At 43.1% G+C, this 72089-nt stretch overlaps 3 protein-coding genes across 4 annotated transcripts in view; 2 read left to right on the top strand and 1 right to left on the bottom strand.

Annotated features, from left to right (window-relative positions):
- Positions 1-2533, bottom strand: part of LOC134368017 (CXXC-type zinc finger protein 1-like) — a 3617-nt gene extending 1084 nt beyond the window's left edge. Inside the window, 7 exon segments of the mRNA XM_063084640.1 lie at positions 373-469; positions 687-736; positions 1081-1191; positions 1281-1488; positions 1854-2020; positions 2102-2239; positions 2378-2533. Of these exon segments, the coding sequence (XP_062940710.1) occupies positions 373-469; positions 687-736; positions 1081-1191; positions 1281-1488; positions 1854-2020; positions 2102-2239; positions 2378-2533 (927 nt within the window).
- A 45897-nt stretch (positions 2534-48430) lies between these two features.
- UXT (ubiquitously expressed prefoldin like chaperone) lies at positions 48431-54027 on the top strand. 2 transcript variants are annotated; one of them, XM_063084247.1, is made up of 7 exons: positions 48431-48523; positions 48695-48808; positions 49792-49873; positions 50011-50078; positions 50370-50477; positions 53670-53733; positions 53928-54027. In XM_063084247.1, exons 2-7 carry the CDS (start codon positions 48711-48713, stop codon positions 53979-53981), a joined length of 474 nt encoding a protein of 157 aa, XP_062940317.1. In that variant the 5' UTR covers positions 48431-48523; positions 48695-48710; the 3' UTR covers positions 53982-54027. The 2 variants fall into 2 exon arrangements, with proteins under 2 accessions (XP_062940317.1, XP_062940316.1); XM_063084246.1 differs by lacking the exon at positions 48431-48523 and having other exon boundaries at positions 48530-48808.
- A 1035-nt stretch (positions 54028-55062) lies between these two features.
- ELK1 (ETS transcription factor ELK1) lies at positions 55063-68728 on the top strand. The gene is made up of 6 exons (XM_063083516.1): positions 55063-55250; positions 62756-63029; positions 64983-65426; positions 66119-66547; positions 67178-67279; positions 67368-68728. Exons 2-6 carry the CDS (start codon positions 62820-62822, stop codon positions 67464-67466), a joined length of 1284 nt encoding a protein of 427 aa, XP_062939586.1. The 5' UTR covers positions 55063-55250; positions 62756-62819; the 3' UTR covers positions 67467-68728.
- The last annotated feature ends 3361 nt before the right edge of the window (positions 68729-72089 follow it).

The raw sequence follows: 72089 nt of genomic DNA, 5'->3' as shown, positions 1-72089 counted from the left end.
GCGTGATCAGGCAAGGAGAGGATGAAGACAGAGCAGTCAGGGAGGGAGGAAGGTAAGAAGAGAAGGTGATCAGGCAGCCGGGAGGGGTGCTCAGGAAGGGAGGAGGTGACACACAGGGGTTAGTCAGGAGATGTGGAAGGCTGGCAGTCCAGGAGGAGGGGAGGACTTGGGGGCAATGATGAGGCAGTGAGGAAGGGAGGAATGGAAGGCAGTCAGGCAGAGAAGAGGGAAGAAATGTATGAGGAATGGAGGACACCAGGCAGGGAGGAGAGCAGAAATGAGAGTCGGTCAGAGAGGAGGGAGGCACGGGGGCAGTCATACACGGAGGACTGCAGGAATGGAGGGTCATGAGTAGGGAAAAAAGAGTCTCACCTTGGCATCCTGAGAATGCTCAGGGCACAGCACCTGGAGCCGCTTACAGTATATCTTACTCTGTGGGTCATAGACATCACAGAACAGTCGTGTTGCCCTGGAGACAGGTGGAAAGTGAGATGCTGGGGGTCAGGAAGAGGGAGGTTCTACCCCAAACCCTGTGCACACCCTGTCCCCAAACTCGCCCATCCACTGCCTCTAACCACAGCCACTTCTGCCTCTGAGTCCACCCACATCCTGCCCCTGACCTTGCTTACCCTTGCTCCTGACCCTGTCCATATCATGTCTTTGGCTTGACTAGCACCCACACTCACCCCTCACTGCTAGTAGGATACAGGGATCCAAAGGTTGATTGGCACTCATACTGGAAAGAAAGAGTGCAAATGGGAGGAAATGTGGACATATGTTGCATACCCTCCCATGACAAAGCCCCAAACAGCACATCTGTCCCCTGTGGACCCTATGCTCCTGTCTTCCCAGCCAGTGTGTCCCCTCACCACTGGCTAATGTCCCAACCTTGGCTCTCATATGGGGAATGGAGGAAGAGCACAAGTGGGTGGAGCCATGGATGTGTGTTGCATTTCCTCCAACAAATACCCAGGCAACAAATCTGCTCCACCCCTCTCCCCTCCAAGGAACCTATCCATGCTCCACCCTACACAGCCCAAAATGCCCTTGTCCTATCTTACCCCCAGCCAATGCCCCAACCTTGGCAAAGCAATGCTCCATGTGGCGCAGGGCGACATGCATACTGATGGATTTCCCACAGGAGACACAGGAGATCTGTGGGTCTGTGCTGTTCTTGTCACCTTTGATGTTCTGCATGGGGTCAGTGAAGCAGTGCAGGGTGGGGACGGGCAGGGCAAGATCCCAGGTACCTTTCTGCTCCACCCACCATGCTCTCTCACCTCCTTGTCCTTGCACACCGTCTGCTGCTTGCCACGCAGAATGATGGCCTCAAGTTCATGCAAACGGCACTCCATTTCCTTCAGGTAGGCGTGGATGGCCTGCTGCTCCCAGTGGATGCACTCAAGCATTTTCTTACCATGCTCATCAGCAACGCAAGGGCTATTTTGCCACTGCTGGATGCGCTGGGGCAGGATCTTATAGATGCGGCTACAAAGGGAGACAGCAATAAACAAAATGGGTGTATGGGTACATCGAAAGGGAAAAAAATAGAAGAGTGACTGAATGGTGAATATATAAGATACCGAATGGTGGATGAGTGATGAATGGGTGATTGAACAGTAGATGGATGGGTGGATAGGTGGGTGAGTGACTGTAGGGGTGGTTGACTGGACTGGCGGATGGAATGTGGATGGCTGGTTCAGTGGGTGGGTGGCTGTAAGGGTGAATGGATAGGTGAGTGGGTAAATGGACTTACATGTGGTACAGATCACACCCTACTTCACACTTGATCTTAGCCAAAAGGCCGAGAAGCGATCACACCCTACTTCACCTTAACCTCCAGATGCACTCACTCAGCTGCCAGCTTCATGCCACAGTCATCTGAGCAGTACTTGGAGCCTGGCCGGGCAGGATACACACAGCCAGGTCCCAGGCACTGCTGCAGTGAGGCCGGGTCCTTGCCATCTGTCTGCTCTGGGTGTTTCCCCTCGTGTGTGTGCTTGCGCTTCCGTTTTTCCTTCTGTGGGGCAACAGTAGGCAGGGCAGGGTCAGGAGAGTCAATGTCAGCCCCCAATTTCCATACTCCTGCCCTGCATTCCACCCCCAGCCTCTGTCTCCCATTCCACTATGTCATCTTCCACCCCACCTTTTTCTTCATGTGCTTCATATCCACTGCCTGCTTCTGTGGCTCAGGCGCAGGCTCCAGAAACCAGGGCTCCTCTGTGTCACTCATCCAAGGCTGCAGTCCAGGAAAATGCTGACAGAATCCCTGCAACCCATTTCTCAAAGTGGTCTTTGGACACCCCCTGCCTCCTCTCACCTCACTGTTGACCTTCGCTGTCTTCATTGTCCCCATCCTTCCACCCTGGGGCCCTGCCACACACTCATCAGACTTTGATTGCCCGAAGTCCCCTCTGCAAGAGTCCTGGTATAAGTTGCAGTTCCAAGGCAGGTCTTCGTCAGACAACAACTGGGTTGTGGGTTTGGCTGTTGTCTCAGGTGCCTCATTTACTGCCAGTGCCACCACTGCCATCTGCTACTTCTGGGCCAGCCTGGACTTCTGTGGTTGAGGCAGCTGTGAAGTGGGCAGTAGCCAGTAGGACCACAGCGAGGTCTCTCAGGGTGTTACAGGTAAGAGCTGAGGGGCAGACCCTTAGCACCAGCTCCACTCCTCATTTACCCTGAGTCCTAGACCCACCAGGGACCAGGAATTACAAGTAGGATTTCCATGCTGGTGGGACCAGGGCTCTGGGTCAGCTCTAAGTGAGGGGGGACAGGCCCACCCTGACCTAACACTCTTGGCCTCACGCTCTAGCCAACCTGGCCTGAGGCCACTGTATCTGCCTGGATACACTAAGCCCTGCATGCCTGGAAATGACTGGCACCACCTAGTCCTGCCTGCCCACCTTATCCAAACACACCTGGCTGGTCCACCTATACATATCTGACTCCACACTGCCTACCTGGATGCATAAGCCCCTGCCTGAATGCCCAGAAAAGCTAGGCTCCACTCTTTCAGATTTGCTCAGCTCCACCTGCCCTGTCCCTCACTCCAAGACGCACCCACTTGCCCTGCACCATTGGCCCACAGGAGCCCACCTCTGCTAGCCTGCCCAAACACACTTGGTCCACCCCTCAGACATGTTTGGCCCACTTGCTTGTCTCTCCCAGTCCATCTAGTCTCTCCAGGCTCTACCTGCCCAGACTCGCCCTCCTGGACACACTTGTTCTCATCTTACCCTCCCAGCCATGTGGGCCCCATACATGGTACCCGGGCATATGCAGCCCCACACCCCATCCCAAGCCCCACCAACTGCCCAGACTTTCTCAGCCCCACATGCCCCTCCCGCTTCCTTCACATACCCAGTTCTGCTTATTATCCCAATATGCTGAGGCACGCCAATCCCTGCCTCCTTCCCCACCTGCACATGCCAAACCTGGCCCTGCCTGCCCTGACCCATCCACCTAGAGTAATTTAACAGTCTTTATTCTGAAAAGTACTTCTACCTGTACCCACTAACACCACTTAAAATATATAAATATACAAATATAAATATATGTTTGTGTGCATATATATATATGCATGCACACAGACAAATCACTACTCTCAGCACACACATGGGAAGACTACACACGTCTGACTCAGCACACACATGGGAAGACTCCACACGTCTGACTCAGCACACTCATGGGAAGACTCCACACGTCTCACTCAGCACACACATGGGAAGACTCCACACGTCTGACTCAGCACACACATGGGAAGACTCCACACGTCTGACTCAGCACACACATGGGAAGACTCCACACGTCTGACTCAGCACACACATGGGAAGACTCCACACGTCTGACTCAGCACACACATGGGAAGACTCCACACGTCTGACTCAGCACACACATGGGAAGACTCCACACGTCTGACTCAGCACACACATGGGAAGACTCCACACGTCTGACTCAGCACACACATGGGAAGACTCCACACGTCTGACTCAGCACACACATGGGAAGACTCCACACGTCTGACTCAGCACACACATGGGAAGACTCCACACGTCTGACTCAGCACACACATGGGAAGACTCCACACGTCTGACTCAGCACACACATGGGAAGACTCCACACGTCTGACTCAGCACACACATGGGAAGACTCCACACGTCTGACTCAGCACACACATGGGAAGACTCCACACGTCTGACTCAGCACACACATGGGAAGACTCCACACGTCTGACTCAGCACACACATGGGAAGACTCCACACGTCTGACTCAGCACACACATGGGAAGACTCCACACGTCTGACTCAGCACACACATGGGAAGACTACACACGTCTGACTCAGCACACACATGGGAAGACTACACACGTCTGAACAAGACAATTATCAGTTGGAGAACTCATACTATCCTCAGCCTAGAGATGCAATATTAATAAAAACTGACCTGAACTTAGCTTCAAAGGAAGTCTAAACACATTCCAATGAATAAGCATCCCCCAGTGCACAAATAAGTTACATTAGAAATAATAAAAAGGTTTAACTTTTGTAAACTGAAAAGGCACATATAAATAACTCTTAGTAAAAAGAAAAATTCTTGAAATTAGAAAACACGTAATTAACAATTACGAAAACAATACGTACCCGACCTGTGGTCTTAGATGGAACTTTAAGATGAGGATACAAGGAAAGAAGAAAGTCGGCTGTTCCTGATCGTGGCGCAATTGATTTGGAGTATTTAATTCAAATTAGAGCAAATCTCCATCCTGACTCCAAAGACCACCATTATCAACCCTCAAATCCCCTTCAGTGACCCTACACCACCCCTCCAATCACAAAACGTATGGTCCCTCATCAACGCCCTCGCAAAATACCTTGGCGCGCGACAGACGCTAAACTGGGGAAAACCGTTACGAACCTCGTAAAAGACGTGGTGAAAAATCGGTAGAGCCACTTCCGGCTCTGGTAAAGACCCTAGCCCCGCCCCTTTCCGAATGTGTTGGGTTTGCGCCTGGTGCGGAGCTGCTGTACCGCTCAAAGTTTGAAGAGAACACATACAGCTATGTGTGAGCAGTTCTGCAGGATGCCACCACGGGCCTACATGGATGTACTTGTCTCCTCTGACGCCAGCGTCACAGGCTTCACATATTGGAGGTGGTTAATCATTGCATTATTGTATACAGCAGGAAAATTGCTCCCCTTATCATTTCCAATTATTTGGCATGATTTCGTAATATTAGTATTTTACTATCTGCTATTACTTTATTTACTTATTTATTTATTTTAATTATACGTATTTATGGGGCACAGAGTTAGCTATCAGGATTTGTGTACAGTATGTGATAATCAAATCAGTATAATTAGCATGTTTATCATTACAAATCATAATTACTCTTTGTGTCCCTTACCCAATTACTCCCTAAGCCCCCTCCCTCTTTCCCACCTCTGGTAACTATAGGTCTTTTCTCTCCTGAAACTTCAACATATTATTGTGGTCTTTAACTTCCTTCCTTCCTTCCTTCTTCCTTCCCTTCCCTTCCCTTCCCTTCCCTCCCCTCCCCTCCCCTCCCCTCCCCTCCCCTCCCCTCCCCTCCCCTCCCCTCCCCTTCCCTTCCCTTCCCTTCCCTTTCTTTTTCTTTCTTTCTTCTTTCCTCTTTCTCTCTTTCTTTCTTTCCTCCCACTTATGAGTGAGGACATGGGGTATTTCTCTTTCTGTGCCTGGCTTATTTCACTTAACATAATTATCTTCTATTATTTTAATTATGAGTTAGCAATGATAAAAACAAAAAGAACATGTAAATAATTTTTAAAAGTTGAGAAAGTAGAAAAAGATTTCTAGAAAAAGGCAGGAAAAATAGAAATCAGAATGGAAGAAGGTAGGAATAAGTTCATATTTGAAGTTCATACTTTATTACATAATCATTAATTTTAAAAAGTTGTTATAGACTAAACTCTCCAGTTAAAGATTGTCATTTTGGATGAAAATTAACAAATCCAGCCATATGCTGTTCATACCAAACCTAACAAATCATAAGGCACAGAAAAGTTCAAAATAAAGGGATGGAAGAAAATTTGCCAGGCACATGCTAATCAAAATAAAGCAAGTTCAGTTATAATAATATTAAACTGAAAAGACTAAGGCAAAAATTATTAATTGGGATTGAGAGGGTCATTCCATAATGATTTGACTCCCCATGAATATGTAAAAATTCCTATCGTATGTACACCTAATAAAACAGTGTAACATAAATGTAAAGAAAAATATATTAGAACAAAGGTAAAAGAGGGAAAAAAAAAAAAAGACTCATGGAAGATGACAACCATACTGCTCTGCTAGTTCCCACTCACCCTTCAAGACTCAGCATCGGCATCGCCTTCTGGGAAGCTCTCTTTGCTTCCTTTACGTTTGGGCGACTGGCCTCTCTTCTGAATGAATTTATTTACATAATTATAATAGCAAGGGCTGTTTCTTTTATTTTAATCTTAAAATTGAGAAGGAAATGCGAGTGTTGCCTGAACCTCTTGCACTTGTTTTGTGTCTGTCTTCTTATTAGAAATGTGGGCAGGGACAATGTCCGTCTTGGTTACAGCCCAGTGCTCAGCTTACTGCCTGGCACACAGAGGTGTCCAGTGATTAAAGGAATGCATCAGGAACCCTGACCCTAGAGTTACTTTTAACTAACCATTGACAAAGAAAAGCAAAGTTTAAAAAATGTTAAGATCTTTCTGTTAAGAAGCTGTTTTCCCTCATTCAAGCCTGGCATCTAATGACAGTGTCCCCAGCTAAATCCAAATCTAAATTTACACAGCTTGTATCAAACTCAGTTTAGGGATTAGAACTGCAGGTGAGAAATCCACACTGAACTCAGAAGTACTCTGTCAGCTCTAGTGAAAGTTTTGACCTCTCTGGCTGTGAAAGTTGATAAGCACCATGTGTTTTAACTTTCCTTTGAATTATTTCTCATCACTCTGGCCCTCTCAGGTGTATCATCAACAGCTTTTTGCTCCTCTTCACCTCTGACTTCTCCAGGGTCTCCTTCACTACTTCTCCAATGTTTCCTGTTTCTTTATGGCTGTTTTTCTTTCATTCCCAATTCAACAGCCCTAGTGCAGGTTTCCCATATTTTATATCGTAATCAAATCCCACCCTTGAGACGTGGCCGGCCCATCTAGTCTGCCTCCAGGGTTGTCTTTCCAAAGGGCCACCAATTAAGAAATATGTCCCTGTCCTCCTTGGGATTCTTCCATGGATTTCCAGGATGTTAAGGATCAGATCTCCACTCTCTGACATGTCTTCAAGTTCTCTGTGCCAGGACCCCACTTCCCTGTGCCAGACAAATCCTGCTTCCAGGCTCTCCAGGTGTCAAACACTCAGGGAGTCCTGGAGATTCACTCTCTTGTCAATCCAGCACGGGCTTCTACGTTTGGGGTCTTTGCTCAGGCTTCTCCTTTTCCTAATTTACACTCACCCTTCTAGACTCAGCTTCAGCATCACCATCTGAGAAACTCCCTGTACTTGCTTTACAATTGGATGACCTGCCTCGCTTCAGAATGCATTTGTGTGCATACTTATAGTAGTGAGGAGTGTTCCTTTTATTTTAATCTTGGAATTATAAAGGTTGGAGGAGTGTTGCTCAAACCTCTCACATCTGTTTGTGTTGTCCATTTTTGCCCATGAACATTCTGCTTATCTTGCAAGACTCAGCTCATATGCCTGCCCCACTGGAAGCCTTCTCCAGACCCCTTGCTCCTCCTTCTTCAGTTTTCCCCCAGCATTTCTGTCATTCTGCTCTGTGTCGCTGAGAGTTTTGTAGGTTTCTCTCCTCCACCAGACAGTTAAAGCAAAGCTGGAGTGCGAATGCCCTTACTCCCAGCCCAGTACTTCTGCAACAGTTGCTGGGCATTGCTGACTTTTGGTTTCTTCTGACTGCCCAGATATACTAGATCTAAGTGATTGGTGAGCAGAGCAGCATATCCTTACAGGCAAATATGACATTGGCCATCCAGATTGGGTGGAACAAGAATATGAACAATTCCAGGAGCAGACACTCTAAATTTAACCTTTCTCCATAGACGATTTCTGTACTTATGATTTTGATTTTTATAATGTCCAATATATTAATATTTTCTTTTATGGATCATGCTTTGAGCGTCATAGATAAAACTTTGTGTAATGTAAGGTCACAAAGATTTTCTCCTACGCTTACTTCTAGAAGTTTTATACTTTTATATTTTACCTATAGGTCTATAATGTTGGAATTAATTTTTGTATAAACTGTGAGGTGTAGGATGAGGTTTGCTCTCTCTTTTTTTGTGTACAAATATTTTGTTGTTCAAGCATCATTTATTGAAAATAAAATTCTTTCCCCAATTAAATGACTTTGCACTTTATTCAAAAATAGTTTGACTAGAGGAGGATTCTGGGAAGATGACAGAGTAAGAAGCACCAGTAATCTCTTTCACCATGTCGATAACAATTGCACTGGCATAATCTGTCTGATGAACCTGTTTTGGAAGTCTGGAGTCTATTGAGGGTTTGTAACTTCCAGGGGGTAGGTCTGGATGGTAAATTTCAGTTGATTTCAGTCCATTTAAGCTCTTAGTGGCTGGTGGGTTAGCTCAGTTGGTTACAGCACAGCCTTATAACACCAAGGTCACAGATTCAGATCTCGGTACCAGCCAGCGCCCCGCCCCCCCAAACAACAACAACAACAACAAAGCTCTTAGCACAGTTGTAGCTACCCATCCCCTCCCCTCAGCCCCATGGCAGGCAGCTGTACAGATATTCCTGAATGTCTGTAGCACACAGCCACAGTGGGTTAAAAGGACCCTGTCTTGTCCTCCAGTATCAGGGGCCTGTGCTCCAAGATTGCTGATAACTGGTTCTGATCACAGATGTGCAGAAAATGCGGCAGCAACATTGTTCTTGCAACTCCCACCACTGTTAAAAGCCCCCCACCCACACCACCTCTTGCCCCTCATTCCCAGCTAAACTAACTTACAGGGGACTTTTTCCTCCCTTCATTTTTCTCTTTCTCCCTTCTTAGGAGCCAGACATTGAAGGCTAGGACATTCAAAAGCAACCACCCACACAGGGGAAATTAGTTAAGTCACCACACAGAGGAAGACGCAGCCTCAGTAAAGACCTGAGAAGACTGAGTTTACACCTCAGGCTAACCCTCAGCACGGAGACAGCCTACAACAATCAAAAAAACAAAAACAAGAAACAGCAAACCTGGGGTAAGGAAGAGAATCTAATATACAAGGGTACTTCAAAAAGTTCGTGGAAAGATCTGTATAATCTTTTTTTTCATTAAAACATAATTTATCGTTGTACCATAGTGTAAATAAAGCTGTCACAAAAACAATAATAATAATAATAATAATAATTGAATGTATGTAATTGTGGGGTACGGCATTGAATATCAATACCTGTGTGCAATATATGATGCTCAAATCAGGCTAATTAGCATATCCAGCATTACACAATGTAATCATTTTTTGTGACCCATTACCAGTTTCTTGCTATCAATTTTAGTTACTAATTGTTTTTCTTATTCCATTGAACTGTTTCTCTGTGTTTTCTGGAAGTTCACTGAGCATTCTTAAAAATAATTATTTTGAGGGCCGAGCCTGTGGCGCACTCGGGAGAGTGCAGCGCTGGGAGCGCAGCGACGCTCCCGCCGCGGGTTCGGATCCTATATAGGAATGGCCGGTGCACTCACTGGCTGAGTACCGGTCACGTAAAAGACAAAAAAAAAATAATTATTATTATTATTTTGAATTATTTGTCAAGCAGTTTCTCCATTTCTTTGGGGTCAGCTACTGAGAAATAATTGTGTTCTTTTGGCGGTGTGATGTCTCCCTGATTTTTCATGTTTCCTGTTGCCATATGTTGATATCTGCACATTTGGTGGAACAGTCGCCTCTTGCAGACTTTATGGGCTGGTTTTGCTGTGAAAAAAAACCTTCCCCTGCAGAGAGTTGCAAGGACACTTGCTGGGTGGTGTGCAGCAGTTCTGGTACCAGTGAGGGTGCCAAGTGTGTAGTCTCTGTGCAGCTATGTCAGCTGAGGTTGGAGGTGATGGAAATTGCAGGGATTCTCAGCAGCCAATGCTGTAGATGTCCACAGTGGCAGTGATAGTCATTGGGGTCTTTCATGAAAGTGGCTGCTAAAGTCTTCCCAACCTCATTTTCTACCACTGGGGAGGTTGTGGCTGAGAGGATCCTTCTTGGCACTTGGTTTGATTTGTGGCCTTGCTTGCAGTTGTGGTGGCACCTGTGTCTGATAAGTGGCACCTGTGGAATGGCCATAGAGCTGAGGCTTGAAGCACAGGCATGCAGGGAGGGACTACAGCACTGAGATCCAGGGTGGAATGGCACTGGTTTCCAGGGTGCAGGCATCTCTGCTGCCACCTTGGTAATAAAATACAAGGTACTGATGTTTGTGAAGCAGCTAAGGAAGCCAAGAATGGGAACACAGGCATGCGCAGAGTTAGAGTGGCTCCAGAGCCAGAGCAGAGTCTAGCTAGCTCTGCTTGGCAGCTGAGCCAATGCCCAGAGCACAGGCAGTGAGAGCTTGTCTCCAGGGCCTGGAGTGCAGACTAGCTCACTATGGCAATAGCTCTGGTGTCCAAGATGTGGGTGTGCCTGGTGCAACCATCAAGCCCAGATCTGGAGTGTGGGCACTCATGGAGCCACTGTGATTCCAGGGTTAGGCAATGTTCAGGGTTGGGAGAGGTGGCAGCTCCTTTCCTAAAGTGACTCAACTGTGGCTGCTTATTTGGGGGAGAGGGTGAGAGGTGCACAGACACTTCTCCCTCTCTGGGATTTCTCGGTAGGAACGGCTATTGGTTACCTCAGTGGCAAGAGATGCTGATGTCCTCTGCAGGGGAGGCCACTGGGGACCACAATGGTTCCCATCACGTGGCTGATACCAATAGCCTCCACCTTTCTTCTTTGCTCCTAGTGATCTCCTGGTGTCTCAGGTATGCCAATCTCAACAGCAATCCTTTCTGTATGGATTATTCTGTTTTTTGCTCCACTGTGTTGCTTCAGATTTTTAAATGGGTGTTTGAGCCCTCTCTAGATTATTTTGGTTTGTGAAGAGCTGTCTATATTTGGGTTTTGGAGGGAATGCAGGCTGGTATTTCCTACTCCACCATGTTGGTGACATCATCTCCAACTGTTGCTGTTGATTGCGTCTTTTTCCCTGTATATCAGTCTTACTTTCTTATTTCTTTGCACATCTCATAATTTTTTTAAATTTGGGCATTTCAAATAATATAATGTGATGAACCTGGACACTCAGCCAAGCAATTTACAACTCTGCCTTAGCCTTTACTTTCTGTTTATGCAGAGCTTCAAGATCAATTACAGGTGAGAAGCTTAGTACCCTCTCAGGTCTTTTCTTAGCATGTGCACAGCCATATAAATGCACATGGTTTTCTTGATTTCCAGGGATATGTCAGATCCTTTCAAATTCCCTATAGACATCTCATTCCTCAGCTTTCCTTTAAGATTTTTGGTTAGTGTATTGTTTCCCTCAACTGTTATCCATTGCCTCAGGCAGTGGGATGTTAAAACATTTGATAAATGGCTCCCAGGAAGAGAACTTAAGCATTGGGTGAGTTCAACTGACGTCAGATAAAGACAACCCTTTTGAGTGTGTTTTTCCATGGAACTATAAGTCAAATAAAGACTCTTCCTCAAGAATGAGGCTTTGAAAGACCTACATCTCTACTTTGTTCCCTCCAGTACCAGGAATGCTGGCTGTTATTTTTTTAAATTTTTAAAATTTATACATATTTATCGGGTGCAGAATTGACTATCAGTATTTGTGTACAGTATGTGAGGATCAAATCAATGTTATTAGCATGTTCATCGTTACAATTCATAATTGCTTTTTGTGTCCCTTACCCAATTACTCCCTATTCCCTCTCACCCTCCCCCTTTCCCACCTCTAGTAACTATAGGTCTGTTCTCTTCTTCTGAAAGTTCAACATTTTATCTAGTCTTTCTTTCTTTCTCAGCTCCCACTTATGAGTGAGGATAGGCGGTATTCCTCTTTCTGTGTCTGGCTTATTTCACTTAACATAATTTTCTCCAAGCTCATGCATGTTGCTGCAAATGACAGAATTTCATTCTTTTTTGTGGCTGAGTCGTATTCCATTGTGTATATATACCACATTTGTCTTATCCAGTCTTCTGTCAATAGACATTTAGGTTTGTTTCGTATCTTGGGCTGTTATTTTTTGAGTCTGCTACTGAGCTGGGGAGCAAGGGGTACAAGTAGGGTAAATTAAAATACCACAGAGCTCACCATTCTTACTGAGATTCAGCAGATTTTCTTCACTAAATGCTTCTCAGGTAGCCTTTGTTTAATTTCCAGAGTTCTGAAAAGTTAATTTTGACAATATTCACCAGTTTTTTCATTGCTCTTATGAAGGGCTGAACTTTCAGAGGCACTTACTCCTTCATTTTTCCTAATGTCACTCCCTTTTACTCTTTCCAATATCTTTAGGATCTGCCTTGATTTCATCTCTGTCATTTTTAATATTAGTGACTAGTGTCTTCTCTCTTTTTATTTTCCTGAGCAGTCTCACTAGATCTTTCAGTTTCAATAATCTTAAAGAACCAGCTTTTGGTTTCATTAATTTTCTCTATTGGTTTTCTAGTTTTTATCTCATTGATTTCTTCTCTGATCTTTATTATTTTCCCTCTTCTGCTTACTTTAGGTTTAATGTGCTGTTGTTGCTTTAGTTTCTTTAAAAGGAAGCTGAAATCATTGCCTTAAGAGCTCTGGATACTTGCTAATATGAGCTTTCTGTGCTTCTTTATCTGTAAGTGCTTTATCTCTAAGTGCTTCTTTAGCTGCATGCCCCAAATTTTGATATGCTATGCTTTCATTTATGTCAAAATGCCTTCTAATTCCAATTTTTATTTCTCCCTTGATCCATGGATTTTTTAGAATTATGTTATCTCATTTCCAAACATTTGGGTGTTTTTAAGAGATTTTTATGTTATTGATTGTGTAATTTTTTTTTTTTTTTTGTCTTTTTCATGACCGGCACTCAGCCAGTGAGTGCACCGGCCAGTCCTATATAGGATCCGAACCCGCGGCGGGAGCGTCGCTGCGCTCCCAGCGTCGCACTCTCCCGAGTGCGCCACGGGCTCGGCCCTTGATTGTGTAATTTAATTCAGTTGTGGTCATAAACCATACTTTTTATAATTTGAATACTTTTACATGTATCTGTTTGGTTTCATGGCCCTGAATATGATCTATCTGGTAAATGGGTTACATGTGCTTTTATAAAGAAAGTGTATTCTGCTGTTGATTAGAGTGTTCTGTAAATGTCAGTGAAGGAAAATTGGTTGATAGTCCCAGTCTTCTGTATTCTTACTTATTTTCTGTCTAGTTATTCTATTGATTATTAAGAGAGGGGTGTTGAAATATTCAACTGTAATTGTGGATTTATCTATTTCTACTTGCAGTTCTATCAGGTTTTGCTTGACATATTTTGAAGCTCTGTTATTAGGTCCCTAAATGTTCAGGATTGTTATGCCCTTTTGATGAATTGACCCCTTTATTTATTACAGAAAGACCCTGTCAAGAGAAAAAAATAACGTCACTCAAATAATGTTTAAAGATTTTGTTCCACTGATGTGCATCAGTGAAAAACTTAAGAATAAGAAGCTTCCCAAGCTGAACCAGTATTAGTTTATATAGGGCAAGAAGGACAGAAGGGTATGTGACTCTGGTCCATCTCAGGTTGCAATTCTCCTTATTTGTAACTGCGGATAACTTGCGGTTAGAAACCATTGAGGATTGTTCTAGGTTTTCATAACTGTTGCTTAGAATCATTGGTGCAATCTCATGCCTACAGCTTTCAGAAGAGTTCTTTGAGTGCTATTTTTGTAATCCTTGTGGTTTTTCAAGGTTCAAAGAAGGAATAGATAGGAAGAAAAGTGGGTTGGGGGAAGAAGAAAAAAAAGGAAAGGATGCAAAGATTGAAATTTTTAAAAACTGAGGTCTGTTTTAATTCTTTTACAACCCTTCCTCTTGGGCAAAATGAACTCCTTTCTTCACTGGCCAAATCTATTGGGAGAGAAAACAAAAAGTACAGGGATGTATAAGGCTCAATAATTAAATTAAGAAGTTCTCCATAATGAGTTGGAGAGGCAGTTTGTTCTTTGGTCTTTTGTTCCTTAATCGCAGCTTGGAGCATCTGTTTGGACAGGACAGTACTAATGGTCTCAATTAGACATGATAGAATGTGTTTGTTTAGGAATGCTCATATTAGGAACAAAACAAAAAGCTTTCTAGCCCTTGGAGAAATGTGCATCTTCAGGATGGTATCCCTGTCCAGAATATTCAGGAAAACACGTCCCATCCCCAACCACCTGATGACAACTCATAAGTCCCAGAAATCAGAACTGTGTTGCTTACTTAATAAATGTTTTGCTTGGCTTCACAGATGTGTTGATTCACCAAAAAGACATCAGAAAGGTTGGGGGGATCTATACATCAGTCATCAATGATAACTACACATATGTCTCCCTGAAATGCCAGGATAGTCTATAATGTCAGTCAGTGATGAACACCAGCCTTCTGGAGTTCCTACATTTCTTGAGTGGGTTTGTCAATATTTCTGGTGACATTGTTGATGGCTTGAGTGACTTCACAAATGAAAGCACAGGAAACTCAGGCATTATATAGAACTTCGGTAGTCTACAGGGATGCTCCCCCAATGGATATATAAATGCAGCATAAAACATTTCTCTGGCAATGGAGATCCCATTTAGATTGATTCCAAGTCTTTTAACTTTTTCACACAGTCCCTTTTCATCACCTACTAAGAATGGGCATTTTGCAGAGGGGGGTGGTGCTTGCCCTCAACCATGGATTGTTCTTCTGGTTTGGGAAACAGTATTTAACTCCTGATCTAAAAAGGTGTGATAAACTGTTCAAACTCAGTCCAATTGTATAGTAAGAAAGGGGAAAGATATGGTCAAGACAGCATGACCCCATCCAATTTGCTGGCAAAAATCAATAATCATTGGACCCCAAAACAAAATATGAATTCCTAGGGGGTTCTCCAGGATGAAAAAAGCACTCATATCTTTATCATTGTACCTTGCCTGGGTGAAAATGCAGTTGAGGCTAGACCAATGACATCCACCCCCTTCAGCCTTTCCAGAAAAGTGAGTTCCACCTCTTGAGAGTAGTTTGCTAACCTTGAAGATTTGTCAGAGACCCAGTTTTGGTTGGACCATGCCCCAAACAACAGCAGTTATGGTAGAGAGATTTCTCTCAGGGTAGAGAATGGGTATTTGTAAAAGGACAATGGAACTGAAGGGGAAAAGTGAGCAAAAGCAAAAATCATAGGTGACATTAGCTTCACAATCCTAAGTCTAAACAAAAAAAAAATTCCAAGGAGTTTGGATATTGAGGAAAGAAGAAGGGAGAAAGGTGGGAGAAAGGGAAGAATAGGGAGAGGTCATATAAAGAACAGAGCAAGGATTGAAGGCATTTTGTACTCTCAGCACTTGGAGGTAATTCTACAGAGATGTACAAATTCAGGAGTTAGAAGGTAAAGAATAAAAAACAAGGCTAGGAAGAAAATATAGATAGTAAAGATTAGACAGGGATCTTGTTCCATCAGCTTGAGCAGAAGCTGTCCACTATCCAAGGTCATCTGCTTGTTCCAATGTTCTTGGGAAAGCTGTCTCCTTCGTACCATCATCTGCCTCAGAAGTGTCTCAAGAATCTCTCAATTTCTGGTTAAAGTAGAAATCCAGTCAGTCAGAGGTCGATATATCTTTATCTAGGAGACATGGACCCAATGGTCTATTTCTTGTTACTTGGCTGTGGTAAGAAGGAACTGGTAGAGGCCCTTCCAGTGGAGATCCAGAGCAGTTGTTTACTGGTGCCTCATCCAGGAGATTAAGTCTCCTAAGTCATGCTGAGGCTCAGAAGGTGGCTCCTTTGGAAAGGCAGTTTGAACCTGTTGATGAAGAGTCTGAGTATATTCCCTTAGTCTTGCAACAAAGTGCAGTCTAAAATAAGGGTTGTAATGCCCAGTTTCATTGGTCTGGTTGTAACAAGTTCATAAGATGACAATCTGTGTTTACCAGGAGAAGACCAGATGGCTAGTTAGGCCAATTGGAGAACCTTAAGCCAAGGTAATTGTAAGTCTTCAGAAAGTTTAGCAAGTTTTAATTTTAAAGTACCTCTTCCTTTTTTCTGAGAATTGGGGATGGTAAAGAAAGTATAATTGTTGACTTACAGGAAGCACCTTGCAAAGCTCCTTAATTAAGGTCCCAGTAAACTGAGTAGCTCTGCCAGTAGAGAGATAAATATTCCCAAGTAGGAAAGACAAACTCTACTGTTTTTAGCCACAGTAAGTGCCACTGCTTTTCAACAAAGGAAAGTTTTTGGCCATCCAAAGAAAAGGCAGAAAACAGTAAGTATATATTCAAATCTTCATGATGTACAGAGTTATATAAAGTCCATTTGTAAACGTTCAAAGAGTTCCTCAGACTGTACTTCCTGTCCATGTCCCATCTTTAGTTTTGGGGGGGTTGTGAGTCTGGCAGATGGAATGCTCACTCGAGACCTCCTCTACTACCTGATTAAAGTTTCTCCACCAATGCTGTCCCAGTATAGTTTTAAGTTTTCTTTACTGTGATGGGTCATAGTGCTCAAATTTTTATTAAGTTCTACTCCAGAGAGTCTGGACAAATCAATCAACTGTCTTGGTGTCTTCACAACCCATCCAAGTGGAGAGAACATACAACTTTTCCCTATCCCTAACATCTTTTTTTAGAATCTGGTACTTGTGACTGCACTTCGCCCAAGATTCCATAGAAGTAATCTGGAAATAACAAAGTCATGCTTAATTTATTGAACTAACTGAATTTGGGTGAGAGAAATTTCATGGGGAAGAGCAAGACATCTAGAAAAGCTCAAATTTGCTCACTATATTAATGAGAGTACCAGCAGCAATTAGGAAATCCTGTTGTTGCCATACCATGTGGAGATCATAAACCGCACCAAAGGGATATCTGCAGTATGGGTATTTGTTATCCCTTGCTAACTTCCAGGCTTACGTCAAGCCTATAAGTTCAATTAGTTTTGCTGACTTGACTCCAGGAAAGGGATTGAATTTGATAAGATCTCAGGAAGTGGTGACAGCATGCCCAGCCTGAATATATCCTTGTTCAGTCTTAGATATGACCCATCTACAAAGGACTCTAAATCTGGATCTTATAGATCAAGGAGATTAGATTGAGGCACGCAAAGTTCTTTGGTTAAAGTTAAATGATCATGATGTTCTCCTGCCTCTGGTAGAGGGAGTAAGATAGCTAGATTAAGAGCTATGACACCTATGTATGGTAATATGAGCTGAGAATAGAAGCAGCAATTCATAGTAAGTGAGGCCAATTTAAAATGTGGGGAAATGTACCAGCCAGCCACACAAAAAAAAAAGAAAGAAAATATTTATCAGCACCACACTCTCCCAAGTGAGCCATGGGCTGGCCCTATAAAGAAAATATTTAAACACACATTTCACCAAAGAAAATATACAGAGGGTAAATAAGCACGTGCAAAGATGCTCAACATCATTAGTCATTAGGGAAATGCAAATTAAAACCACGACGCGATCACACTACACACCTATTAGAATGACTAAAATTAAAAAGACCAATCGTAACAAGTGTTGGCAAGGATGTAGAGGAGCTGAAATTCTCTTACACTGCTGGTGGGAATGTAAAATGGTACAAGTGCTTTGGAAAACAGTTTGACAATTTCTTAAAAAGTTTAAAATATGCCTACCATTCCACTCCTAAGTATTTAACCAAAGGAAATGAAATATGTGTATCCATCCAAACATATGTACGCAGATGTTCACAGCAGTTTTATTTGGAATAGCCAAAACCTTGAAAGAACCCAAATGCCCATCAATGGGTGAATGGATAAAAAAATTCTAGTATATCCATACAATGGAATATTACCCAACAATGGAAAGGAATGGATTATTGATATACAGAACTTCAATGAATCTTAAAATAATTATGCTAAGTGAAAGAAGCCAGACCCAAAAGACTACATACTGTATGATTCCATTTATACACATTTCTAGAAAACGCAAACAAATCCATAGTGACAGAAAACAAAATAGGAGTTGCCTGAATATGAGGACATAGGAGGGATTACAGGGGGGTATGAGGAAACTTTTTAGGATGATGGATATGTTCTTATTTTTACTGTTATCATGGTTCCACAGGCATACACATATGAAAAACCTTATCAAATGTGTTTTAAATATGTGAAGTTTATTGTATGTTCACTATACCTATAAAAGGATATAGAAGTAGAAATATATTAACTCTATGGGGATGATAGGCCCCATAAGGGAAACCACACCAATGCACAGCATAATTAAATTGTAGAAACAACTGATGAGAAAGGAAATCTTTAAAGAATCCAAAGCAAAAAGACACATTACCTACAGAGAAACATAGATAAGAAAAACAGCAGAAACAATGCAAGCCAGAGGACAATGGAATAACATCTTTAAAGTATTGAAGAAAATAAAACTCTCAACCTAGCATTCTATACCCCACAAAAATATCTGTCATAAATTAAGATGACCAGAATTACAAGAAATATTAAGTGAAGCCAGAAGGCAGAAGGAAAACATTAAATGAAAATGTTAAATATGTGGGTGTCATAGTCAGCTCAGGCTGCTATAACAAAATGCCATAGGCTGGGTGGCTTAAACAACAAACATTTATTTCTCACAGTTCTGGAGGCTGGGAAGTCCAAGATCAAGGCACTAGCAGATTTGGTGTCTGGCTAGGTCTCTCTTCCTGGTTTGTAGATGGCTGCCTTCTTGCTCTATTTTTACATGGTGGAGAGGGAGAGGAGAAGAGGGAAAGGAAAAGGGAGAGGGAAGCTCTCTTATTATAAGGGTGCTAATCCCACCATGAGGGCTCCACCCTCATGACCTAATTACCTCCCAAAGGCCCCATCTCCAAGTACCGTCACATTAAGGGTTAATGCTTCAACATATGAATGGGGAGTGGAGAGACACAATTCGGTTCATAGCTGTGGATAAATATAAAAGATATATTTATCATTTAAAAAATCTTTTCAAAATAATTGAATACTTAAATTAAAAATGGTAACAATGTTCTACACAAAAATTACACTCCTGGGTTAAAAATCTTATCTATAAGTCTCCTGTCTCAGATTCAATAAGCAACACATGAATGTAGAAATGAAGAGTTATCAGCCTGTAAAACAAACTGTGTATGTGAGCTTGATGCCACAACTTACCTACAAAATTGTATTTAAAAATCCAGTTTATTACCAAATCTAATATTAAGTATATGCCTTCTTTCCCCATGAAGCTTGCTTTTTTTCTCTTATGTTCTCAATAAAACATTTATACTCATATGTGCTTCATGGAGCACTGAAGACTCCATTGCTCTGAAAATTAAATTCCAATCTAAGCACACCTCTAGGGAGATATAATTTGTGCATTAATTTCAAGCTTATGGAAAAGTAACAAGAATAGTATATAAGAATACAATATATCCTTTACGTAGATTCACCAATGGTTTACATTTTGTCCTATTTGCTTATATATGTGTAATTTTATTCTGAAGCATGAGAATAAGATATTGTTCCCTTTTATTCATAAATATTTGAGTGTGTATCTCCTTTAATAAGAATATTCTCTTAAGATAAACACAGTAAAATCCTCAAAATCAGGAAATTTAACATTGAAACAACACTATTATTTAATCCATATTCCATAGTCCAATTTTGCAATTGTCCCAAATTGTCCTTTATACCTATTTTTTTCATACCATTAAACTAGGCTTATTGTTAAACACTCAATGCCATAAAAATGAGCAAGAAAAAAATTAAGTCCATAGAGAGGTATTGCAGAAAATGAGGAAATGAAATTCCATACATAACAACTAAGGGAAATTCCTCTTGAATAACAACAAAGCAGAAGAAAATGCTAAATCAACACCCCAAACAGAATAAACCATGGCGTCCTAGTCATCATGGGAAAGTTCCTAACTATGAGTCAAAATCCAGAGACAATAAGAGATTGATATATATATAACTACATTAAAAATTCTAATGTACATGGAGAAATGCACTATAAACAAAGTCAAAAGACAACTGACAAACTGGGAGAAAATACTTGCAACATACAGTCAGCCCTCCATATCCATGGGTTCCACATCCACAGATTCAACTAACTGTGGATCAAAAATATTCACAAAAACAATAAAAAATAAAAATATAAAAATAAAGAATAACAATACAACAATAAAAATAATACAGATAAATACAGTATAACTATTTACATGGCATGTACAGTGTATTAGGTGTTATAAGTAATCTAGACCTGATTTAAAGTATACTGGAGGATGTGCATAGATTATATTCAAACACTACATCATTTTATATTGGGGACTTGAGCATCTGTGGATTTTGGTATCCATGGATGTCCTGGAACCAGTCTCCCACAGATACTGAGGGACAACTGTATATTTCAGACAAGTGATAATCTCTAATATAGAAAGCAGGGGTAAGCAAACTTTTTCTATAAAGGGTCTGCTATGATCTGAATGTCCCCCCAAATTCACGCGTTGAAACTTAATACCCTTTGTGGTGGTATTAAGAGGTGGGACCTTTTGGGAAATGACTAAGTAACGGATTAGTGCCTTATAAAAGGGCTGGAGGGAAATAGCTTAGGTCTTTTACTGCCCTTCCATCCTCCACCATATGAGGACACAGCAACAAGGTGCCATCTTGGAAGCAGAGACCTTTTCTTCACCAGATACCAAACCTGCTGGCGCCTTGATCTTGGACTTTCCAGCCTCCAGAACTGTGAGAAATAAATTTCTATTGTTTATAAATTACCCAGTCTGTGGTATTCCATTATAGCAGCACCAACAGACTAAGGCAGGGCCAAATAGTAAATATTTCTGGCTTTGCGAGCCATATGGTCTCTGTTACAACCAATCAACTCTGCAGTTATAGTGTGAAAGCAGCATAGACAATATGTAAACGAATGAGTGTGGCTGTGTTCCAATCAAACTTTATTTATAAAAACTGGTGGCAGGCCAGATTTAACCTATGGGCCCTAGTTTGCCAACCTCCGATATGAAGAACTATCAAAAATTGAAAGACAGGGGCCTAAAAACCTCATAAAAAAAAGTGGGAAGAATACATGAACAGGCAGTTTACCAAAAAAGACATAAGATGGTCACCAAACATATTCTTTATATTTTTAAAATACATTTTATTGTGCATATTGAGTTTTACAACATGATGTTATGGGATACATATAGATAGTACAATGCTTACTGCAGTGAAGCAAGTTAACATATCCATCATCTCACATTGTTACTTTTTTGTGACAATAGCAGCTAAAATCTACTTGTTTTTTAAAAATTACTAATACAGTACAGTTTTATTACCTATAGTCCTCATGTTGTGCGTTAGATCTCTAGACGTGGTTCATTCTATATATCTGCTACTTCGTATCCTTTGAACTACATCTCCCCATTCCCTCTCTCCCCGCCCCACCCCTGGTAACCACTGTCTTATTCCCTATCTCTGTACATTTGACCTTTTCAGATTCCACATATTAGTGAGATCACGCAATATTTTTCTTTCTGTGTCCGGCTTATTTCATTTAGCATAATGTCCTCAAGGTCCATCTATGTTACGGCAAATGGCAGGATCTCCTTCCCTTTTACGGCCGAATATTTCACCACCTCATAAAGATATCTGCACTCTCATGTTAATTGCAGCATTGTTCACAGTAGCCAAGATATGGAAACAACCAAAGTGTCCATCATCAGATAAAGGGATAAAGAAAATGTGGTATATGTATATACAGTGGGATCACTTGTATTACTCAACCAAGCATATTTTTAAAAGTTCAAACTCACTTGTAATTAGGGAAAAGCATATTAAAATAATATTGACATGTCATTCCTCATCTATCAGACCAGTAAAAATGAAAAGTATGACAATATATTATGTTGGTGAGGCTGTAGAGGAACAAGCACGCTTGTACATATCTGTTTGGAATGTGAACTGGTACAGCCCTTCTGTAGGAGAATTGGGCAACACCTGTGAAAACTACATTTGCTCTTACCTCTTGAATCAGAAATTCCACATCCAAAAATCTTCCCTGAAGATACATCTCCAAAAATGGCAAAATACAGTGCATAAGGTTGTTAATTGCAGCATTGTTTGTAATTACAAAACATGTATCTATATATAGGAGAGTGGTTGAACAAACAATGGAATACTATGCAGCTGTTTAAAAAGGAATTTTATGAACTGATATACAGAGATTTCCAGGATATACTGTTAGGTGAAAAAAGCAATGCTCTAAAGAATGTCTAGAGTATGTGATCCTTCATAGAAAGAAGGAATATGAGAAGACATACGTGTACCTGCTCATTTGTGCAAAAGAGACACAGGAAGATAAACTAGAAACTAAGGAGATTACTTACCTACAGGGGATGGGTGGAAAAGGGACAGGATAGTAGGAATAAGGAGGTAACTAGCACTGCTCTGAGTAGACCTTTTTGTATAGCTTTGATTCTTGGAAGCATACTGTTTCACATACTCAGAAAAAATTAAAAATTTAAATTAACTATGATGTGGGGGGAACCCTAAATGGCATAAAAACTAACAAATGAACCTACCTGTATTAAAAATGAATAGCATAAAGACGTTGAAGAGGATGAGAAAGAAAAGAATTAGCCTAAGTGTTCCAATGTAGAGGGCACCAGACAGGCACTGGAGGGGGAAGAGATTTCTCTTCCTGGTTCTGGTGAGCTCCCCTCAACAGGCTCCTGCAGCAGCCATGGCCTCTGCAACGCATCTCTAGGTGGCCAGCTGTGCCCAGCAGCCAGCAGCATGTGGCACATCCCCATGAGCAGCTTCCCCCAGCAGCCCTGGAGTGGCTTGAGTTCTTGCCACTCTGAGCAGCTTGCTGAGTTCCAAAGCATGACTTCTGCCCATGGACAGCTTCCCTCTGCTTCACAGAGAGCAGATTTCCATCTAGCCCCACCAACACAGCAACGAGAAGTCTGCCATCCAGTGTGTCATGACCATGCCCTTTCCAGTGAGAGTTGTTTCTAAGACGGGGAGGAGAGATAGGGAGTGACCTCTTTCTTAGGTGCTTTACCTCTGCACTAAGGATAATGGCTATTCCTTCAACTCCTTATATCTGCTATTCTTCTTCTTCTTTTTTTTTTTTTTTTTTTTTTTTGGAGTTCTCTTTACCTCTTACTAGCCAATAGCCAATACCCCATTACTCCAACCCCACGCAGAGTTAGCTCCCAATAAACAATATTTCCATTTTCCATTGTCTTCTAAGCACTCCAGCTGAGGGGTGACAACCCCTTGTAGGCACAAACTGAGTTTTTGTATATTTCAGTGCACATCTGGGGCAACCTACATAGCCCTCCCTCTTTTGACAAAGATGAAAAACTCAAACTCACCTTCCCCATGCCCTTCTTGGACACTGAAAATCAGGTATGCATCAGGTCCCCTAATAATTGACCAACTCAGGAATGTTGATCTTCAGTCACCTCAGGTCCCAAATCCCTGGGACCATGCCCCTGATTCCTCTGGCTGCCAGTCATTGACAAGCAGAAGCTGCCATAGCTGGACTACACAGACTACCAGAGGACACTTCAAAGTCCCCAGTCACTAGCATGGCCCAGGCTCCTCATTTTATTAATCCACAGTGATAACCAATTACTGTGTCCCAGAGAAGGCCCTTAGCTGTCTTCCATGGGAACCTCAAATAATGCTCAGCACAGGCACTAAAATACCATGCCCCCTGCAGGTTTCCAATCATTGATCTTCCCAGACTGCCAATCACTGACCCATATAGTGTCTGTGTCAGGCTACTACAGTGGCTAATGTCAGAGTCCTGCTGATGTCACCAATTGTCTAGCTCTTAATCTTGTTCGTGACACCAATTGTCTAGCTCCACGACCACGCTAGTTGTCAGGCTCTTTTACCTGCCGGTAATCCTGCTGACTGGGCCAATTGTTGAGCTAGGGCTGGGTCTGGAGCTCTCAGACCCCTCAAGCCCATTCACAGACTGGGTCACAAACCCTTCATATGCCAGGCTGGGTCACCAGACCCCTTCATGCAGGTCTATGAGCTAGATAACCAGCCAAAAGGTCCCTGGAGCATAGGTTGGAAAGCACGGCTGCACAGGGTGGATGCCCAAGGCCAATGCCCACTCTCCCGCTTCACTAAAACTCTCTCTTTTCTTTCCCTCTATCTCTCTCTCTCTCTCTCTCTCTGTAGAACACAAGAATAGCAACAAAACTAAAAAGATACATTGGTGCGCATGCACACTAACTACATACAGACACACGCACACACACATGCACACACACACACACAAAATTTTCTTACAATGGACATGTTGAACCACACCCAACTGGACCTGAGGTGAGACCCTGACCAAACTATTCTATTTTCCCAACAATCCACCCCTTCAGGGTCCTCACCATACAATCTACATGTTCAGAACTGTCTGCAAAGTTCCCTTAGCGAGGATAAATGACCTTTACATTTACCTATTACACATTCCACCCCAGTCCCAAAAGTCTTTAGCTTGTTACAGCACCAACTCAAAACTCCAAAGTCCAAAGTCTCCTCTGAGACCAAAAGCAAAAGTCCTTCCAGCCATGAACCTGTAAAGAGTCAAAAACAAGTTTATCTACTTCCAAAATACAGTGGGACAGACATTGGGTGCACATTCCCATTCCAGAAGGGAGGAATAGAAAGGAAAAACAGTCGCCAACAAATCCAAAACCCAAACAGGGTAAACGTTAAGCACACTGGGCCACCTGGACCTCTAAAGCATTGGGCAACCTTGCTCCTACAGCTCCGCCAAGTGCAGACCATTGAGCTGCCTGGTGCCTGCGGCTTTTCCAGGCTGGCACTGCACATTGCCAGCAGCCCCACGGTTCCGGGCTCTTGGTGGCAGTCCCACCATCCTGGCTCCACTAGACGTTTCCCTGGTGGGGGCTCTCTGTGGGGGCTCTGACCCCACTTTTCTGCTCCACATTGCTCCCTGGATGACCTCTGCAGCGGCTCCACCCCTGAAGCAGGTCTCCACCTGAGTCCCCCAACTTTTTCATACATCCTCCGAAATTTAGGTGGAGGCTTCCATGCCTCCACTGCTCTCACATACTGCTGGCCTGCAAACTTAACACAGCATGACCACCAAGGTTTTTGGCTTTTTGCTCTTCAGAGATGCTGAGGCAGGATTGCTCCAGCCAGAGCATCTGGGATGTAGGGAGCAGTTTGCTGAGGGAAATGCCACCTCAGGTCTGTCCTCTGGGACAACTCAGTTCTCCTAGGATGGGACGGGCACTCTCCCAAACTTCTCAAATGCCCTCAGGGCCTGTGGTGAATGGCGCACCCATCCAGATTTCTCAAATGCATTTAGGGCTTTTTTCCCTATTGTCTTGGCTCTTAGCATCTGGCTGCCTCACCACCAAGATAATGTCTTTAGCAAACAGTTTATCTGCTTCACCCCTCATTTTTCTCCTGCTCTCCGCTTCTCTACCGCATGGCCAGGCTGCAAATTTTCCAAATCTTTATGCTCTGCTTCCCTTTACATTCTGGCTTTGGAATTACTTCAACGGCTCAGCTAACACCAGCTATTCACTCAGTCTCAGGCAGTTCAGCAGCACTCGCCCATACAGTTCAAACAGTTGCATTCACCCAATCCATCAAGGAGTGGCTGCCCTGCCCCTGGGCATATCTGTGGCTCTCCTGGAACCGCAGCCTCAGAGACAGGCACGTAGAAATGGAGACTAACTTTTCCACCTTTTCACCAGGTGAAAACATACTCGAAATTATGCAGGGCCACCCATCCTCGGGTCATCTGCCCATATGCATGTGGCACTCTTTTCTTGGGTTTTACAGCACCCAGACAGCCATTGGGTTTAAGTGGCACCCTCCAAGCCATTTGTCTTCAGACAAATGCAACATGCATTTACTGCATAGTCTCTAAAGCACGTTACACCATCCACCCCTAGGTCTCACCTAGGTAGCAGCCAGGGGTTCTCCCTGTTTCTGCTGCTTTACTGTCTCAATTTCTCATGCACAACAGGTCGTGCCTGGAGAAGCATGGTTTTCCCCAATTCACCACTGGGTTGGTCGTCTTCCGTGGTGTGAAAGGTAGGAGTGGCCAGTCACTGCACATCGTCCTCCAGGACATTTATCCATGCTTCCAAGGACTCTGCTTTCTGCCACAAATCTCGATCAGTTTACTGCATAGTGAGCAATAGCCAGGCTCTGGTCAGCAGAAAAGTGGCCACCAGGCACCACATGCTCAAGGACAGCCACATTTCCTCCCCTTCCCAAAGGGTTTTGTGTTATAGTACCTGGTCTATGCTGCCTTGCAGTATAGTGTGCAGCAACCAGATCCTGGTCAACAGGAAGGTGGCCATAGGGCACAGCATATTCACAAGTAGCCACATTTCCTCCTTCTTCCAAGGGCTTTCAGCTCCTGTACCTGCTCAGAATCCTGTCACAGACTATGCCAATTGTCAAGCTCTGGCTAAGGCTGGAATCCTGCCAACTATGCAATTTGTCCAGCTACTGCGGTGGCTAATGTTGGAGTCCTGCCAACATCGCCAATTGTCTAGCTCTTAATCCTGTTCATGACACCAATTGTCTAGCTCCATGACCACGCCAGTTGTCAGGCTCTTTTACCTGCTGGTAATCCTACTGACTGGGCCAATTGTTGAGCTAAGGCTGGGTCCGGAGCTCCCAGACCCCTCAAGCCCATTCACAGACTGGGTCACAAACCCTTCATATGCCAGGCTGGGTCACCAGACCCCTTCATGCAGGTCTATGAGCTAGGTAACTGGCCAAAAGGTCCCTGGAGCCATAGGTTGGAAAGCGTGGCTGCACGGGGCAGACACCCAAAGCCGACACCTGCCCGCCTGCTTCCCTGCTTCAACTAAAATTCTCTCTCTCTCTCTCTCTCTCTCTCTCTCTCTCTCTGCAGAACACAAGAAAAGCAACAAAACTAAAAAGATACATTGATGTGCATGTGCACTAACTACACACACACACACACACACACACACAATTTGCTTACAATGGACCACACCCCACTGGACCCGAGGTCAGGGCCCTGACCAAACTATTCTATTTTCCCAGCAGTCTGAAACTGACTCATGAAGAGGCCAAAAACTGACTATTCCTGAAGGATGTTATGGTTCCCATTCCAGAAACCAACTCAGTGTCCTTCATGAATGTTCATAGCACCTTTATTCATAATAGCCCCAAACTATCCCTCAGCAGGTGTTACAGAACAAAGAAGGTCCACTTCCTCAACGTGCAGCTAAGCCAAACACTGAACGCCGAGATTTGCAGTGAAGAATGTATAGGCTTTATTGTAGGGCCAAGCAAGGAGAACTGGAATCTATCACTTTAAACCCAAACATCTCACTGGCTTTCAGTTATGGGTTTTTATCAGCACCATGTTCTAACCAAGTGAGCTAACCAGCCAGCCCCAATTGTGGGTTTTTTAAGGCAAAAATCAGGGGCCAGCCTGTGGCCCACTTGGGAGAGTGTGGTGCTGATAACACCAAGGCCATGGGTTCAGATCCCTATATAGGGATGGCCGGTTAGCTCACTTGGGAGAATGTGGTGCTGACAACACCAGGTCAGGGGTTAAGATCCCCTTACTGGTCATCTTTAAAATAAAAAAATAAAAATAAATAAAGGCAAAAATTAAGGGTAAGTGGCTAGGGCTTGTGAACAGCTCATGGACAGCTCTGATTGGTTGGCTCTTGTGTAAGCTTCAGCATCTTCTTTAATCTTGATCTATTTCAGTTCTTGGCGTCATCTTGTCTGGGTAACAGATGGTCCATGTGACTGTAGTTAGATTGCCCCGATCTCAAAATCTGCAAAAGACAACTTATATCTATGCACCAGTACTGTTATCTTCAAAGCAAAAGTGGAAGCAACAAGCATCGGGTGATTCTAAATCAGCTTTTACTATTGTTTAAATTATTATTATTTTATGCTTATCTGGCTACATTTTTCTGTAAGATAAATAGAATATTCTTTAAGCAATTTCCTGTAATCTTTTCTCTGTTGCAAGTTCCCACACTTATTATCTAAAGTCTACATGCTTAACTGCCATAATGGCAATAGGCTAACTATTCAACTGAGCAAAATACATATTTCTGATCCTCTAAAAGTTAAAATCAAATTAAATCTATGGCTGTCGATTTCACAGGTGACTGGATAAACAACCTGTGGTACATTATTAGTACAATGGAATGATATTCCGTGACTAAAAGGAACAAAAATTTATATGTGCAACAGTATGGAAGAATCTCAAAAACAATATGCTGAATTAAAGAAGCCAGAAAGAAAAGAGTACATACTATATGATTCCATTTACATGAAGTTCTAAAGCACGCAAAGCTAATCTATAGTGATAGAAGTCAGAATAATGGTTACCGCTAGGTGGGGAGGATTGACTGGGAAAGAGACTATAATAGAACTTTCTGGAGTGATAGAAACATCTTGGTAGGGCTGGAAGTTACTTACATGGGTCCATACATTTGTGAAACCTCAACACACTGTATACCTAAGATAGAAGTATTTTATTGCATGTAAATTATACTCCAATAAAGAAAATAATCAGAAATACTGTGGGTATGTGCATTTGGGATCAGTTTGTTCCAGCAAGATGTCTTGTATGCGTGTCTATGTGAAAAGCACCAGGATACTGACTTTGGGGAAAGATCCGCTGGGAAACTGATGGAGATGGAAATCATAGGAAGAGATCCACAAACAGCCCCCACTGCTCCACCTTATTACAGCCCTCCCTCCCTGAGCAAGGATTTTTCTTACACGCAAATCGAATATGTTGTGGGGAGCCATATACCTTAAAAAGTCCATGAGATGAGGGCTGGCTGGTTAGTTCACTCTGGAAAGCCGATAACACCAAAGTCAAGGGTTCAGATCCCTGAACTGGCCAGCTGCCAACAACAACAAAAGAGTCCGTGAGATCAAATGACATCATTCATTCGGTACATATTTATGACACTAACCTTGGTCCAAGCATTGTAGTGACAGGGAGAGAGCATCAAACAAAACTCATCTATCCTCTATACCTAGGTGGCTGCTGCTATGTCCCCAGCTCTCAGGTAAGACTTCATGCAGGGAGAGGGCCACAGGGGTGGATCCCTGTGGATGCTAAGGTTAAAAAAGCAGAAAGAATTCATGAAAGTGTCAACATGCTCGGGAAAAACAGACCTATGTTTCTTTGAAAAGGTGTGGGCTGGTATCATTCTGTGTTCTAAGTTTTTTTTTTTTTTTTTTTTACCTTTTTATTTACTGAGGGAAAAAATACACAGTAAAAGTGTACAATGTGCTCAAATATTATAAGTGTACAGCTTGATGAGTTTTGACAACTCATGCAAATCAGGATATGGAATATTCCCCCAGAAGGCTCCCTCATGCCCATTGTCAGTCTATATACTGCCTCGCACCCCAGGTAACCACTGACCTTCTTTCTGTCCCTAGAGACTAGATTTGCCTGTTCTAGAGTTTTAGATAATAGCACAGTACAGAGCCATGCATATAGTCACATAATCATACAGTATGAAGTACGAGTATTTTGTGCCTAACTTTCTTTACTCAGCATAATGCTTTTGAAATTCATACATATTGTATCAGTCAGTAGTTTTATTTCTTTTTATTGCTGTGTAATATTCCACTGTATGGATGTACCACAATTTGTGTACCCATTCACAAGTTGATGGATATTTGGATTGTTTCCTGTTTTTTCCTATTATGAAGGAATTCTAAGATTTACCAAAACACATTATAACCCTATCCTCAACTTTCTTGTATTATAGTCAAGGAGAGAAAACAGAAAACCCTGAAGTCACTGAAAGAGAAAGAAAAGTGCAACTTGGAAAGGGGTATGGCTGTAAAGCTGGCCATGGTCCTCACGGAGATAACAAAATAAACAAACACAAAAATAAACAAACAAGGTTTAACAGTTGTTGTTTTTTTTTAAACCAGCCTCAGGAAAGCAGGGTGGGGGTTTTCCAGAACGGGCCCCCCAAACCAAGTGTCAAAGTGAAGGAATTTCTGCACCCTACAAAGCAGGACTATAGTGAATTACTATAATTTTATGTTGCCTTGGCATCCATTTTGGACATAAATTGGACTTTCTCATACCAGAAGCTGGCCTTAGTCACACTTGACACAGTTTCCAGTTCTCTGCCTCCTCCCCATTCCTCAGTGTGGTCGATTCAAATACCCGCCTTAAACAACTGCCTCCTGGTGACCACCTCCCAACGGGACAGCTACATACAGCCTACTTGACTCACACCACTGACGCCCCATCCCACATGGAAAGTACAGATATGCTACAGTGACCACCTCTCAGTCACAGCGTGACTCCATGGAACTTGTACTGGTTTACTCTATTATTACTCCCCATGGGAAACCCACTGGGTAACACCCTGAACCCCAGTAAAGGCTTTGGCCCACAGCTCCCACTCCCCCTCCATTGCTCCCTACCCACTGGTTGAGTGTGAGTGTCCTGGAGGGCTCCCCCATTCCCATTGGCCCTGTGAGGCATTCTGCCCTCTTCTCCCTGGAATGTGTGAGTAATACACTGCTTCTGTTATTTCATGTGTTGTGTTGTGTTGCCTCCTCTGTTTCACCTGACCAATACACCTTAACCTAACTCTTCTCCCAATCAAGGCTCTCCTAGAGAGTGGCTATCTTGGTAGGAATAGACTGGACACAGGTCAGACAAGAGCCACAGAGCATCTGCCAGTATAAACTAGTTTCCTGTGAGAGGGACCCCTGGTCACGGGTTGGACACTTGGGCATGAGGCTGTCCCCAGGAGAAATAAGTATCTCCTGAAAGGCACACTGTAAACATCAATGACCAAATCCCTGGAACCCCATCAGGGCAGGGATAGAGTATACAGCCACTCTTAGGAGAGAGACCTCAAGACCAAATTAGAAAAAAATACAAGGGCTTTTCTGTGATACATCATCGTTAGGTTGGACAGGGAAAGATCTTAAGGCCCAGTTTCTTGTTCAGCTGATGAAAATAAACGTTAATAAATGGCAGAGGGGCTGAGGACCTAGGCATGAGGACTTGAGGTCCTAATTAGGTCAGGTTCATGTACAGTCTTTCCTAGGGCTATGGGGAAAATCTCATGGAGGTGGCAGTGAGGAGAGAAGACACTTGAAGCACCTCATCCTACATAATTAGCCACAAGTGAACATAGTATTCAAATTCTGTTATGATAAATATGTCATTCCTATTGCACATATTGTGAAAAATTCATGTAAAAACCCTGTTTTCCATGGCCTAGGACACTCACAAGTCTTCACAGAATAACAGTGACCTGCTGGGCACCTAGAAGGGTAATGGTACTTTGGAAGAGAGATCGCCCTGAACGTTGTAACCTGATCTAGGCAGAACCAGCCAGGGAAATGATGGGGAGGCAGAAGCTTTCCACCACATGTACTATGTAATTTATTCCCCACAATATCCCCAAAGGGTGGGGATTTTTGTTGCCATTTTACTGATCAGAAAACTGTGGCTTAGAGAGTATAGGTTAACATGCCTAAATTTGCAAAATTCTATGGTAGAGCCAATTTTACAACCCAGATTTTTTGGCCCCAACTCCTTGCCTTTGATCTGACAATGATATCTTCAAGTGCTGTAGTGATACCTGAAGATGGTCACTAGAAACATAAAATCTGAGTTGTCCCCCTACATCCTAGCAAGTGCAAATGATATCTGAGAGGAGTGGTATGTGGTATCACAATAGATTTCTCATTTTTTCTCCTAGTAGTCCTATCAATTTTTGCCTTCTATGTTTTGAGACCATTATATATGAGTGCATATGACTTTAGCATTAAAACTTCTCAGTGAATTGAACTTTTTACCATTATGCACTTATTCTCTTTGAGAACAGATTGTTCTTTACTTACGATGGAGTTACATCCTGAGAAATCCATCATAAGTCAAAAATAAAATAAGTCTAAAGTGAATTTACTACACCTAACCTACCGAACATCATAGGTTAGCCTAACCCACCTTAAACGTGCTCAGAACACTTCCATTAGCCTGCAGTTGGGCAACATCATTGAACACAAAGCCTATTTTATAATAAAGGGTTGAATATCGCATGTGATTTGTTAAGATAATGTACTGAATGCATATCACTTTCGCACCATGATAAAGTCAAAAAATTCTAAGTCGAACCATCATAAATCGGAGACCATCTGTATTTTTGGCCTTAAAGACTACTTTGTCTGCTATTAATATAACGGCCCCATCCTTTGACTTTCAGCCTTTCTGTCCTTATCCTTTAGAAATCTTCTGTAAACATATTACAACTTGCATTTTTTTAATCCAGTGACATTATTTGTCTTTTAGCCAATGAATTTAGTCCACTAAATTTATTATGATTATTAACATATTTGGATTTATTTCTACCATCTTATTTCATGTTTTCTTTTTGTCCTATTTTTTCTATTTTTGTTTCTTTTTTTCTTTCTTTCTAGCCTTTTTTTTTTAATTGGTCAAAGTTTTTTGTTCTTAATCTTCTCTCATTCTATTTTCCCCTGCTCTAATTTGTAAGTTGTTTGTTCTGTGTCTATTCTCATAAACGCTATTTGAGCTTTTAAGCATCCATAACCACACAAGCATTTGTGAATATTTTTACCCATATCAAAATATTACAGAGGACTAGAAAATTTTAAATCCTACCATGATTGTTCACCTGTTTACAAAAAGCACACAAAAAACTTAAGTTCCCAGAAAGGTTAAAAGTGAAAGAATGGAAAAAGTAAACATGATCAAAATGGTAAATCTATGTTATGTATATTTTACCACAATAAAAAAATTGAAAAAGATATACCAAATAAAACTAACCCCAAAAGGCTTGTAGAGTTATATTAATATTAGACAAAATATACTTTAAGGGCAAAAAGAACTGCTGTTTATCCTCACAATCTCCAATCCCTATCCTTCCACTTTCATTCTACCCTTTCCTATCAAGGTTTTGTCCCTCTATTGAATCAGCTTTTGATAGTCACCAATGACCTTCATGATGTTCAATCGAATGGTAATTTTTCATCTCACCTGACCTATAAGCATTTGATGAAGTTGATCCTCCTCTTCTTGAAACATACTAATCACTTGCTTTCCTAGATACACTTCTCTTATTTCTCCTACCTCATGGGCCACTCTTGATATCCCATTTGCTGGTTGCTCCTCATTTCCCTTACCTGTAAAAGTTAGAGTGTCCCAGGGCTCAGTCCTCAGACCTCTCTTTGCTCTCTATACTCACTCCCTAGGTGGCAACATCCAGTCTCACGACTTTAAGTGCAATTTATACACCCAAGACCCTCATATTTATATCTACATCTTTATCTCTACATCCCGGTTCATGGAAAACTGCACACAGACATTCTCCACTTAGATGCCATGTAGGCATGCCTAACTTGTCAACAAGCAAACTCCTCTCTCCCCACCACCACCACCCAAGACTGTTTTCCCCACAGCCCTCCCCACTAAGGAAATGGAAACTCTGATAGTTTCATTTGATCATGTCAGAAACACTTGGCCCCTTTTTTGTGTGTCATTCTTTTTTAAAAAAATATTTTATTTTATTTTATTTTGTCAATATACAATGTGGTTGATTATTGTGGCCAATTACTGAAACGTCCCTCCCCCCCCTCTCCCCCCTCCCTCCCAAAAATGTCCTTTCTGTTTGCTTGTCCTATCAATTTCAAGGAATTGTAATTGTTGTGTCTTCTCCTCCCCCCCCCCCCGGGGGTTTCTGTTTATTTATTTATTTATTTTTAGCTCCTACAAATAAGTGAGAACATGTGATATTTCTCTTTCTGTGCCTGACTTGTTTCACTTAATATAATTCTCTCTAAGTCCATCCATGTTGTTTCAAATGGCAGCATTTCGTTCTTTTTTATAGCAGAGTAGTATTCCATTGTGTAGATATACCACATTTTCTATATCCACTCATCTGATGATGGACATTTGGGCTGGTTCCAACTCTTGGCTATTGTAAAGAGTGCTGCGATGAACATTGGAGAACAGGTATATCTTCAACTTGATGATTTCCATTCCTCTGGGTATATTCCCAGCAGTGGAATAGCTGGGTCATATGGTAGATCTATCTGCAATTGTTTGAGGAACCTCCATACCATTTTCCATAGAGGCTGCACCATTTTGCAGTCCCACAAACAATGTATGGGAGTTCCTTTTCCTCCGCAACCTCGCCAGCATTTATCGTTCAGAGTCTTTTGGATTTTAGCCATCCTAACTGGGGTTAGATGGTATCTCAGTGTAGTTTTGATTTGCATTTCCCGGATGCTGAGTGATGTTGAGCATTTTTTCATATGTCTGTTGGCCATTCGTATATCTTCCTTAGAGAAATGCCTATTTAGCTCTTTTGCCTATTTTTTGATTGGGTTGCTTGTTTTTTTCTTGTAAAGTTGTTTGAGTTCCTTGTATATTCTGGATATTAATCCTTTGACAGATGTATATTTTGCAAATATTTTCTCCCACTCAGTTGGCTGTCTTTTAACTCTGTTAATTGTTTCTTTTGCTGTGCAGAAGCTTTTTAGTTTGATATAATCCCATTTATTTATTTTTCCTTTGGTTGCCCATGCTTTTGGGGTCATATTCATGAAGTCTGTGAGCAAAAAAAAAAATAAAGCTGGAGGCATAACACTACCTGACTTTAAACTATACTACAAAGCTATAATAACCAAAACAGTATAGTACTGGCATAAAAAAAGACACACTGATCAATGGAATAGAATAGAGAATCCAGAAATCAACCCACACACCTATAGCCATCTGATCTTTGACAAAGGCACCAAGCCTATACACTGGGGAAGAGACTGCCTCTTCAGCAAATGGTGCTGGGAGAACTGGATATCCATATGCAGGAGAATGAAACTAGACCCATACCTTTCACCATACACTAAAGTCAACTCAAAATAGATTAAAGAATTAAATATACACCCTGAAACAATAAAACTTCTTAAAGAAAACATAGGAGAAACACTTCAGGAAGTAGGACTGGACACAGACTTCATGAATATGATGTCATTCTTGACTTTTTTCTCTCACATGCCACATCCTACCCATCAGAAAATACTGTCAATTCTGTCTGGAAAATATATCCAGAATCTGACAAATTATTGCCCCTCTACTGTTGCCATCCTGGTCCAAACACCGTTATCTCTCATCTGGATTTCTTAACAGCCTCCTAACCAGTCTTCCTGCTTCTGCTTTCATCCCTCTACAGTAATTCTTTTTTGTTGTTGTTGTTGTCCTTTACCCCTTAAATGAGAGATTATTTATATCTTAATGCAAATAAGTTTGAACTCCATTCTTTTTTACATTTGATTCTAAATATGATAGCCACCATGATCCTTCGAAAACATAAATAATATCATTGATACCTCTGCTCAGAGCCCTCTAATACATCCCTACCTCATTGACAGCAAAAGGCAAAGTCCTTACAATGACTTAAAGGCCTTGAATCATATAAGGCCTTTTACAAGGGTACTTCAAAAAGTTCATAGAAAGATTTGTATTACCTTTTAATTCTATTTTTCTGCCAACTTTTTGAAGTATCATCACATAATCAGGACCTGCTTCATCTCTGATTTAACCTTCTTTCATTCTTGTCTTACCTTTGCTCAATTTTGGGCTCACTGGCCTCCTTGCAATTGCTGAACACTCCTCACACAGCTTCAGAATTTTTCGCTCTCTCTCTCTCTTTCTCTCTCTCTCTCAATTCACTTGGGTCTCTTTGCAAATATTCCTTAACCGAGAGGTTCTCCTTGCCCACCCTCTACAGAACAGAAACCCCAACCTCCACACTATCTTTCTCTGCATGCTCCTCCATTGAACTAACTTATTTATCATGGATCTTCTCCCATCCCACCCCACCTCACTCCTGCCACTAGAATGTAAGCATCATGAGGTCAAGGACTTTGATTCGCTACTGTAGATACACTGCTTTAAACAGTGCCAGGCATACAGGATTTGTTCAACAAATTGCACATTAGTTAAGAGTGTGGACTATAGAACTAAAAATCCAGCTCAAATCTGGGCTCTACCACTTAGTAGAGTGGCCTCAGTCAAGTTACCTAAACGTTCTCTGCTTGATTTTCCTCATCTGTGAAATGGGGATAACAATAGTACTTCCTTCATAGGGTTTTTGAGAGGATTCAATGAAATAATATACTTTCCCTTGGAACAGTGCCTGGCAAATGTTCTGTTATTATGAATAAACAAAAATTCATTGTTAGTGCAAAAAGATGATTGCTACATAAGAATAAAAGGAACAATTAACCAGAAAGAAATAAAATGTCTAAGATTCTAAGTACTTCACAACATTGCCTCAAAAATAAAGAAAAATATGTCAGGGTTTCTTAAAGGAGGATTATTTAAAGGAGAATTTAATAATATATAACCATTAGAGAAGATTTTAACATATGTGAAGCAGTAAATGACAGATTGAAATAAAACTTCAATAGTACATAGGAGGCTTGAAAAAACATTTAATAAGCACAATTGAATCAACATATACAAAGCAGTCTTCAAAAAGTTCATAGAAAGATTCACATTATCTTTTAATTCCATTTTTCCACGAAATTTTAAAGCATCCTCATATATGAAAACTTGTACTTACAATTATAGAATATACCTTTTTTTAACCACACGTGGAGAATTTAAAAAATAAATAAATAAAACTACCTACTCATGGGTTTCATTCAGCTGTAACAGCTGTAAGAGACAACATCCCATGCAAGATAAGTGGATAAGTACAAGGTGGGTTCATTATACTATTTTCTCCACTTTAATGTATGTTTGAAAATATCTAAAATAAAAATATTTTAAAGAAAAAAGCTCATTTTGAGTCATTGAAATATTTAATAAGATAAACATGTACCAAAACTAATTAAGAAAAAAAGGAGAGAACAGGCACCCCAAAAGATAGGATGAAAGGGGAGAAATGACTACAAAGACAACAGTTACTTTAAAAGATTTACAGAATGCTGCAAACAATTGCACATTAATTGAAAACCTAGTTGGTATCACCTGAATCCACACATCAGTCTTAGCGTCACTAAAGGTGGGACGTCTGTCAATGGGAAAGCACAGCAATAGGAAGCACACAGCACCACCCCCCAAAATTGAACTTAAATCTAATCCAGCATCTAGAGCTAGCTCACGTTTACAAGAACTACAGAGAATAGAAAAACAAATTAAAAGACACCATGATGAAAAAATCAGTTGAGTCCAGGTTGTGGAACATTCTACAGGGCAAATGACCAGATTCACCGCCAAATCAATTTCATTTAATACAGGAGGAGACTGTTACAACTTGGGACATAACAGCCCAATACGAGGTGTGAATCTTCTTCTATAACCCCTCCTTCCCCCCCCTGGATTATTTTAAAGCAAATCCCAGATATCCTATCATTTCTTCTTTTACATTTTTAAATGTTACTCCTCTAAATAAGAGCACCTTTAGAGATAATTACTGCAATATCATTACACACCTAAAATTTTTACAATTACAAATTACCACATCAGCAGGTATCCAGTGCCAAATTTCCCCAATTGTCTCTCTCTCTTTTTTTTTTGGTTCATTTGTTTGAATCAGGATGTAAATAAGGCTCACACATTGGTTGATATATTTCTTAAATCTCTTTTAATCTATATGTTCCCCATCCATCTTCCCCCCCCTTGCATATATTTGTTGATGAAAAGAGATAGTCCTGAAGAAGTTCCAAAATGAATGTATTTGAAATGAATTTCCAAACACACCCCATGGTGTTATTTTACATAGTCCTCGGTTCCCGGTATTTCTGGTAAATTGACGGTTAGATCTATTGGTAAGATTCTGATTCAGTTTTTTGTCAAAAATACTTCATAGGTGATGCAACCAATGTGCTTCCATCAGGTTGGGATGTCAGATTGTCTTTTCTGTGATTTTAGCAGCAATTCGTGATTACTGCCTAGTTACACTAATTCAAAATGGTTTGCAAAATAATGCTCTTCTCATTTTATCACTCCTTCATTTATTAGGAGAGCATTTTTATGGAGAAAAAATTTCCCTCATCAACTACTTCGGTTTTTTTGTCAAAGATCATATAAGAAAGGCAGGATAAATGCTTGATTCTTTCCCTTTATTTAAACAGGTTTCAAATTAACAAGGTGATTTACTAGCCCCTCCAAATATGACCTACGAGTCATATTGTTTTTGTATCAATATGAACTCTTGGATTTGAACATATTTAATGTGCTTCAGTCCACTGCAGTTATCCTTACTGGTGCTCAAATTGTCCCATCTTTCCTCAGTAGAAGATTCCTCAATTGGTTTCTGAGCTCCTTTGACATGTATATGGTAGTCTTTGAAAGCTTCCTTGCTAGCTAGAACGACAAGATGTTCCAATATAATTTTATACATTTCCTTCCACAGTCCTAAAATCAGTCTTTTTTGCAAAGGAGCCCTGATTGCTTTTACTGAGTATCAGCATGTATATACCCCGATCCAGACACTAGGGGAATGCTCATTGCCACATTGACCATTGTTTCCAAGTGGACAGAGATAGGAAAGATAAGTATTTTTTAAATCATAAAATACATCATGAGTCATATAGACACTTCTGATTCAAATTTGGGTCAATATCTTTATTATCTTATATCCGTGTAGTGGGTTGAATAGTGGTCCCTAAAATATATGTCCACCATTCGGAATCTCAGCATGTAACCTTATTCGGAATAAGGGTCTTTGAAGATGTAATTAAGGTAGGAATCTCAACATGAGACCATCCTGGATTAGAGTGGGCCCTAAGTCCAATGACAGGTATATTTAAAGAGACAGAAAAGGAGAAGACATACTGAAGCACAGGGGAGAATGTCATGTGAAATCTGAGGCAGAAACTGGAATGATGCATCTACAAGTCAAGGAATGCCAAGGAGTGCCAACAGTCACCAGAAGCGAAGAGAGAGGCATAGAATGGATTCTCCCTTAGAATCTCCAGAAAGAATCAACCCATCTGACACCCTGATTTTGGACTTCCAGCATCCAGAACTGTGGAAAATAAATTTCTATTGTTTTAAGCCACCAAGTTTTTGGTAATTTGTTAGGGAAGCTTTAGGAAACCAATTCATCAACAATACAAGCCTTGCATTAGCCCACAACACATGCAGCAGTCTCAGAATAACCAAACTGCTACCAAAAATATAACTACTAGAAATAGGTTTAAATTTTGCAGGTTTTTTTTTTTTTTTGACAGTTTGCTTGTTTAGGATATGCCCTAACTGGAATGTGCCGTGAAGCATTAAGCACTTGAAAGAATTTCTTTCTCTTTGGATATGCTACTAACTTGATAAACAGTAGGTCCCTGTTTCATACTGCTTTAGATATTTGGAGGTTGATTTTATATTTAGTTTTGCCTTATAGAAACGTAAAACACCTACATGGCTTCAAAGACATATTTACTAAACAGATATATTCCCAGAAGTCTAGCTTCTATTCCTGTCCCCTCCACATTCCCACATTATTCTCTCCCATGCCCTACAGGTAACCTTTTTATTCATTCATTCATTCATTCACTCATTTATTTAGGTTTTATGGTTTAGTCTTCCATTCCTTAAAAACGCACACACATATATATATATAACATCTTCATTCATCTTTAGAAAAATGGTAGTATACTGTATGCTTTTCTCTACCTTACTTGTGCAATTAACAATATATACTGGAAACACCAAGGTCAAGGGTTTGGATCCCCATACCAGCCAGCTACCAAAAAAAAAAAAAAAAAAAAAAAAAACCTATATTGGAGATCTCTCATAGAGGTTTATCTTCCTCATTCCTTTATACAGCTGTTTTTCATTGTGTGAATATATCACAGCTTACTGAATTGCTCCCTATTGATGAATATTTGGATTGTTTCTAGTCTTTTCCTATCATAGATAGTGCCACAATGAAATGCCTTTTCATATTTTCGCCAGTGTTAACTTTGGAATAGATTGAGAGGAGTGGGACTGTTGTATCAAAGGGTAAATGCACATGTAATTCTGTGAGATATTACCAAGTTCCCTTCCACAGGGGCTGTGCCTGAGATGCAGGCGAATGCCCATTTTCCCACAGACTCACCAACTGAGTATGCTGCCAAACCCAGGTTTTGCATGCTGAAGAGTGATGATATTTTAGTGTAACTTATTTTGTTTTCAGAATTAAATTTTATTTCACATTGATAGGTGTGGGAAAGATTGACATTTTTTCATGTTACAGCAAAATATTTCATTGGAATGAGAATTTTCTTATCATAAATAAAATCTTCCCAATTTGAATCAACTGAAACAAAATTTATGTTCTTCAAGGCAAAGGAAAATAATTCCATAAATATTCCATAAATAATTCCAGGCAAACTACCTGGAGGCCAAATCCAGCATGCCATCTTATTTTGTAAATAAAGTTTTATTGGAATACAGCCATGTCCATTTATTTACATATTGTCTATGGGTGCTTTCACACAACGACAGCACAGTTGAGTAGTTATGACAGAGACCATATGGACTGCAAAGACTAAACTCTTTACTCTCTGGTCCTTTACAGAAAAAGGACCATAAAGGATTGTTCAGAATATTTAAATCCGGCCATTAAACACATGGCTTCATTATTAACATTCTATACAGTACATGACTAAATTATGTCCATTATCTATTAGAATCCAATTATAAAGATGTGTTCATAACTTAGTTTGATAAATAGGAATTCAGCAGACTAATTTATAAGCAGACATTTCTGCTATGTATTCAACCCTGTGGTCATTATACTATATGTCCTGGGTTCTGAATAATCCCATTTATACTATCCATAAACAAAATTGCTTTCAAAGAATGTTCGCCACTAATCTGAAGGATTTTACTTTTTAAAGTCAAATGACTATTTTTATGCTTTCATCATTTTAAAAATTTAAATGATGTCAAAATTTTAAAACTAAATTTTAAAAATCATTTGACAAAGTCAAATTTTCAAATCTGTACACTGGCAGAATTTTTTAAAAAGCAATTTTTTAATGGATTGCTAATTTTTCCACAGTGCCTAGTTTCAAACATAACTAACAAAAACACAAATAAAAATAATAAATAAAAGAAGTATTTGTGTATAAACATTACAGATGACAAAATAACAAAAAGGGAACCAAATTACAATTAATTTATAAGGCCATAAATTGACATTTTATCTACAAATAATGTCCACCAAGGCATTTTCAGAACTTGAACTTGTCGAAAAAATATTATACAATATTAAAGGAAAATAGAACTTAAGATTTTAAAATTAGTTATCTCTGAATTTAAAATGCTCTAAGATGAATAAGAAATATCTGAGCCAGAAACTTGTGGTAACAAGAATAACATTTACCTTCTATAAAAACAAAACCTACTTTCACTCTCTGTTAGTAGGAGAATCATTTTAGACTAAATCATCTTAGAAATTACAATTTTTAACATTAAAGCCTTAAAATTTTCAGAACATACTAGAATATGGCACTAATTATTCTTCCAGTTGATTACATAAAAAATAACCATATAATTATTCCTGTTACCAAATCTAAGGTAAGTATTTAAGAAATAAGTAGTACAAGAAATTTAAAGTAATATCCAGTTTCTTTATGTAAGTATGAATATATTTTAAGCACCATCTGATTGTGATTGAGTCTGTCAAGTTACTTCAATGTACTAACTACAGATGTCCATGGTAAGGAGGCAATATTTCATCTGCTATGAGGGATACTAAAGGAGAAACACATTTTTTCCTAGAAGTGAGAAAAGAATGTTGAACAGAAATGACACATGAAAAAAAGACAAAGAACATAGAGGCACCGTTAATAAAGACAGCAATACCATTACTCATTTATTGCTGCTTCAAGTCATTATCTTCTATTGTTAGAAATAATGCAATAACACTTCATTCTTATGTTATCACAATCATCACATATATATGAATATGCACTTAAAAATACAGACACTGCGTGGTGACTAAGCATTTTTGGAACAAATTGAGAGTCTAATCATAGCATGCATAAATCATTTATGTCCAAACTGCTAATTTATACTGGTACAAATTTTCATTAAGCATACCAACACTTTTCAAATGATACAATCAAAACTCTAGTTACAAGGAAGGGAGAGACTTCTGGAATGGCTAAGGAGCTTGGCAAATCCTCTCCCCCAAAAGCAATGACAAAAGTGGAAAAAACTACCAAAAACAACCAGTCAAAAACAATGGAAATTGACCAAAGTCATACAACAAATTGAAACGTGCTTATTCAAGAAAATCTACCGGATCTCAGTAAGAATGGCAGAGTCTGTGGTGTTTTAACCTGGAGCTATTCCTGTCCCCTCCAGCTCTGGGGCACAGAAGTTCTGTAGCGAAAAGGCAGGCCCGAAGGACCGACAGCTCTGCTGCAGGAGGGGGCTGACTTTAGAGAAAAATTCTACACCCAGGGGCATTATCTAGAACAACCGTGACCTCTGGGCTAACAGCCAGGAAAGAACAACATCATAGACAGCCTGAGTTCTCCATACAACAGGTCAGTTATAAATTTAACAGCTGGATCCAGGGAATTGGACCAAAAAAAGGCCTTGATAAGATCCTACTTGTCCCTAGTGGTCTGGAAGACTGTGTGCATGAGTAAGTCTGCACACATGTTTAGAAGAAACTGGAGAGGGCCTGCTATAGTCTCATTGTGTTGTCCCAAAGTTCACATATTGGAACTTAATCCCTAATGCAACAGCATTAAAGAGGTGTGGCTTTTGGGAGAGGATTAGATCATAAGGGCTCTGCCCTCACAGATGGATCAGTGCTGTTGTAAGAGGGCTAGAGGAAACTACCTAGCTAGGACCCTTTTTTGCTCTTCTGCCATGTGAGGATACAGTGTTCATCCCTTCTGCCATGTGAGGACACAGCAAGAAGGCCCTCAACAGACACCCAATGCTGGCACCTTGATCTTGGACTTCTCAGCCTCCAGAAATGCATTCCCCAAGCTACACACAGATCCATGTGTCAGTGGAGACCCTAACCTCCTCCCAGCCAGGGAGGTGTCAGCAGAGGTCTAGTAAAAATTATTAACTCCCATCCAGCAGTAATAAAGTACCACCAGGGTATCAACAGAAGCCAAGTGGGGAACTGGGACTTCAACCACTACCTAAAAGTAATGAGGGAACGCTCCCTTTTGTGCCAGCACAGTGTCTCATACCATAATGCCCCAAAGCATTACAACGGAGTCACTCATAATACCAATAATGAGGAAAATTTCATGTTGAATGAGAAAAGACAATAGACGTCAACACCGAGATGACACAGATGTCAGAATTACCTGAAAAGGATTTTAAAGCCATCATAAAAATGCTTCAATGAGCAATTAAGAACACACTTGAAACAAATGAAAAAACAGAAAATCTAAGCAAAGAAATAAAAGATATAGAGAAAAACCAAATGGGAATTTTAGAACTGAAAAATACTATGTACTTCAAAAAGTTCATGGGAAAATAGAATTGAAAGATAACGCGAATCTTTCCATGAACTTTTGGAAGTACCCTTGTACAATAAACTTAATTCAAAAACTGAATGGATGGGTCCAAAAGCAGAATGGAGAGGATACAAGAGTTGGTAAACCTGAAGACAGAACAACAGAAATCACCAAACCTGAACGACAAAGAAAAATACAGACTGAAAAGCAATGAATGGAGCCTTGGGGTCCAGTGGAAACAAAAATTCTATCATTTGTGTCATCAAAGTCCAGGAAGTAGAGGAGAAAGAGGGCAGGGCTTAACAAGTATTCAAAGAAATCATGTCTGAAATTTTGCCATATTTGGCAAAAAATATAAACCTACAGATTCAAGAGTCTGAGCAAACCCTAAACAAGATAAACATAAAGAAACCCATGCCAAGACACATCATAGTCAAACTTCTGAAAACTAAAGACAATGAAAAATTCTTGAGCAGGGAGAGAGAAACACCTTATCTACATAGGAAAAACGATTTGAATGGTGGTGAATTTCTCATCAGATAATGAAGTAAAAGAAATGCCAGTCAAGAATTCGTTAACCAGCAACGATGTCCTTTAGGAATAAAGGAGAAATCAAGACATTCTCACATGAAGGAAAACAGAGAGAATTTGTTACCAGCATACCTACATTGAAAGAACGGCTAAGGAAAATTTTTGTCACAGAAAGGCAATGATTAAAGAATTAATCTTGAACATCAGAAAGGAAGATGGAACAAGAGTAGTAAAAATAGAGGTAAATTAAAAATACTTTACTTCAGTTTTCTAGATGGTGTTTGATGGTCGAAGCAAAAATTATAACATTGATGTGGTTTTCAATGTATGTAAAGGAAACATTTAAGATTTAACATGAATGTGTTACCAAACCCAAGTCCACCTGTCTGCCCCATACAAAAATCCTGGCTTGGTTTGCCAAAATCTGTTACACAACCCAGGGCATTCAGCTTCTGGCTGAGGCTTGCCAAAATCTTGTTACCAAACCCAAGTCTGGCTGCCTGCCCCAAACAAAAACAAACAAAAGTCAAATGGTAGTGGAACAGGAAGTCAGTTTTATTCAGGAATACGGGTGACCTGAGGAGAGACGTTAGGCTAACATATCTCTCCAGTAAACCTGGAGAATGGCCAGACTAGAGCTATCTCAAAGACTCAGATTTACTGAGGGGTTTTTTAAAAGAGGGCTGAGGCAATGGAATGTGGGAAATAAAAAGCAGGAGGGGGGAGATGTGAGCTGTGGGGGCCCAATGCAAGGAGCCAGTTGCAAGGTCTCACCAAGGCTCCATCTGGTTTCTGTTCCCATCCTTGATGTTATCTTAGGGTCCTGCTTCTAGGTGGAATCAGCATAACTTTTTGAAGTTTTCCTGGTTTCTCAGTTTCTGGATAACACGTGTCTCATGGCAAGTCTGCAGTTCCAGATTGACTGGAAAACAACTTAATTTATGTAAATAATATCATCTTGCCCAGTAACCACAGTTCAAAATATCAAATAACCATGGGAAATAACCATGGGAAAAGAAGAAACTCAGAGAAATGCATGCTAAGAAAAAAACTGTGTCTTTTTAAAATTTACCTATAGCCCATGCAGTTTTATGTCCCAACATGGCTTCAGTCCTCCTCACTCCAACAAATAAATGAACCTTGAAAACATTATGCTAAGTGAAAAAAGCCAGACACAAAAGGCCACATATTGTATGATTCCATTTATATGAGATGTCCAGAATACACAAATCTATACAGGTGAAAAGTAAATTTGTGGTTGCATAGGACTGGGGTTGGGGGAGTGGATTGAGAAGTGGGCATGGAAGTTCTATCTGGGATAATAAAAACGTTCTAAAGTTAGATGTGGTGATGTTTGCACAACTCTGTGAATATACTAAAAATCACTGAATTGTCCACTTCAAATGTGAGTTTTATGGTATGCAAATTATATCTGAATAAAGCTGTGTTTAAAAACAGATCATAGATTTAAATGTAAAACACACAGCTACAAAACTTTTAAAATAAAATATAGGAGAAAGTCTTGCAAAGAGTTCTTAGATATGGCACCAAAAGCATGATCCAAAAAAATTTTTTTTAAATCTATAAACTAGACTTCAAAATTAAAACTGTTTGCCCTGCCAAAGACCCTGTTAAGTGGACAAAAACAAGCTACAGACTGACAGGAAATATTTGCAAGCCACATATCTGACAAATGACTGACATCTAGAGTGCATAAGGAATTCTCAAAACTCAGTTTAAAAAATTACAAACAACCCAAGTAGAAAATGAGCAAAGGATGTGAGGAGACATTTCACCAAAGAGGATATATAGATGACAAACAAGCACATGACAAGATGTTCTATATCATTAGCTATCAGGGAGATGCAAACTCACCTGGGCCTCAGTCATTTTTTGCTCTTCTTAGGAAAAGGCCAAGCAAGATCTGTAAGTCAGAACTGGGAGACATAGGGGTAGGAGGTTGGATGGAAGGGAGAAAAGATATAAATGGGGATATGAGAGACATGGTTAACCTCATATCGTGGGCTAGAGCTGGAGAAGGTTGACTGTGTCTTTCACATCTCCCAGAAGCACCAGCCTGAAAATGCCCACCCATAACCCAGGTAAGAAGGCACCAGTGGAAGCCAGGGAGGCCCACGTGCTTATAGCCCCAACCTCTGTATTGGTGATTGTGATGGTTAATTTTAGGTGTCAACTTGACTAGATTAAGGGCTACTTAGAAATCTGGTCAAGCATTATTTTTGGATGTGTCCATGACGGTGTTTCCAGAGGAGATAAGCATGTGAGCTTGAGTGGACTAAATGGAGAAGATCCACCCTCAATATGAGCAGGCTTCATCCAATCTGCTGGGGTCCCACAGAGAATGAAAACAGAGGAAAAGGTGAATTTACTTCTCTAATGCTAACCCCTGGTGTAAAGCTTAGATGAGCAGGTTTGCCATTGAGAGTATTTGTAAATTGTCACTTAACACTTGATTGACAATTCATTGACCTCCCTTAGCTCCATAAATTCCACTTCTAGAAATCTATCACAAGGAAATAGCCGTGGTTGTGCACAAAAATTTGGAAGCAAAGACTGTTATTGCATCCTGGATTATAACAATGAAAAATCTGGACACATTCAAACATCCAGTAACAGAGGAATGGCTCAAAACTCCAAGGCCATCCAAAGAAAGGAATGCTATGCAGGCATGTCAACAATTATTGTATAATCTGGAAACAGAGAAAGCAAATTGGTGAATCTCAGTGCAGGCTACATGGGAGTTCACTGTCAACTTTTCTGTAGGTTTGAAATGTAAAAATAAAGTTGGAAATATATTTTTTAAAGTAAGAAATTTTTTTGTGAAATATAAGGTAGCAGACTTGCACAGGACCACCACCAGCCCATCAGAACTGTCTGTGTTCTCCCTGTTAAATAATGCTTTCTCTCTTTTCAGAGGAAAGCAGTATAGGTAATATCTAACTACCTAGTATCTGTTTCAGTCACTAAATGTAATTTTAACTATATTAAACATGAGATTTACACAAAAAATTAATACTCAATGTTTCCTTTACAATCATCTTACTCTAAGGGCAAAGAAACCTTGACTTGCTTAGGTTTTGAGCACTTTTAAAAAATTGCTTTTACACAGAAGACACACATATTATCTGGGAAGACTTCCCTTGCAGGGGTGGGTGCTCTAAGCCCTACAGGTGGGAATAAAATTTGGGGGATCCTGGCATCTGGGTTCTCTTCCAGGCTTAGGCCTGGACTTGCTGGGTTAGATGCGGTTGTTTGAAAATCTAACATGGGAAATAAATTCATTCAGTCACTCCAGCGCATAAAAATAAATTCATAAAAAGCTTACACATTTAGGGCTGGCCGGTTAGCTCAGTTGGTTAGAGCGTGATGCTGATAACACCAAGGTCCAGGGTTGGATCCCTGTACCAGCCAGCCGGACGCCAAAAAAAAAAAAAAGAACAAAAAACTTACACATTTAAAAATAAAAAACATAGGAACTATTCCTAACTACAAGATAGCCGATCTTCGGCAGAGGATGTCAGAGATCATCCATTTGACTACTAAATGAAGTAATCAGACATAGTGTGTTGTTTATCTCTGCTTCAGCCCCAGTTATGAATTATGAACCGCAGAGCTGGAGTCATCAGAGATGAATTTTATAAAATTTGTCTCCGTTTAAAATTTTTAAATGCTCATCCTCATTCTCATCCCGGGGAGCGAAACCCAAACCTCCGTGTGAAAAAAAAAAAAAAAAAAAAAGAGGTGATTACGCGGGATGTGTTCCCTTCCTTATAGACCAGGAAGACATCAATTGAAGTGGCTGGCCTACACAGGCATCCGAACTCCTGGCCGTGGTGTGTTTAGCACCGCGTTCTAATCAACTGAGCAAACCTGTCAGCCCCGCCTGCCCTTTAAGTACTAAAGACTTCACTCCCACACTCTACCTCCACCTGTGCTTCCCGCTTCAGAACCCGCCAAATCCCACTAAACCCCACCCCCGCCAGCCAGGCACGGTCCCCATAGGTTCCGCGCGCCGCTTTCGCAGTCCCCCATTGGCCTGTTGATTGCCTGCCCGTCGCAGCTCCCACGCTCGGCAGTCTTCCGTGATCTCTCGCGGCTCCGTGGGGGCCCCGCCCTTCTCTTCTCCCCTTTGGCCCGTCTTCTTCCATTCCGAACCTCCCCTTCCCACCTGGCTACTTGGTTGGCCAGCGCGCTTGCTACTACGTCATTCGCCCGCGCCACCCGGAAGACGCGGTTCATACCAACCGTTCTTATTGCCGGCGGCCCTAAGGTAAGGGCCGCTTTTGGGTGTCCCTGGGTGGCCGGCTCCCAGAGTTGGGAGGAGCGAAAGGCGGAACCCCCAACATGAACCGGATGAGCCCGTTCCTAGCACTGAGAGGGTGGAGATGAACTGTGCACGAGGCCTAACTAAAGTGGTCAACGTGGTCTTCCCCATCACCAGTCCCCAGGAGCCCATCATGGCGACGCCCCCTAAGCGGCGAGCTGTGGAGGCCACGGGGGAGAAAGTGCTGCGCTATGAGACCTTCATCAGTGACGTGCTGCAGCGGGACTTGCGGTGAGTGACAGCGCGGGGAGGGGGGCGTTCGGAACATTTCACGTGGTGGATGGGACGTTCGTAGTAAGGGCCAAGCCTTCGGATTGGTGGGCAAGGCGTTCGTAGCCCGGCCCCGCGTGCCTTTCGAGCGGGTAGGAGGGGTGACATCCGGGGTGCGATTTGACTGGGACGTGGCTTCCTAGCACAGGGCATGACCGCGCATGCGCGATGTCGGATGCCGATGTGGTTTAAAGGATTAGAGCTAGATTTCCGGTGCCGTAGGTTCTGTGGTTCGAATCCGGGCTCCTCATTTTCGTGAACACGTGGTACCTACCTCACATTTCTCTGCCTTATAAACTTTCTTCATCTGTGAAATGCAAAAGTTTATGGAACTTTCCTCATGTGGTGGTTTTGAGCTTTCAATGTGTTCAGTCCTTGTAAAGAATTTAGCATGCATGACTGAAACATGCTAGAGGCTCAGTGAGTGTGAAGAACTATTATTACTATCATTATTAATCTGAGGAGGAAGTAGGGTATTCAGGACTAAGACTATGAGCATCCTGAAAGGGATGGAGGATTTTTTCTAGGTTGAGGATGGAGCATTCTTACTAGAGGGAGGCATGAGGAGTATAGTGTAATAATAGTAATAAATAATAGCTAACACCTATATAGAGCTTCCCATTTGGCAGGCATTATTCCAGACGCTTGGTAGTAAACACCCATTTAATCCTAATGATGCTATGAGGTAATATTATCATCTCTAGTTTATAGATGGAAAACTCAGTCCCAAACAGGTTACTTAATTGCCAAAGTCACACAACTAGTAAAAGGTAGACCCCAGATTCAAACTTAGGCAGTCTGACCCAGAGTCCAAAATCTTAACTTCTGCACTAAAACGCCTCTGTAGGGCATGGTGACATGAGGGTCTCAGAGAGTTAAGATATGAGGTATACCAAGAGGGACAGAGCTGCCTATTGGTCACTGTTGTACTTTTATCCCATCAGAAAAGTGCTGGACCATCGCGACAAGGTATATGAGCAGCTGGCCAAATACCTTCAGCTGAGAAATGTCATTGAGCGACTCCAGGTTAAGACTTCAGGGTTGGGTACTATTTTCTTGTGTGGGCAAGGGAGGGAGATGGGAAGAGAGACCCCAGACCAAAACCTGTCATCTGACCTAAAAGTTGGCTACTGACCCCTACCTCTTTTTCCGTGGCCCCACAGGAAGCTAAGCACTCGGAGTTATATATGCAGGTGGATTTAGGTTGTAACTTCTTCGTTGACACAGTGGTGTGAGTATCCACCCATCCCTCTGAGCCCACATGGTTCAGCTTCCCCCTTCTTTCATGCATCATATATTTTTTGAGTATCTCCTATGTACCAGACACTGTGCTAGTTTTTATTTCCCATTAGGATATAAGCTAGGTGCTGGGGATATGACAGTGAATAAAATAGGACAAAATCCCTATCCAACAAAAGTCTCAATTTGGGGAAGGGTGGGAGTAAAAAACCATCTTAAATAAACTGTATTATATGCTAAACAGTAATAACCCCCCCCCTTCCTCTAACCTCTCTTTCCTCAGCCCAGATACTTCACGCATCTACATGGCCCTAGGATATGGTTTTTTCCTGGAGTTGACACTGGCAGAAGCTCTCAAGTTCATTGATCGGAAGAGCTCTCTCCTTACAGAGTAAGTCCATTCCATGAGGATAGAGTTTAAAAACATTTTTAACACTCTTCTCCCTTTCTCCATGACTGCCTGGGATGACACTTAGGGACCATTTCCCCTCCTCCTCAAGGCTGATGATGAGGAAGGTGGGGATGAAAAGCTCAGCCCACAGGTAGCACACAATAAGCACTCAATAAATGGTCTTTGTATCGTTCATTCACACAAACATTTATTGGGCATCTTCTGTATGCCAAGACACTGTGCTTGGCAGTGGGGATGCAGCAGTGAATACTACAGGAAAGTTCCTTGAGGGCTTATATTCTAGAGGAACTATACTGCTATACAGAAATACAATTATGACCACATCTATGAGGTCTCAGACTATAAATCAGTAACAGTAAACCACGTTACCTCTAACTTCACCTCCTGCTAATTTTCCTGCGCAGTCACTGCACTCTCAGCACACTGACCTTCACATGCTTCTTTAAACACCCCAGGAATGATCTCACCTCCAGGCAATTGCAGTGGCTGCTCTCTCTGCCTGCAGTGCTCTTTCTCCCTGTCTCCTCACTAAATTTTCTTACTTAAATGTTATTTCCTCAATGGGGCTTCCATAACCTAACTTTAAAATTGCAACCCCTGGCACTCTTGATTCCCCTCCCTTGTTCTTTTTATTTTTTCCCTAGCACTTATCACTTCTTAATATTTATTGTCTGTCTGTTCTTCCTGTTCTTAGTATATTTCTTTGTTTGAGGAGTGGAGGAGATCAGGTCTCTGTGTATATTCTTTCCTGATTATACAGAAAGGAGTATACATCTGTATCTCATAAAAGACATGTAATTGTAGAAGAAGCAGCATAACCATATGACTATTAACATTGCCTTACATCTTAAATCATTAGTAACAAATTAAACGTATCCCTTTTGGGTTACAACTTGCACTTGGTGAACTTTATATTTTTCTCCTTTTCTTTTAATTGTTGAACTCATAGCCTTTTATAGACTAAGCTTGTACCATTAACTAATTTTGTTCTTTTTTTGATGTTCAAATTGTCCCCTAGGAGCTGATCAAGTTCATTCCTCTGTTCTTTGAGCACTACCCTAGATATTCTTGAAAGTATTCTTGCTCTCTGGCGACAATAACATGCTTCATTTATTTCCTGTCCCTAAACATAGACTGAACCATCTTTGGAGGACTTCAAGTTCCTTCGAGCAGAACAATCAGTAACTTATTCATTCTGCACACATTGTGTGCCCACTCTGTGCTACACACTCTTCTGCTTCCTGGGGATACAGCAGGAAACAAAACGGACCAAAATCTCTACCCTCACACAGCTGACATTCTAGTCAGGGGAGACAGAAAATAAATAAGTAAATGATGTAGTATGTCAGATGTGGACCGTGCTAGAGAGAGAGAGAGCACATATAATAGAGATCAGAAGCATTGCTGGAATGGAGCAGTTGTTATTTTAAATGGAATGGTTGATTGGATATGAGCTGTGAAAGAAAGAGAGGAGTCTAGTTTTTGGCTGAGCAACTGCAAGGATGAAATTGCCATTATCTGAAGTGGAGAAGATAGAGGAGGAGCAGATTTTGAGGAGATCAAGAGCTCACTGTGGTACCTGTTAAGTACTCGTGTGAGGTACTTATTAAACACGGAAGTGGATTTTTTGAAGATGTAGTTAGAATTTCCAAGTCAAGTTCAGGAGAGAGGTCTGGGCTAGAAATATAAATTTGGGAAGTACTGATACATAGTTGTGTTTATACTATTTTTTTCCAATTTAACATCCTATCTTTTTGCCATCTTCTTTTCATACTGTATTTACTTTCATTTACCCCTCAAACTGACTCCTACATTGACAGCTCAGCACAATAAAATCCACATTCCTTCTGATAATATCAAGACCCTGTATGATCTAACCCTTAAACCACTTTCCTTTACCATTCACTTAATTTCTAACAGTCTGACTTCCTGACTGCTCCTCAAAAAACTCTTTCCTGCCTCTTGGCCTTTTTGTGAAAAAGACCCCTCTACTCCCTAACTTTTACACATTCTTCAGTTCTTTCTCATTCTTCATTCTTCAGAAAGGCCTTCCATAACCCTTAGTATGAGTGAGGATTCTTTTGTGTGAGACCTGATCCAGATTGGCTTAGACAAAAGGAATCGACTGGTTTATGTAACTCAGCAGTCCAGGGCAGAGCAGTTTCAGGCAATGCCATATTCCTAAGTGCTTAGGCCCTGGCCTCTTCCCTAAGTCCTCTCTCTCACACGTGACATCCAACCCTTTAGTAAATCCTGTTGGTTCTACCTTCAGAATATATCCCAAATCAGTCATTTCTCATCACCTCAACTGCTGCTACTGTGGTCTGAGCCTCCAGCTCTCACTTGGACTATTGCAGTAGGCTCCTCACTGGACTTCCTGCTTCCACACTAGCTCTCCTTATCCCTAATCACTTCTCCACCCAGCAGCCAGATAGATCCTCTTAAACTCTAGTCTGTTCACTCTCCTCTGCTTATAACCCTCCCCTGGCTCCTGTCTCACTTAGAGTAAAAGCTAGGGCCCTTACCAGGGCCTTGTAGGCTTTACACAGTCTGCCTCCCCACTTACTCTCTGACCTCAACTCCTACAATCCCCCTTCGCTAATTCTTCTCCAGCCACACTGGCCTCTTTGCTGTGCCTTAAACATGCCAGACACACTCCCGCCTCAGCACCTTTGTATTCGCTGCCCTTGTGTGTGGAATACTCATCCTCTGTATAGCCACACTATTTACTTCTTCACTTTCTTGAAGCCTTTACTCAAATGCCTCTCAGTGAAGCCATCCTGAGCACTCTGTTTAAAATTACAGTCCCCAGTCCTGTACTCCTTATCCTCCCTCATCGCTGAATTTTTTTCATTGTACTTACAACCTCTGACATCATATGTTTTATCACATCATTTATTTGTCTGTCTCTCTTAAGAAAAATTTGAGCTCCATGAGGCCAGGATTTTTGTTTGTTGTGTTTGCTGCTGTCTCTCCAGTGCCTGAAATTTCCTGGCATTCAATAATCTCTTTGAACTAGTGAAGTCCAGATGGTGGCCAGGCATCTTTGTACAGGAATGGGCCAGGTGGGAAGTCATCCAAGATGTAGGTAGTTATTGAAGTGATGAGGATGGGTCACCCTCATAACCGTAAGTGGGGCTCACTTTACCTTTTCTTGTTTCTTTTCTCCAGGCTCAGCAACAGCCTCACCAAGGACTCCATGAATATCAAGGCCCATATCCACATGTTGCTAGAGGTGAGAGCAGCTCACCCCAATCCCTGACTCTATCTCCAAATGTGTTTAGAGTGGTGACCTGCAGAAAGGAGAGAGCCAAAGAAGGGAAGGACAGTCTTTTCCTCTAAACCGAAGCCAAGAGAGGGAGGTTAAAGCAAGCCTGGGGTGTGGCCTGGACTCAGTCTTTGTTCAGTCTCTTCTGTCCTCTTTTTCAGGGGCTTAGAGAACTACAAGGCCTGCAGAATTTCCCACAGATGCCTCGCCATTGACGTCTTCCTCCCATAGTCTGCCATTAAAAAGACTGAATGCCTTTGAGTCACATGGCCCTTCTTTTTCCCCATAACCCCTGCTGGTTGCCAAGGTGCCCTGTTTCTAGAACACAAAGTTACCGTGAGACCCAGAGATCCAGTCTCTGTGTGGAACCTCTAAAATACCCGGGAAGTCCTGCCTACAAACTTGGCTAGCAGCATTTGCCACTTAATTTTATGCTCTCCCCTTTCATCTATCACCTTGTCAATCTGGACCCCCACCTCACCCTTCCTTCCATTCCTTTTACTGGACACCACCCTTTGAATTGCCACAGAGAATAGGACACTTCAGGGTGGAGGTTTGTTCCCATGGCAAACAACCTTTCACTGCTGGCCCTAAGGTTTACCATTTTCCCACACCCCAGTAGTTCCTCAGGTACCCTGAATTACACCCATGCCCGACTCAGCCCAACCTTGGCCTCGCTCCTGCTTCTAAATGGTCCCAGCTTCCACCAATAGGTGCAGAGCCGGTCCCGACACCCTTGGCCGGTCCCTATTCTAGGTTAAGTCCATCTTCCGCCAATCAACGCAGAGCTAGATTCCACCCCTTCGTAACTCTGGCCGCAGCTGGACCCTGCCCTCTTTGCAGGCATTTAATTTCTGTCACTCAAAGCTCCTTCGCGTGTCTGGCGACCATCCTGCCCCCCTACCTCCGCGGTTCTAAATATGTCTTGTAGCCAATCACCATGGAGTTACCCTGCCAGCCTACGCAGAGTCGGGCCGAACCCCTCTGCCGGCTGCTACGCGGGTTTCTGTACAAGTCCTGCTTCCGCCGAGCAGCGTGGCGTGCAGACCCGCCCCGGTGGTGTTTTGGCAGCTGTCTAGGCCCTCATCTGCCAATCAGCGAAAACAGGCCTACTCCCCCCACCCCTCCGTCTGTGGTCCATCATTTCCCCTTGGGCCAATCACGGCAGAGCTCTGTGGGGCAAGGCCCACCCCGCAGCTCCGGAAGCTGTGCCGTTGAATTCTGGCGCTTTAGCCAATCGGCGAGCAACGGGGTGCTCGGCTCCTCCTCCACAGGCCCACGTGAGCAGTCGGGAAAGGCAGGGGCGGCTTCTAAGTGCTGTCGCCGTCGCCGCCACTGCCGCAACCGCCGCCACTGCCGCCGCCACTGCCGCCGCCGCCGCCGCCGCCTGGGAACCCGGGCCTGGGGGGCGGTGGGGCCGCGTATGGAGCCCCCGCCCCCCGGAGCTGCCAACACCACCAACGCCGCCACTGCGCTACGCACAGGTAAGCCCTGGGCCTGGAGGGTGGAGGGCCCGGTCCATGACCCCACGTATCCTTCCCACCCCCGCGCGGGGGATGTGGCTTGGCCCTTGGCCTGCTGGTGTTCGACTCCCCACTGCCACCACCACGGCTGATAGACCTACGTGTAGCTTTGCTCCCTCCCTTCTCCCCTTGTAATGGATCTGACGGTGGCCTAACCTCCCCCTCCCGTTGTATGATGGATCGGTCTGCGTGCTTATATTTCTCCCCTCCCTAACTTACAGTGGATTCGTCCATGGTCTTGGGCCCCCACCTCACACCACCCTACTCATAGGGAACAAGTCTGTGGCATTGTCCAGTCCCCTTAATATTAGGTGCGTCTGATTGTATTTCTCCTAGCCTCAACTTTCAAGGAACCCGTCTGTTCCTTGTTTATTCCACTTCTCCTGTTTCTTGTAGTGAATCAATCCATGGCGTCGTATCCCCCGGCGCCACACACCCCTCTTTAACTGTGAGTCCATATGAGTTTGTATTCCTGTCTCCTCCATTCACCAGTGCATCAGTCCATGGCTTTATCTACCCACCCACCCATCCGCATTTTATAGTGGATTACTCTACATGCTTGTATTCACGTCCCCCTAGTTATCGGTCCATTGCCCTATCTCTCCTCTTTTATTTTGTAGACTGCCACTCCAGCCCTTGGACTTATCCCTTCCTTTTTAATAGTGGGTCAGTTTAGTGCTTCACATCTCCCCATTTTCAGTAGCCCAGTCCATGGCCTTGTCCCTCTCTTAATCAGTCTGTGTGATGGCTTTTCTCTCCCTCCACTAATGTGCAGGAGTCAGTAAGCTTTTCTGCTCCCCTTTTTTCCAGTAGGTTCGCCTTACCCCACCCCCACCCCCCGCCTTTTGTAATGGATCTGTTCCTTGACCTTCCTACTACCCATGTGCTTGTATTCACACACACACCCCGCCCCCCACATACCCTCCTGTGAGTCCAGTGCTTTGTAATCCCTCCCCCGGGAGGGTCAGCCTGTGCACTTTTATTTTCCTCCTCTTTTCCTTGTGGTGGATCAGTCCATGGCCTTCCCTGACCGCCACCTTTTAATAGTGGATCGGCCTGTGTGCTTGTTGAACCCAGGGCTTTTTAAATCTAGAACACAGTCCCTCATACACACTGTTAACCACCAAGACATTCTGCCTCACTACAGTAAATGAATACATTAGTGATAGTGATGATGGTAATAACGCTGATAAGACCTAACATTTATTGAGCACCTGCTATGTACCAGGCAAAGTATTTTATAATAATGAGCTCATTTCATCCTCACCACAACCCTATGAGGTAGATACTAAGGAAACTGGGTCATAGGGAGGTTAAATACCTTACTCAAAGGTGGGCCAGTAAGTACTCAAGGCACAGGATAGTTTTTGAGGCTCCACGCTTTCACCTCATCCCACCCCAGGTGAGGCCCCGCTCCTTAAAAACCAGATTAGTTCCCATATCTCCAAACTTTTGTTTCTGCTGTTCCCTCTGCCAGCAGAGCTGTCTCCATTCCACACCTCATCTCAGCACCCACACACCCCCAGTCCTAGCAGCTGTGTGATCTTAGATGTGTGTTTTAACCACTTTCTCTGTGCACCTATTTCCTTGTCTGTACAAATGGAGGAATCAGAACTAGAATCTCCTCCAGTGTAAATAAAGAATAACTGTGAATTAAAACAGGTAACCTCTCTGGCATTAACCTCCTACACCACCCCCCCACCCCCCGCACTGTACTCCAGCCACACTGGCCTCCTTCCCACTGCTCCTGAAACACAGCAGGTGTGGTCCAGCCGCAGGGCCTTGGCATAGGCTATTCTTTCTTCCCTGGACACTACTCCCAGATCTCTGCATGGTTCCTTCCGGGACTGTTCAAATGTCAGCCCCTAAAGAATGTGTTCACCACGCTGTGGTACATGGAACACACTATGTAAAGACACATGTATAAAATATGTTTCTAAGAATGCCAGTTTATATGCAGATGAGTGTTATTTTATTGAAAGGGTGTGTTCACAAAACTGTGATGTATGTAATACACTCAGTAAAGGCACAGGTATAAAAGCTGTTTCTAAGAATGCTAGTTGCATATGTGAATAAGGACTGTGCTATTTCTTTGAAAGAATGTGTTCACAAAATTGTGGTGTATGCAATACACTCTCCTAAAATATTTCTAAGACTGCTTTAATTTGGTGCATCTGGGTAGTGTTATTTCCGTAAAGAATGTGTTTGTCGCTGTGGTGCTTGGGATACACTATATAAAGACATGCATATAAAATAATGTTTTTAAGAATGCTGCGTGGGGAAAAAAAATCAACCCCCTCCCTGACCATCTGAACCTGCACACCCAGCTGGGCTCAAGCCCCTTCCCTGCTTTTGATTGTCCCTTTGCCCTTCATCACTATCTAACACACTGTATAGTTGTTTATTGTCTGTCTCTTCCCATTGGGAATGAGAATGGGAGTCCCATGGGGACTTACATTTTTTGTCTACTTATTCACTGCTATGTCTCCAGCACCTAAAAATGTACTTGGTATACAGTAGGTGCCCAATAAGAATCTGTTGCATGAATAAATGGGAAAAATATATAATTTTAGACATTAGCATGGGGGACAGATGGAGAAGAAGGAGGGAAATGAGAGCTAGTTAAGAGGCTAGTTAGCTGGGACTGTTTATTCAACAAACATTTACTGAGCATCCAGTGAGTACCAGGTACTCTTCTAGGTTCTGGGGATATGAGAGAGAACAAAACAGGCAGAAATCCCTGCCCTGTGGAGCAGACACTTACTAAAAGTGGGGGAGACAGACTATATAAACAAAATAAAATGAGTAAAATTAGATAGTATGTTAGACAAGCGCTAAGGAGAAAAAATGAAGTCGAGCAGGTAGGAATAGAGTATTGAGGTGGTTGAAATCTTAGGCACAGGGCAGGCCACACTTGGAAGGTGACTCTTGAATTAAGACCTGAATGAAGTGAGGAGGGAGCCCTAATGTCTAGGGGAAGAATGTACCAGGCAGAAGGAACTACCAGTGCAAAGGCCCTGAGGTGGAGGCCAGTGTGGCTGGAGCAGAGTAGGGGAGGGGTAGAAGGCAAGGTCGGAGAGGTGGTGGGAGCCAGATGGGGTAGGCCATGGTGATACATAGGATTGCGGGAGGAGGATGACACACTGGCTAGTAGCTGACATTTGTTGATGGTTTGCTATGTGCCAGAGATACTTTTCTAAGTCCTTCTTATATATTGACACGTCTAATCCTCACAAAAGCCTTTGAGGGCAGGTGTGTTTTCAAGAATATTTGACTTTGAGAGTACAGTATGCCTCTTTTATAGATGAGGAAACAGGCCACAGAGCAGTTGAATAACTTGCTGAGGTCACGCAGCCAGAACAAGGCAAAGGAGTATGAGACTGAAGACCCAGAGAGAAGAGCAGATTCGCAAGGGCAGGCAAGTTATTCAGTGCATTGGATCAGGCAGAGGAAGAATTCATTTTGCCTGGGAGGTACCGGGACTTGACGATTGCACAATGAGGGAAGGGCTGTCCTGGCAGGAAGAACAGCACATGCATATCTTCAGAGGCGGGAATGCTCCTGGGGACCATGGCTAGTTCAGGGTGGCCACCTCAGAGCCTTTGTACAGGCCGTGCTCTCTGCCTGAAGCACCCTTCACACAGATGTCAGCATGGCTTACTGCCTTCTCCTTCAGGTCAAATATCACCTCCTTAGGGAAGCCCTCCCTTCTCACCTGTGTAAAAATAGCATCCCCATCACCCTCTAAACTCTTACCCTTCTGTGTTTCTCTTCATAGAGAGCTGGTAGTGTAAGGTGGCGAGGAATCTGACTGGAGCCAAACCGACTGTGTTTGAATCCCAGCTCTGCCAACTTCCAGCTGTGTGACCTTGGGCAGGTTACTTAACTTCTCTGTACCTCCACTGCCTCATCCGTAAAGTGGCAGAAATAGTAATAGCCACCCTTTACTGTTGGTTTAAGGATTAAATGAGTTAAATGACTAAAATAGCGTGCAGCACACAGTCAAGGCTGTATGACTGGTTTGTTTTTAAATTAATATTATTATTCACAGCATACACATAGGTGTCTAACAGGCCTCTGAAACTGATCATCTCCGAAACTGGCCTCCAGATCTCCCCTCAAAACCTACTCTCCACAGTGCTCCCATCTCAGCTGATCGCAACACCACCCTTCCAGGAGTTCAGGCTGCAAACCTAGAATAACCTTTGACTCCTCTCTCTCACCCCCACTTACCCATGCTATCTGTAGCAAGTCCCATTTTCTCTGTCTTCAGCTTTTATCCAGAATCCAGCCACCTCTCATCAGTTCCACTGCTTCCACCATCCTCTCTTGCTCGGACCATTGCAGTTGCCTCTGCAGCCCCAACAGTCTGTTCTCACAACAGCCAGAGGGATCCTGTTAAAATCCAAGTCACAGCCTGTCACCCTTCTGTTCACAGCCTTCTCACAGCTCCTGTCTCACTCAGAGTCCAAAGTCCTGACAGTGCCCAAGAAAACCTCATTGAGTCTGGCACTTGTTGCCCCTCTGTTCCCACCTGTTCTTCCTTCCCTTCCCAACTCCCTTCCTCCTGTGCTGGCCTCCTTTCTCTCCCTCTGACCTGCCAGGCACTCTCCAGCTTCAGAGCCTGTCATGCTGCTCCCTTGGCCTGGCTCACTGCTCCCAGATACTCACAAGCCCGACTCCTTCACCTCTTTTATGTCTTTGCTCAAATGTCACCTCCTCAGTGACTACCCTCCCCTGAAATAACAATACAGGTCCACATGCCCTTGTAAAAGTCACAGCTCCTTCTCTGCTTGATTTTTTTCCATAGCCCTTATCACCGTCTGACATACTCTTTGCTTGTTTGCATTGTTTCTTGTCTGTCTTCCCCACTAACGTGTGAATTCCAGTAGGGCAGGGATTTTTGTTTTGTTCATGGCTGTATCCCCAGCACCTCCCCCACAGTAGGCACTCAATAAATGCTTGCTAAATGAATGAAGTGAAGAAAAACAAACATATCTGAGTAATGCAGATCACTAGAAATCTTATTCGGGGTCAAGTGGGAGAAGTGATAATGACCAAAATACAAGACCCTATATGCTGTTGAGGCTGCAAGCCAACTGTCAGATTTCACTTAGCTGATGGGTTCTCTTGCAGCTGAAAGAGGAACTGGTCAAATTGCCTGTGTTCACCACCAGGAGTCACACTGAACTCTTTGGGCCTCTAAAACAACCCAGCCTTGGAAATAAACTCTCCGACAACAGGACTCTAACCTGACCCTTCATGGCTTTGTGATTTGTATAACTGCCTAAAATTGTGTCTGCCGAATCGACTTCAAACCAGCTCAGACCGAAGAGAATCATACTATATATTTCATTGCAGATTAGACTCGAGCTATAAATAATAGAGGGAGGTTCTTCAAAATCTTCTGATTTAAAGTTCATTCCCTTAAAGAATAGGAAGCGCTTGTATATTTCCAATTTGCTCTCAGGAAAGAGAGCAGTTATGGGGTGATGGGGAGGATCCTGTTCTCTGAAGGATATGCCAAGAGGGAGCAGTCAGTGTGAGGGGCAGTTTAGCCTAATGGTTGAAAGCTTAGATGGCTGGAACCTGATGGCCTGGGTCCAAATGCTGGCTGTGCTGCTTAGAGCTGTGTGGCCTGTGGAAGTTACTTAGACATTTTGCGCCTTAGCTTCCTTATCTATAAATTAGTAATAATAAGAGTACCTACTTCCTAGAATTGTGATGAGGGATAAATTAGTACATATAAAAATAACAGTACAGGTTCACATGCTCTAATCCAAAACCCCTAGGGCCAGATGTGTTTCAGAATTTTGAATTTTTCAGGTTTTAGAAAGGTAACATGGCACACAGAGAGTATGTTACATAACACCCTTAGTAAGCTCTGTAATTAGCCACGTTCATATTTCTGCAGCAAAATGTATGAACATTCACACTAAGTAAGGATCAATAAAGACCAGAAAGGGCTTTGTTTGTTTCAAATCAGGTTTTGCTGCCAAAAGAGTTACAAAGAAGGTTTCTATTTTTAGAGCTTTTTGGATTTTGGAGTAATGGATAAGGAATTATGAGCAAATCAGAAATAAACATTTATTTAGAGCTTATCATACCCCAGACATATTATATTTAATCCACACAGTAGCCCTATGAACTAGGTATTGTTATTGACCCTATTTGATGGATGGGCATGTCATTATCCCTATTTTTACAGATGAGAAAATTAAGATGCAAAGAGGTTAGAGAATATGCCCCAGGTCACACCTCTAATAAGTGGCAGAACCAGGATTCAAACCCTGGCAGTCTGGCTCTGGAGCCTGGCCATTGTCTAGTAGGCCATATTGCCTCTCTGCTTAGAACAGTGTCTGACATGTATTAAGCACGTAATAAATGTTCTTGCAGTCATCAAGAAGGAGAACATAAAGGGACAGTAACAAGTCAGAGGAGTGGGGGGTAGAGGGGCAAGAGAGCAGGCATTCAGTTTGAGGAAGGCTTCATAAAGGAAAGGACCATTGGGCTGGGACTTGAAAGATGAGGAAGACTGCTAGGCAGAGGATGGGAGCCCGCGTGGAGTGAACAGCTTTCACAAGGGTCTGGCAAAAGAAACCTCCTCAACACTTGATATGGTAGGAGATACAGATGATAACGTTCAAGTGAGGGGGACTGCACTTGTTTTCTATTCCTGTTGTAAAAAGTCACAAATTTAGCTACTTAAAACAACACGTTTATTGTCTTACAGTTCTGTAGGTCTCAAATCAAGCTGTTTGCAGGGTTGTATTCCTTTCTGGGGACCCTATGGGAGAATCTGTTTCTTGCTCAGTCAGGTTGTCAGAATTCAATTCCTTGAGGTTGTAGGACTGAGGTCCCTGTTTCCTTACTGGCTGTCAGCTTAGGGCCATTCCCAGCTTTAAGAGACTGCCCACATTCCTTGGCTCAGAACCCCTTTCTCCATCTTCAAAGCTAGCAATGGCAGGTTGAGTCCCTCTCACACTCTGAGTCTCTCCTGCCTCTTCTGTCATCACATCTCTAAGCTACCTTTCTGCCTCCCTCTTCTGCTTTTAAGAGCTTGTGTGATTGATTAAGCTCACTGGATTAATCCAGAATAATCTCTCTATCTTAAGGTCTGTAACCTTAATTTCATCTGCAGAGTTCTGCTATGTGGCATAACATATTCACAGGTTCTAGGGATTAGGATGTGGACATCTTTGCGACAAGGGTGACATTATTCTGTCTACCACAGTCTGCCTTCTGGCCCCCAAAGATTCACATTTGTCCCACATGCAAAATATATTTGCAGCATCCCCAAAAGTTTTATCCCATTAGAAGAGGCATCCAAAGCTATACTGGGGAACTTATAAGTTAGTCTGAGGATGTTTAGGGAATGATGGTGGGGTTTGGGGAACAGAGGTAAAGGCAAGAGGACAAGACAAGATTCCCCTTCTACTGACCTCTGCTCCCTCCTATGTCCACAGCTTCTCAGCTCTAAGCTGCCTGCCCTCTAGGTACCCCTGGGATGGCGTGAGCGCTCCCCCAGCAATGGACCCATCTGTGACGCTGTGGCAGTTTCTGCTGCAGCTGCTGAGAGAGCAAGGCAATGGCCACATCATCTCCTGGACCTCACGGGATGGTGGTGAGTTCAAGTTGGTGGATGCAGAGGAGGTGGCCCGGCTGTGGGGGCTGCGCAAGAACAAGACCAACATGAATTACGACAAGCTTAGCCGGGCCTTGCGGTACTACTATGACAAGGTATGGCCTCTAAGACTAGGGCTGGGACCCCCTGATATTTATATCAGAAACTTCATTTTCTTGTCTTAATTGCTATAGCTATAACTTTGAAAACAATATTAAAATTTATCTTTTCTTAACCCTTCCTCTGATACCCTCAGACCAATGTTGGGCCCCCAGACATTTATCTCACTTTTTTTATTTTCTTGTCTTAACTGTTTTGGCTAAAACCTTCATTGCAATATGAATACTGACTCTTCCCCACTCCACTCTGAGATCCCCAAATGCTGTCCCACCATGTCCTGCACAACATTTCATATTCCTATAGCCAGAACTTTGAAAACACTGTTAATAATGATTGGTCCTCATTCTGTACTCTGGAACCCCTGGACGAGTACTCGGCTCCCCTGGTTATTTCATAATCTTCTCTTATTCCAGAATATTTCACATTCTTATTCCTAGAATCAAAACCTTGACAATATTATACTAAGATTTTCTTACTTCATTCTCTGGGCCTCCCCAGCATTTTTTTTATCAACTCTTTTCTTTTCATCTCTTATTCCTTTAGCTAGAACCTCTGAAACAACATGTATGATGCCAGCTCCACACCCCCATCCTCTTGGATTCCCGGATTAACACTGGTCCACACCAATATTTACTTCAATTGTTTTATTTCATCTTCCTATAGCTAAAATTTTAAATTTTCTTCATTCTATCCTCTCAGACCTTCCAGACCAGTGCTGGATTTCCCGTCCCTCACAATATTTATACCAATTATTTCATTTCCTTATTTCTTTAGCTGAAACCTCCAAAACAATATTAATGAATATCCCTTTTCATTCCTTTTCTGAGAAACATAAGCACACCCTGTGACATACCTGACTAGCATTAAGACCTCCCCAGAATGCTCTAGTGCCCCCAGACTTCTCTTGCCTCCCGGAAGAGCCCTAGCCCTGTGCTGCACACCCTTAAGAGTTTATGGCATTTATTCCATTTTCATATTTTCTTCCTTTAGCTCAAACCTTCAAAATAATAATGAGGCTACCTCACTTTGTCCTCTGGAACCACCAGAACATCCCTAAGACCCTCCAGACCAGACCTATCCTGAAATACCCAAACAATATCTGTGATCCACCCAAGCCAGCATTGAGATTCCCCACCCCCACAATATTTATACAAGTATTTTAATGTTCTTGCCTAACTGCTGTCAGTTACTTTGTTTTCTCATTGCTTTAGCATAAACCTCCACAACAGTATTAATAATGAGGCTTCCCCACCCTGTCCTCTGTAGTGACCTTGCCCTGTTCCACTTCTGTGTCAACAGCTTTAAATAATCCTTTATATTAATAATTCATCACCCAATTCATCTACATTAATTTAGTCTCTTCCAACATTTTTATTGGTTACTTCATTTTCCTTCCTTATTGCATTAGCTAGTCTCCAAAACTGTGTCCTGGCAGCCACCTCCAAAGCCTGACCCTGTTAATCCCTGGTTCTTGGAGCCAGGAGGAAAACCTGCTCCTGTACCTACTCCCCTGGATGGGCCCCATAGTGAAGAGGAGCTAGTGGGGGTGAGGGAATGAGACAGATGGGGATGAAGAGTGACAGAGGGAGACCTGGGGGGAGATGCATGGGAAGGAGACAGGGAAGGGAGAGAAGGGCGATAGAGTAAAGAAAGCATTGTGGAGGGGAGAGTAACTGGGGAGGGATAGAGAGAGGGGAATCTGAGGAGGGGGAAGAGAGAAGGGGAGAGCCTGACAGGAGAATTGAGGAGCCCACAAAGTGAGAAAGAGATGAAATGGGCTGGGAGGGGGAACACATGGAGGAGGGAGATGCTTATGTAAAAAGACAGGAGGGGGGCAAATGGGAAGAAAGACACTAGGAGAAGAGAAGCCCCCTTCTCCCCCCAAAACACCTTCCTTCCACCCAGCCTCTTGCCTCTGAGGCCCTCTATTCTGTCTCCTCCCTTCCCAGAATATCATCCGCAAGGTGAGCGGCCAGAAGTTCGTCTACAAGTTTGTGTCCTACCCCGAGGTTGCAGGGTGCTCCACTGAGGACTGCCCAACCCAGCCCGAGGTGTCCATCGCCTCCACCGTGGCAAATGTGGCCCCTTCTGCTATACATGCCACCCCTGGGGATGCTGCTTCTGGAAAGCCAGGCATGCCCAAGGGTGCAGGAATGGCAGGCCCAGGTGGTTTGGCACGCAGCAGCCGGAACGAGTACATGCGCTCGGGCCTCTATTCCACCTTCACCATCCAGTCCCTGCAGCCACAGCCACCCCCTCATCCTCGGCCTGCCTCTGTACTCCCCAGCACCGCCCCTACAGGAGCAGCAGCACCCCCCTCAGGGAGCAGGAACACCAGTCCAAGCCCCTTGGAAGCCTGCCTGGAGGCTGAGGAGGCTGGTCTGCCTCTGCAGGTAAGGACTGGAATGTGGGAATTCAGGAAGAGGAGGGGGTGAAGAGGGATGTCCAGCTCCCAAATTGGGGGAACGTGGAGCTAGTAGGAGAAGAGACGTAGAAGTCCTGTTAAAAGAAGTAATGGTGGAAGGAGGGACACAGAAGTCTCCTGGGAGAAAGGGGTGGAGAGGAAGTCTACGTAGATCCTGAGAAGGAAGAGAGAGAATGACTGCTGTAATTAGTAGTAGCCCAAAAGGTAGTAGGTGCCTTGAATGTATTTGTTTAATGCACTGGTTCTCACAGTTTAGTGCTCATCTGAATCACCTGGAGGCTTATGAAGCCACAGATTGCTGGGGCCTGCCCCCAGAGTTTCTGATCATGGGGGCCTAGGGAGGGGCCCAAGAATGTGCGTTTTTAATGAGTTTCCAAATGAGGCAGATGCTTCTGGTCTGTAAAGTAAATTTTTGAGAACCAGTTTTAATGAATTAGGTGGTATCCCCAGAGGCCCGCCTCCATCAAGTCTCACCCCAGGTCCCGTGCCCCGCTTCCTTGGAGAAGTCCCATGTCCTTTTGGAGGACTTGCCCTGATGTGCACTCATGCCCCTAGTACCAAGTCCCGCCTTCCCAGGGGAATCACTGAGTGGCCCACAGGAAAAAGCTTCTCTATGCCAACAATCCACACACACCCCCTCTGTGCCCCCACCTCTCCCAGGTCATCCTGACCCCGCCCGAGGCCCAAAACCCGAAATCAGAAGAGCTGAATGTGGAGCCCGGTTTGGGCCGGCCACTGCCCCCAGAAGTGAAAGTGGAGGGGCCCAAGGAAGAGTTGGAAGCTGCAGAGGCAGGGTTTGTGCCGGAAGCCACCAAGGCTGGGCCGGAAGTCCCTCCCGCGGAGGGCATGCCGGCCCGGCTGCCCGCGGTCGTTATGGGGAATGCAGCGCAAGGGAACGGCCTCGCAGCTTCCAGCACTGAGATCACCCAGCCACAGAAGGGTCGAAAGCCCCGGGACCTGGAGCTTCCACTCAGCCCGAGCCTGTTGGGTGGGCCGGGGCCCGAACGGACTCCAGGATCGGGGACTGGCTCTGGTCTGCAGGCACCGGGGCCGGCGCTGACGCCATCTCTGCTTCCTACACATACATTGGTGAGTGCCTGAAAAGGGCCAGGGCCGGCAGCCAGGATGAATGGGATTGGCACGTTGCGGGTGACTGACAGGAGTTAGACGAGGGTGGATGTAGTTGTCCCGAGAGGGTGGAGCCTTCTAGTGGGATTGGCTGCGCTGAGGCTTGGCTACAAGGGTGGGGTTTGATTAATGAAGGGCAGGTCTGGGGACTTTTGTGGGCGGGACTGAGGGCGGAGAGACTTTCTGTGGAACAGTTTCTGGGTTGGGGCAGGGCTTTTTGATATGGGATTTGCCTGCTGGGTTTCCTGTGAGGTATACAGGTGGAACATAAGAGTGGAGGTTGACCCTGAGCTGTCGGGATGGTGACTTGTGAGGTTTGAGAGTGGCATGTAGATATAGACTTTTGAGTGGTCTTGCCCAGTGAGGTCTCAGCAACTGGGGGTAGGCTGTCAAGAGTTGGAAGGAGGCATCTGTGTAGAAGTTGTGAGATGTCCTGGGCATAGCCTTATTCGTTATGAGCTAGGTCTGTGAACTTTCGGGGAGTGACCGTGGGAGTGAGTGGGAAATATGTAGTGAAGCTGGGACCAAGTTCCTTCTGTCTTCCCATACCTGCCTCGGCTCACTTGCGCTCCGGCCACCCCTTCCCCGCAGACCCCGGTGCTGCTGACGCCCAGCTCGCTGCCCCCCAGCATTCACTTCTGGAGCACCCTGAGTCCCATTGCACCCCGTAGTCCGGCCAAGCTCTCCTTCCAGGTAGGATCCCCTCCTCCTGTCTTGGAGAGGATGAGAGACCCTCCTAGCATGGCCTCCATTCGTGACTTCTCCCTATTTCTGCCCCCAGTTTCCATCCAGTGGCAGCGCCCAGGTGCACATCCCTCCCATCAGCGTGGATGGCCTCTCAACCCCCGTGGTGCTCTCCCCAGGGCCCCAGAAGCCATGACTACCACCGCCATCACCACCCACTTCTGGGGTTGCTCCATCCATGCCCTGAACTTCTCTCCAGCCAGCCATCTCCAGGAGAAACACAGTTCAACTGACAGACTCATGCTGTGGTTGTGGTGGGGTGGGCATTCTCGGGAAGAAGGATCTCTCAATAACTCCTCCACTGAAAACACACAACTTCTCTCTTCTTTGTCAGTCCCCCAGTGGCTGCCCTTACACGTTTCCTACTTCAGTGGTAGGGGCGGTTTATTTATTTATTTTTTGAAGGCCACTGGGAGGAGCCTGGCCCAACCCTTTTGGGGGGGGTGGTAGTTAGGGCATCTCCCCACTTTTTTCCCCAAGACGAGGACAATCAGGGTCTGGCTTGAGAAGGACCTTTCTTTATTTATTTCTCAGCCTGCCCTTGGGGAGATGAGGGAGCCCTGTCTCCATTTTGGGATGTGGCAAGAAGAGCTAGTTTGTTTCATGAGCCCAGGAAGAATTTCTAGTATGCAATGGTTTGGGAGTCTTGGTCAAGGAAGAATCACACCCCTGGAATAGGAATTACCCCCTCCCTGACCTTTCTCTCAGACAGCTTGCCCTTTTATCAAGTGACTTTTTGGCCAGGGAGGAGTGCCCCTTTTGTCCTTCTCACCCTGAGAAGCCATTCCTTTGTCTGCCAAATTTCCTGGGGTTCTGCCTGTTACCTCCCAATGGAGGGTTTTTTTGGGGGGTGGTCCCCGTCTGGGGGACCCCTCCAGCCAGTACTCCAGGTCTTCCTGTCCCTCACCCCCTGCCATTTTGATAGTATAATCTATTTTTAAATGGGGCTTTTCAATAGGGGAGAGGCGGACATCTCTTCCTGTATCTGATGGGGTGGTGGGAAGAAAGGGATTTGGGGAGGAATCTTCCTTCTGCCCCCAAGTGTTTATTTTTGATACCAAACGTGTATTTTCAGCTCCCTCCCAGCCCCCCAATTTCCTGCAGGCGGGTACAAAGGACCCTTTAAGTGTCCCGGAGTTGGGAGGGAGGAATGCGGGACATAAAGCCTGTTCTATCTCAATTCCAGGCTGGAGAGGGGGGGTTCAAAAGACTTCTGTGCTCACCTCCTGTCAGCACCGGCCCAGCCCAGGCCTAGGGACCTGGGGGTTGGTGATTTGGGGGACGGTGCTACACTCGTCTCCACTGTTTGTTTTACTTCCCCAAATGGACCTTTTTTTCTAAGAGTCCCAGAGAATGGGGAATTGTTCCTGTAAATATATATTTTTAAAGGTGATGCTAGAGGCTGGTGGCATTTTTTTTCCCTGGTGTTGTCAGGACTATTTGAGTGTGAAGGCATGACTTTGAAAGAAGGGTGATGAGGGTGTGAGGCAGAGATTGTGAGAGAAATCACGTGATGGCATGTGTTAGAAACAGTAGTAGAGACTGCATATTTGTGACCATGTGTGTGAGAGAAATTGTGGAAAGCAGTGATTGTATGTGAGTGAGAAAGTACAGAGGTTGTGACCACAAACTTTTGACAGGGTGTGTATGTGAGAAATTGTGACTGTTTCAGAAAATCACTAAGACTGAATGAATGTGTGATTCAGTTACTGTATAAGAACCTGCAATGGTATTGTACAAAATAGTGTTTATGAGAAGGGAATGAGGACTGCAAATCAGTCACTGACAGGCTGTTGGCAAGTGAGACAGACTGAGTGACCAGAACTACATGCAAGAGACTATGTGGGCAAGAAACTGTGGTAGAGATTGACAGGGGCCATGTGTAGTTGACACACCTCACTGTGTAAGCAGGCAACTCAGTGTTTTGAGAAATGGGTTGTGTGTGAACCCGTTTATGCAAGGTTGTAGTGTCAACTAAAGTCAGGGAGTGTACATGTGAGAAGTTGATTGTACAGTGGCCCCTAGGCATCCATGGGGGACTGGTTCCAGGACCCCCGTGGATACCAAAATCTGTAGATGCTCTAGTCCCTGATAGAAAGCGGTATAGTATTTGCACATAACCTACACTCATTCATGTATATCTTAAGTCTTCTCTAGATCACTCATAATACCTAATATAATGTAAATAGTTGTTATATTGTTTTAAATTTGTATTATTTTTCATTATTGTATTGTTATTTCTTAATGGGTTTTTTTTTCCCAAATACTTTCACTCCAAGGTGGGTTGACTCCAAGGATGCAGAACCCGTGGATATTCCATATCCATTTGATATTCCAATATCCGTGGATATTCCATTTCTTTCACACAGGCCAACTGTGTGAAAGAAAGTGGCTGAGAAGCCAAACTGATGACCAAGACCCAAGATAGGAGAATGCATCACTGTGAGTGTGGAAATGGTTCATGAGAGACCGTAGTAAGGACTGTGAGAAATGGGAAAGAGTGGCTGTGACTGGGAGAGTGTGCAAGGCCGTGCTTGTGGCATCTTTGTGTGACTAGGGCTAGTGGCAAATTGGTTTACAGTTACTACCACAGCCTGTCCCACAGGTTCTGGTGAGACGGTGAAACAGTGGGGGCCACGTAACTGTGTGAGGGAGAGATGAGAAGCAGCGGGAGCTGGAAGGCAGCAACTATGGGATAGACTTGACAGTGAGCGGCGGCGAGAGCGTGTAGGTCTGTGAAGCAGCTCATGCAGGACTGCAAGGCAGGGATGATGCATTTGTGAAAAAGCCAAGAAAATGAGCCTGAGTGGAGGAGACAGAGTGGCCATGTGATGGAGGGGTATATGCACGTGGTATGCTGACCGTGTGAAGGAAGTGATGGTGTGCACCATTGAGGCGGCGCATGACAGACTGACTGATTGAGACTTATCAAGAGCCCAGTGGCAATTGTGACTTAGTGACCACATATAGCAGAAGCAGGCTGGGGAAAATGATGGTGACACTGAATGGGTGACTGAGACGGTGTCTGAGAAACTGATTATGTGTATATGTATAACACCCTTCACAAGAGACTCTATGAAAGGCTGTAAATCAATGACTGCATGTGTTGGAAGCTGATTGAGAAGAAACGTGAGTCTAGGTGACGAAGACAGTGTCCGAGATGCTTTGTGATTGTGTATGCAACTGAAACTCTTCATAGGAGACTGGGGGAGGCTAAAATCAAGGACCGTGGGTGTGTGAAAAAGTGGCTCGAGTGAGAAGGGATAGGAGAGATGGGGATGGTATGTGTGTGTGTGACACTTCATGAGAGACTGGTTAGTGGTGACAGTAAGTCAGTGACTATCTGCATGTGAGAAAATAACAGGCCAAATGAGTGCTGAACCAGTTTATGAGGTGGTGTGGCTGTTTGTGTGTATGTGAAAAACTGGTGAGGGAAAACAGTGGCGATACTGACTGAATGAAACAGGCCAGAAAACATGATTGAAAGTGTTAGGAGGAGACTGTAGTCAAGCTGGGGATCAATGACAGAGAAATTGACTCCATGAGTGAGTGAACGAGTGACAGAATGTCTGAAAGACTGTGTGATCAAATGTGTATGTGAGCATGTTCGTCAGAGACCATAGTAGAGGCTGTAAATCCAGAACTGTGTGTGTAGGTAAAAAAAAAAAGAGAGAGAAAATGAGACCAATTGAGACAGTGTATGAGAGACCATGGATTGAATGTGCCAGGCCTAGGAGAAAAACCCTCTTCCGTTTGTCTTCTTCCCCCACAGGCCCCTCCTGCTCAGTCCCCTGGGTCAGCTTCTCCCAGTTCTGCAAAACTTGAAATGCTCAGGTTCCCAGGGCTGTGCCTGGGGTTCCCCTCTCTTCTCATGCACCCTCTCTAGGTGGTTTCCAGACCCAGGACTTGAAATACTACTTATCGCCGGGTGATGCCCAAATTTTTACCTCCAACTCAGGCCGTTCCTCTTAGCACTTACAGAATTTCTAAGGTTTTGTTTATTTCACTTACTAATCCATTCAACACGTATTTATTGAGCACCTACTGTTTGCTGGTGACCATCTAATGCCCTGCAGACCTGGCAATTAACAAGAAAAGTCCCTGCCCTTGCGGAGCTGATATTTAGTGAGGGAGACCAACAAGAAACAGACAAATACATAATATCAGGTAGTGATGTAATAAATAAGATTCCCTCTCACTCTTTGTTTAAATAAGGAATTTGCAGAGTCATTTTATTGCCTACACGTGTGGTAGAAGATGAAAGGGCCAACAATCCTCTTCCATGGGGAATCCTACAAGTATTTATGCAGTTTAGGAGCAAAGGAAATATTGACTATAACATTATTACAGGGCAACAGGTGCTTAAATAAAGCAGCCAGCCAGAATTGCAGGTTTCTTGGGGAGTTTGTGATGTTTGAAGTCTTAGGATCTTAATAAGGCCCCTTTGTTCGAAGCACGCTTTCACGGGCAGGCTTATGTTATCAGAGAACAGAGTACTTCTGTAATGGATACAAATTTTAACACACATCGCCCACAAAACAAGACCAGTATTCTTGAAGAACTTGTGCTTTAACACCTGACCAAATTATTTTATCCTGTTTTAATTTGCAGAATGGTAATTCTCTCTGCCTGAATGCAGAGCAAATGAGGTGTTCATTGCCTTCCTATCTTTCTTAGGCTCCTTTTTGTTAAAGAAGATTCCAGTTTTTAAGCGGGCTTTGAAGTTTCATTAGGGTTTATAAAAAAAAAAAAATAGCAG

Source organism: Cynocephalus volans, chromosome X (assembly GCF_027409185.1).
Source record: "Cynocephalus volans isolate mCynVol1 chromosome X, mCynVol1.pri, whole genome shotgun sequence".
NCBI classification, from domain to species: Eukaryota; Metazoa; Chordata; class Mammalia; order Dermoptera; family Cynocephalidae; genus Cynocephalus; species Cynocephalus volans.
Note: the sequence above shows the minus strand (reverse complement) of the source record. Positions and strands in the feature narration are given on the sequence as shown.

Coding starts and splice junctions, on each gene's coding strand:
- UXT (XM_063084246.1), top strand. CDS start 48,639: ATGAACTGTGCACGAGGCCTAACTAAAGTGGTCAACGTGGTCTTCCCC. Junction 49,874..50,010: donor ATGTCATTGAGCGACTCCAG/GTTAAGACTTCA, acceptor GTGGCCCCACAG/GAAGCTAAGCACTCGGAGTT. Junction 50,079..50,369: donor TTCTTCGTTGACACAGTGGT/GTGAGTATCCAC, acceptor CTCTTTCCTCAG/CCCAGATACTTCACGCATCT.
- ELK1 (XM_063083516.1), top strand. CDS start 62,820: ATGGACCCATCTGTGACGCTGTGGCAGTTTCTGCTGCAGCTGCTGAGA. Junction 63,030..64,982: donor TGCGGTACTACTATGACAAG/GTATGGCCTCTA, acceptor CTCCCTTCCCAG/AATATCATCCGCAAGGTGAG. Junction 67,280..67,367: donor CGGCCAAGCTCTCCTTCCAG/GTAGGATCCCCT, acceptor TTCTGCCCCCAG/TTTCCATCCAGTGGCAGCGC.